The following is a 72089-nucleotide window of genomic DNA, read 5'->3' on the forward strand; positions in this document are numbered from 1 at the left end:
GTTCCTTGGAGTTTTTGTTTTGGAATCCTTTTCCTGAGGTGATCCATGAATTCTGTCAATGCCTAATTGTGCCCTCTGGTTACAGGATATAATGGCAGTTTTCCTTGATAATTTCTTGAAAGATACTGTCCAGGTCCCCCTTTTGATTATGGTTTTCAGGTAGTCCAGTGATTCTGACATTGTCTCTCCTGGATCTATTTTCCAGCTCAGTTGTCCTCTACGGTATTTTACATTTTCTTATCTCTGTTCATTCTTTTGAATTTGTTGGATAGATTCTTGATATCTCTTAGAGTCATTAGCTTCCACGTGTTAGATTCTAACTTTTAAGGAGTTGTTCTCCTCAGTTAGCTTTTCTACTTCCTTTTCTATTTGGCCAATTCTACTTTTTAAGTTGTTTGCTTTTCTCAATCTATTGACTCTTTTTTTCATAGTTCTCTCACATCACTCATTTCTTTTCCCAATTTTCCTACATCTCATATGATTTTTATGCTTCTTTTTGAGATTCATCCATGGGTTCTTTCTGAGCTTGAAACCACTTCTTATTTTTGTTTAATGCTTTGCTCATAGGTGTTTTGACTTTTTTGTCCTCTTGTGAATTAGTATCTTGACTTTCCCTGTCCCCATAAAAACTTTCTATGCTCAGATTCTCTTTTTTTTGTTTTGTTTTTCTTTGCTCATCTTTTTTTGGCCTTTTTTCCCTTTATTTTAAATTTGAGCTCTGCTCCCAGGTTAGAAGGGGTGCTGTCTCAGGCTTCTTGTGCCACCAGTGGCAGGCCCTGGCTGTTTAACTGGTGCTGTACTGCACTGATGTTGCCCTGAGGCCCACAGGGTACCCTTGTGTCTGGTACTGCAGTGAGGGGTTGGGGTGACACTTCTAGAGGCAATAGGAGTCTTGCAGCTTACCTGGTCATGAACTGGGGTCCTAGTGTCTGCCGTGTAGTGTCTGGCATGTGTTGAGGATAGTGGGGTGTTTCTGCATTTCCCTGGGGCTACACTGAAGCATGTGGTGGCCTGGCCACTGGAGGTTGCCTGTTTCCCCAGGGCTGTGCTGAGTCACGCGTAGTTTTAGGAACTGAAGTTTGCTTGTTCCCCTGGCTATGCACGGTAGGGACCCTGATGTTAGCACTTGCCTGCTACACCACAATGGGGCCCGGGGGCTTGCTGCTGACTTGGTTGGATGCTTCTTGTTCTGGTCTCTGATCCTCTTTTACCCAAATGAGACAGACCTTCCCTGCAGATTTTACAAGTTTCTTGGGCTCAAAGATTGTTTTGCCCCATCTTTTTCCTGGTTCTTCTGTTCTAGGGTGCTATTTTATGGTTATTTGAAGGTGAATATGAGAGAGCTGTGGCAATTTACTGCTTATTCTATCATCTTGATGCCATTTCTTTTTAAAAAAAATATTTTTATTCCGAATTTAAGCAAAACAACAAAATGAGTATTTCCATATGCACAGGAGAATAAAAAAGAAGATTGTATGTGAATCAAAAATCCATGAGGCCTTTTAAAAAATATTTGTTAGTGCTCCTCCCCTATTGGGCAGCTAGGTGGCACAATGGATAGAGTGCCAAGCCTGGTGGCAGAAAGACTCACCTTCCTGAGTTCAGATGCAATCTCAGACATTTACTAGCTTTGTGACCCTGAGAAAGTCACTTTACCCTATTTGCCTCAGTTTCCTCATCATTAAAATGAACTGGAGAAGGAATTAGGAAACCACTCCATTATCTCTGCCCAGAAGATCCCAAATGGAATCGTATACAACTGAAACAACTCAGTACCAACAAAAAGTGCTCTCCCCATTTTTTTACATTGTAAATGGCAGGCATTTTTTAATTTATTTTTTCTCAGTTATGTGTAAAAACAATTTTTAACATTCGCTTTTTAAATTTTGAGTTCCAAACTCTCTCCCTCCCTCCATTCTCTCTGTTTCACCCATTTAAAAAATTTCCTTTCTATATACTTTGTATATACTTAATAAATGTACTTGTAGTCCACCTGTAAGTTCTTTAAATATCACAGATTAAGAGCTGGAAGGGAAAAGCCATTGAGTCCAACCCCTTCATTTTACCAATGTGGAAACTGAGGCATAGAGAAGCTAAGTAACTTGCCTAAGTCACACAAGTAGTAAGTGTCTGAAGTTAGATTTGAATTCAAGTGTTCCTCACTCCATGCCCTGTATGCTATTCACTTTTCTACCTTTCTGCCAAATACCGTTATTTTTGTCTTTGTACCATGGTGGTACAAAGTAGGTGCTCAACTGACATCTATGAAATCAAATTGAAGCTCCATCTCTATGTATCTGAAGGGTGACAATTTGGCAGAAGCTCAAGCTCAAGTTGCTTGACTTGATTCAGGGAGTTGGGGTTGAGTCATTAAATGAGGATCAATAGATAAAAGTTTTAGGGAGGCCAATCAGAGCTGTATAGAAAGATGAACCTTCTAAGGGTGAGATTGGTCTCCAAGGGTGATGTTGATGTAGAAGTTTGTCTGCTTATCAGGGATGTCATAGAAAAAGTTCCTGCCCCTTCTGTCAGGAGCTGGGATGTCCATGTTGAAAACAGGAATAGCTATGCTCTGAAGCCTGTGGTGGGATATTGCTTTCCATGACTTTGTCAGTATCAGATGTATTGGAACTTAGCATCCACCCTGGTTTTACATGTTGTAGAAGAAATTAGTTCCAGGATGTGTGCAAAGATTTTGATAGAAGGGATCAGAGGATCCTAGATCTAGATGGAAGAGGAACCTCAGGGACCATCTAGTCCAATACCCTTATATTACAGATGGGGAAACTGAAACCCAGGGAGAAGTGGTTTGCCCAGGGCCAAACATAGGACTGTAGATCTAGAAGTACAGGGGACCTCAGGGGCCATCTAGTCTGGTCCCTTCATTTTATATATGGGGAAACTGAGATCCAGGGAGAAGTGGTTTACCTAAAGCCACAGATAAGACTGTAGGTCTAGAGTGGGAAGGAATCTCAGAGGTCATCTAGTCCAACCCCCTCATTTTACAGGAAACTGAGGCCTAGGGAGGGGAATTGGCTTGCCCAGAGCTACACAAAGGCCACTAGATCTAGAGTTTGGAGGCACTTTTTTGAGGCCTGGAGCATGACGAGCGCCAAACAACATCATAAATAAAATGGAAATTGACTATGTTGGAAAAGATAGCAAACAACCGGTGACTGATGTGGGAGTTGTTTCCAAATCAGCTTTCTGTATGCAGTCAGATCATCAACTGGTTAGAGTGAAGGTCAAAATTAACATCAAATTAGAAGGAAGGATAACAATGAGAAAGCACTACATGCAATCACAACATCTCCAACCCACCGTATTTAAATAAGCTACTGAGGCTGAAAATTGGGAAATGCTGTCTGCACAGGCAAAGCCCCCTTTCCTCTGTGACTCTTTCCAGCTTGTTCATCACTATTCAGCTCAGCTGTATTCTGTCCCAGTCCCTATTCTCTCCCTCTCTCTTCTTGAATTATGCTGTGCTCTGTTTTAAAGACACTCTTTCATCCTAGATCTCTTCCTCTTGTGAACATAGGACCAGTGATTTAGAGCGGGAAGGCACATTAGAGGCTATTTAGTCAAAACTTTTTCATTTTACAAAGGAGAAAACTGAGACCTGGGTTGGTGAAGTGACTTACTGAGGACCACACATAGGACCATAATTCTACAGCTGGGACTTTAGAAGCTAGTTATTCCAACCCTCTTGTAAGAGGAGGAAACTGAGGCCCAGACAGATGAAGTGACTTGCCTATGGTCACACAAAGGATCACAGTTCTATATCTGGAAGGGACCTGAGAGGCTATTTGGTCCAACTCCATCATTTTACAAACAAGGAAACTGAGGGAAGTGAAGTGACTTGCCCAAGATTGTCAAGGTTGTGACAGAAACAGGCTTTGAATCCAGATTAACCCCACAAAAGGTTTCATAAATTAGTGTAACAAGGGCTGAACCTCAGTTCTGACAAGGGACAAGAGGAATACTAGGCACGTTCCCTTTTTCTTATTGCCACTTCCAGATCCTCCCCCTCCCACCCTCACGTTGGTTGCCCCTATAATCTCTATAAGTCATCTTTAATCACATTGGACAGATCACTGTTGTTAGCATCTCCCAGATACCAGATAATTTTCCCTCTTAGGGAGTTCATCCCCCAGTAACTGTCCTTTCCATCCCAATATGGAAGATGCCAATATAGACATTGATTTTTTCTCCTTGGCCTCAGTTCACCTGCAATAACTTGTACCTTTGCTACCGTTCAGTCATACACAGAAAATGGTAATCCTCTTATCAAAAAATCAACAAGCATTTCTTATTTTTTATGGTGCACCGGGAACTGTGGTAGATGATGGGGAAACAAAGGCAAAGGGTAGATGTCATTTTCACTCACAGCTGTACCACTTTCATGATGATAAACCCTAAAATTCATCTCTCTGGTCATGCCCTCCTGTCTTTCCATCTCTCTCTCTCTCTCGGCCTCATTCCTTTAAAACTTTGAGTTTGTCTTTACCATGACTTCTGGCCCCAATATCCCTCTGGATTCTCAGTCTATTACTCAGGCTCTGGCCTCAGTTTGCTTCCCTCACACTTCAACTATATGATATCCTTTGTCCTTGAATCACTTATGCCTGTGTCCTTTTTCATGTCTTGCTGAACCAGGTCCCTAGGTGATCACCCCTCCCCCCACCTCACCCCATTCACCTTTTCCTCTCCTTCTAGACTATAAAATTTTCAGAAGAAAGTCACACAAACATGCAAACTGGGTCCACTAGAAATGTGCTCTCTAATCTCATTTCATCCCCCACAACTTTATGAGACCTCTCTTAATCTTCTCTGATCATCTCTCTTACAGGAAGTTACCATGACAGTTATCCCAAACCTTCTTCTTTCCCTTATACCAACTCCTCCACCTTCCCTATTAACATACATCTTTGCCTCCTGTCAAGAAAGTGAAACCATCTTCTATGACCTCCCTCTTCTCTCCCATTTCCAAATTGAAAATATTTCCATATAAAATCTACACGTAGGCTTTATATAGAAAATACTAAATTCTAACCCTAAATCCTTTGCTCCGTCCTCTGGGGAGTTACTCTTCTTGTTAAAACTCAATCATCTACTTGTGCCACTTATCTCTTCTCCTTACATTCCCTCTAGGAGCTTGTTCCTTGGATCAGTCCTTCTTTCTCAGCCTTGTATCTCCTTATCTATCAGATATTCCCCATTGCCTATAAACTTGGCCAGAGCTTCAATTTTACTTAGGGCTATGGTCCTTTCAAGGTATCTTCCTATATCTCTTCTCTTTTTGAAAATTAAACTACTGAGAATCTATTTAGTCCAACTTATTACCTCTACTTTTTTCTCAAGCGTAGGTCAGGCCACATCAGCCTCCACTACAAAAATCTTCAATAGCTCCCTATTGCCTCTAGGCCAAAATCCTTAACTTAGTATTGGAAACCCTCCACAATATTGCCCCTGACTTCCTTTTCCGGACATTTCACATTACTCCTATAACTTTTTCTCAGTCTTCATACACTTTGATTTTCTGATAAATTCTATTTTTGGCACTTTCACTTTGAGATGCTAATTAGGCCTCTTAATGGCAATATTTGGTACAGTAGAAAGAGTTGAAGTCAGAGGACCTGGATTCGAATCTCAGCTTGGATATTATATGTGTGACTTTGGGCAAATCACCTAATCTCCCTGAGCCTTAATTTTCTCATCTATTAAAGGAAGGGTGTTAGACTAGATGGTCTATGAGGTCTCTTCTGTCTTTTGATATGCAGTTCTATGATCTCCTAGAAGGATGTGGGTGTCATAAGATTTATAGACTACAAATTGAGAAATCATTGGACTCTATTCCTTCATTTTGTAGATAGGGAAACTGAGTCCCAGAACAGCTAAATAAAATGGTAGTGATCTCACAGGTAGTAAGTAATAGAACTGGAATGTGATGCAGGACTGGAAACCAGGAAAGAGATTGGAGCTGGACATAACTATCTGAGGGTCTGCTGAAGAGTTAATGAGCCCATGGAACTAATCAGAGCAGAGAGTGTCCAAGCAGGGAGGGACTATCTAATGTAATCAGCTTATTTAATAGAAAAGAAACCTGAGACCAGAAATTTGGAGTGACTTAGCTGAGTCCACACAGCTCCAAAGTGACAAATGTAGAATTGGAAACTCCCTCACTGCCCAGTGCATGCCTCTTTTCCTCTCGCCAAATATACTAGAATATTTTGACAGGAGTAACTAGTGTATCTCTAATTAAACTCCAGTCACACAGTACCATTTAGATGAGGTGGAATCAGATTTTTTCCAATTCTATTAACCATCATCATAATGGAACATTTTTCAGTGCCGGTAAAGTTGGACGCTTTATAGATCATTTGCAAATTGTTCAGTTTCCTAAGATTCTTCACATCAATGAGGCAATTGATACAATTTGCTTCCTTTCGATAGCAATGTACCCTAATATGCAATCATCTATTTTGACCTCCTTATTTTCTTCACATTACAGAGATGAATGACTCCTTGGCTGTGGGAGAGGGGAGGGGCCATCTAAAAGGGGTTGGTAAAAACTCATTGTGTGAAAGTGTTTTAAACCGAAAAAAGAAGAGAGGGAGAAAATTGCTTATATCATCCCACCACTCTCAGTACCATGGAGAGTGCCAGGTACAACAGGGAAAGACAAATAGCAGAAGAGAATACCAGTAATCTGCAGGAGACAATAGGCAAGATGAGATCCAACCATAAACCCCATTACCTTGGATGTCTATGTACAAATACAGAAAGTCTGAATCATGAGCAGGGTGAATTAGAGCTCCAAATTCAAGGAGGCAAATTTAACAATAAGTGTGAGTGAGACCTGATGGGCTGAATAAGAGTTGTGATTGGAGTATTGCTCTGGGAGGTTATTTATCGCATTCTAAAAGATACAAAGGAGGTACAGAGACAAGAGATTTTGAATAATAAGGCACAATACTCATGGGAGGAAATCCAAGAATGCAAAGATAGAAATATAGTAGAAAGCATTTGGGTGAAACTTATGGAAAGAAGTGATATTACCCTGAGTACATATGATAGACCTTTGAGATAGCAGAAGGAATTAGACAGTTTGAGAAATAGATTATAAACTTGTCTTGTTTCCATAGAAAGGGCACTGCCTGTGAAATCAGATGACCTGGATTCAAATCCAGCTTCAGTTTACCACTCATATGATCTTGGGCAACTAACCTACCTTCCCTGGGTCTCTGTTTCCTCATCTATAAAGTAAGTAAGGTGCCTGTAAAATCTAGATCTAGAACCCTAGGTGTGACCTTGGAAAAGACATCTAAGTTTCTCCCTCTGCAGAATTAAGAGATTAAAATAAATGGTCTCTAAGGTCCCTTCCAGCTCTAGAAACCTAAGCATCATGAGATAGAAATAGCTTTTAACTATCAAGACAATGGTGGGAATGCTCTTTCTCTTTATTTCATTCTCCATCACTCTCACTGCCAACAGTAGGGTAGGTGAGAAATTGAGAAATTTTTCCATAATTTCAGCCTCCCCAAAGAGGAAGAAGTGACAAAGCGAACTTGATTCTCAATAAGGAGGAATTGACTGAGTGAGCAGAAGTGAAGGAAACCTTGGGGGCCGATGATGGAGACAGCTCCATCACAGATCTTGACCAAAAAGAGGAAAGCTCAGCAGAGTCTGATGTGAATTCTTAATTTGGGTAGAATATATTTCAGATGGTTTTGAGAAGGAGTCCACAGGATTTAACAGTTTCCTTCTTTGCAGGCAAAATTAACCTGAATGGAATGGTATATTCTCCATAATGAAATTCTGAAGAATCAAACAGAAATGATTCACATGAGGAGGAAAATTGGGAGACTGATGTCACTGCACAGGAAACTTATCAACCAGCAGAGACTTCAAAAAGACACATATTGAAGACAGAATCAATGGTAAGTAAAGGATGATGGATAGAAAATGAACATAGTTTCATAAAACTAGTGTTAGGATTGGAAAAACTGAACAGAGTTCAACCTACTTTTCCTCCTCAAATCATGTATTGGGAAACATTACAGATCATATCTAAGATGTGTATGTCTGGAAAATGTTTTCTAACAAGAATGAAAGATAATTGGTGGATAATCCATGTGCCTACACAGGATTAAGATCTAGAGAACTGTCCATGGCATATTGACTGGACACTCTGTGGAGGATTTATGGGAGAGCATTGGTAAAAGTTGCAAAGGATGAAAAGGCAGGAGTGGACTGTGATATACACTGTTGGAAGGAATACGAGCATGGAGATCACAGATCCATCAAAGTATTCAAGTACAGAATGTCCCAAAAGTCTTCATGCAGTTTGAAGCTATTGAAGCTTTATATAGCTTCGAATTTCATGAAGACTTTTGGGGCACACTGTACATTAGGGGTAAGAGCAGGATCAAAGAACGGATAGAACTACTGCTCTGGATATGTGAAAAGATAACAAATAATAGTGAGAAGACTGATTTACTTGTTTCTGAGTTTCCTTCATTTTTCTCCTCTTAGGAGAATGATGTTTAGGCTAGGAAAAATAGAACAAAATGGCAGCAATCCCATATTTGTGTAGAGATAATAAACACATAATTGTCCACAGAGAGTCTGGAAATAACTGTTTTGATTGGTGAGCCACTCTATTCAGTAGACGTTGGAGAACATAGAAGTGCCATAGGACTGGAGAGAGAAAATTACTTTTTTTTATATTTTCAAGAAGTGGAAGCAGATCAGGACTAGAAACTGTAGGCAGGGAGCTTGAAGAGTTCCTGGCAAAATACTAGGACACATTGTTAAAACAATAGTTTTTAAGTTGTTAGAAAGAGAAAGATTGGTGGCTAAAAATCACCATAGATCCATCATGGTCTTGCCTTATGTGAACAGATGCAAAACAACATGAAGAGAAGCAAAAAAACAAAACACACAATAACCACAGTGATGCAGGTGAAGACAGTGGTAAAAGTTGCCTCTAGTCAGTTAAACTACAATAACCAATGTGTTTCAGAAAGCAGACAATGAAATGTGTAGCTCTCTTCTTGGTTAGAGAAGTTGATGAGGAGGAGGGTTATGTGAGTGAAATGTTACACTTTGAAGAGGGTTGATGGTTTGGTCAGTTTTTTTAAACATTTTTATTTAAAGGTATGAGTTTCAAATTCTGTCCCTTCATCCTTCCTCCCTCCCTGAGATGGTAAGCAATCAGATATAGGTTATATATGTGCAATTATGTAAAACATTTCCATATTAGTCATTTTGTATAAGAAGACTTGAATGAAAGAAAGTGAAAAATATCATGCTTCAGTCTGTATTCAGGCAATATCACTTCTTTCTCTGGAGGTGGATAGTATGCTTCATCATTAGTCCTTTGAGATTATCTTGGATCATCGTATTGCCGAAAATAGCTAAGCCATTCACAGTTCTTCATCGAACAATATTGCTGTCAATGTGTACCACGTTCTCCTGGTTCTGTTCACTTCACTATGCATCAGTTCATCAAAGTCTTCTCAGGTTTTTCTGGAATCATCCTGCTTGTCATTTCTTATAGCACAATAATATTCCATTACAATCATATACCACAGCTTGTTTAGCCATTCCCCAATTGATGGGCATCCCTTCAATTTCCAACTCTTACCCAAGTTTGGTCAGTTTTTGCTGATCTTTTGTCAGTGGGCATATAGTAGAGGATTCAGTATGGCAGGGGATCAAATTCTGAAATTGAACCACAATAGGGAACCACCCAAAGCATCAATAAAACTTAAAAACAACAAGTCATGCCAGGTTAGCTTTACTTTCTTTTTTACAGGATAGCCAATATGAACCATTGGGCATATACTTTAGACTAGTGATATCAAACTCATATAGAAATGGGAACCACAAAAGCCTCGGGGCCTCACTTTTATATATTTATTTTTATTAATACATATAACGCATTATAGTTATATCAGAGAGGAATTGCATTTTAATCTGGTTCAGGCCATACTTGGGAGAGTTATGGATCACTCATAGCCCTCATGTTTGACTTTGTGCTTTAGACATATCATTGTTGTTCAGTTGTTTTCAGTGCTGTCTGAATTCATGACCCTAATTGGTGTTTTCTTGGCAAAGATACTGGAGTACTTTGCCATGTCCTTCTCCAGCTCATTTTACAGATGAGGAAACTGAAGCAAATAGGGTTAAGTGACTTGCCCAGCATCACACTTAGACGTTAGTAAGCTATTAGATAAAATCTTTAGTGTTATCTCTGTGCACAAGATAGAGGCTAGTAGAATAATCATTACTGGAGTGATATTGACTTGGAGGGAGAGTTCTAATGGAGTGCTTTTATGTTGTTCAAAATTTTGGCCAATCATTTTGGTGAAGCTATAGAAAGCATACTTGGCAAATTTGCATATGCAAATTTGCAAAACTAGAAGGGATAGGTAGATAAGCTGTTGGATGACAGGCTCTAGAGATATTTCAACAGGTAGAGCAATGAGCCAAAGAGTGTAAGATGACGTTTAGTAGTGATCACAAATTTGGAGCTGGAAAGAACTTCCCAAGCCATATAATCCATTTCCCTCCTTTACAGATGAGGACACTGAGGTCAAGGGAAGGTAAATAATATGATCATATATCTAGGACTATGAGGAGCATTAATGGCCAACTAGTCCAACCCCCTTATTTTATAGATGAGAAGATTAAGGCTTGGAGATATTACATTCACACAGGATATGTGGAAAATATCAGTTTCAATTTTAAAAAATTCGCTACACCTCTAAAAAATGGCTCTAAACAAATTCTGGAGCTGCAGAACACACATAATGACAGAGTGAAGCAAATCTCCAGCTTGAGAGAGCCTAGAAGGTCCCCTGGAAGTGTCTATCCCACCACACAGGGGGCAGGGAGCAGTCTGGCGTGGGCTGGAACAGCACTGATGGGACCTGAGCAGTCCTTGGGGAGACTGAATCTCTCACACCTGTGGTGGTTTCCAGACTTCAAGACCCCAAAATGTCAAAACAAATTGGAATATCAGTGGAAAAAGCCTGAGGGACCAGTGTGGGAGAGTGGAAAGTTGAGGAGTGAGGAGACAAAGGAGCCTGAAGCAGCCACAGCAGCAGCAGGGGCAGAGACAGCAACTGTTTCTGGAGCTCTAGGCCCACAGATTATGGGGGGATCAAGCTGCTGACTGTACACCCCCCACCCCCACTGAAATCAGAGAACTACCTTAACAAAGAGCTCAAAAGTCAAATAAATTGCTGGGGAAATAATCAAAAACCAGAAAAAGAATCAGACTATAGAATCTTACTTTAGTGACAAGGAGGACCAAAGCATGCAACAGAAGAAAACAAAGTCAAAGTACCTCCATCTGAAACCTCCAAGAAAAATATGAATTGGTCTCAGGCCATGGAAGAGCTCAAAAAGGATTTTGAAAATCAAGTAAGAGAAGTAAAGCAAAAACTGGGAAGAAAAATGAGAATGATGCAAGAAAATCATGAAAAACAAGTCAATTGCTTTCTAAAGGAGACACAAAAATGCTGAAGAAAATAACACTTTAAAAAATAGACTAACCCAAATGGCAAAAGAGATCCAAAAAGCCAATGAGGAGAAGAATGCCCTAAAAAGCAGAATTAGTCAGATGGAAAAGGAGATCCAAAAGCTCACTGAAGAAAATAATTCCTTACATATTAGAATGGAGCAGATAGAAGCTAATGACTTTATGAAAAATCAAGAAATTATAAAACAAAACCAAAGGAATGAAAAATTAGCAGACAATGTGAAATATCACATTGGAAAAAACAACTGACTTGGAAAATAGATCCAGGAGAGACAATTTAAAAATTATGAGACTACCTCAAAGCCAGGATCAAAAAAGAGCCTAGACATCATCTTTCATGCAATTATCAAGGAAAACTGCCAGGCCTAGAGGCCTGAGGGCTACCCGAGTCTTACCTTACCTCTATCGCAGGTCTTCGGTTGGCCAAACCGGATAAACGTATGAGAGAAGAGACTTTCCGGAGTCGAACAAGGGTTAAGCTTTTATTCAGGGTCCTGGTTACAAGTGCAGGGGGAATTCTTCCTTAGGAGGGAGCGAGGAATCTCCCAAGGAGGCAAAGATCTTATAATAAGAGATTGGAAGTAGAAGTGTAAGTGGGGAGAGAGGGGGAGGGGAGAGTGAAGAGAGGAAAAACGGAGCCTTCTGTCCTGTAACGACCCCTCCCGAGCTAAGAGAGCCTTCAGGCTCTCCTGATCCTAATTAAGCTCTCCGGCCGCATAGTTTGCACCTGAATACCGTGCCTGTTAGATAACAATAGGTGTGCCCAGATCCAGGACAGTCTCGAGGGGGATGCTCCTCCCATCACGTTTCTCACGGGAAGAGGCAGAAATACACGAGATTGCTCGGTCTCACTCCTCGATTCCCTGCTGTTTTCTGGGGGGCCTCATGAGAACTCTAAGATTTAGAAGTTCCCACCTTTACCCGCCCGAGACTGTCCACATGGAATTGAGCTTCCACCCCCAACAGAAAACTGCCCTGATATTCTAGAACCAGAGGGTAAAATAAATATTGAAAGAATTCACCGGTCACTTGCTGAAAGAGATCCGAAGAGAAAAACTCCTAGGAATATTGTAGCCAAATTCCAGAGTTCCCAAATCAAGGAAAAAATATTGCAAGCTGCCAGAAAGAAGCAATTTGAGTATTGTGGAAATACAATCAGGATAACACAAGATCTAGCAACTTCTGCATTAAGGGATTGAAGGGCTTGGAACATGATATTCCAGAAGTCAAAAGAACTAAGATTAAAACCAAAAATCACCTACCTAGCAAAACTGAGTAAAATACTTCAAGGGGGGAAATGGTCATTCAATAAAATAGAGGACTTTCAAACATTCTTGATGAAAAGACCAGAGCTGAATAGAAATTTTGACTGTCAAACACAAAAATCAAGAGAAGCATGAAAAAGTAAAAAGGAAAGAGAAATCATAAGGGACTTACTAAAGTTGAACTGTTTATATTCCTACATGGAAAGATAACATTTGGTAACTCTTGAGACTTTTCTCAGTATTTGGAGGGTTGGAAGGATTATATACATATAGACAGAGGGCATAGGGTGAGTTGAATTGAATTGGGGGGGAGGATATCTAAAAAAAATAAAATTAAGGGGTGAGAGGAATATATTGGGAGGAGAAAGGGAGACATGGAATGGGGCAAATTATCTCTCATAAAAGAAGCAAGAAAAGCTTTTTCAATGGAGGGAAAAGGGGGAGAGGTGAGAGGGAAAAAGTGAAGCTTACTTTCATCACATTTGGTTTAAGGAGATAATAACATGCACACTCAATTTGGTATAACAATCTATCTTACACTACAGGAAAGTAGTGGAGAAAGGGATAAGTGGGGTCTGAGGGGGATAATAGAAGGGAGAGCAAATGGGAGGAGGGGGTAATCAGAAATAAACACTTTTGGGGAGGGACAAGGTCAAAAGAGAGAATAGAATAAATGGGGGCAGGATAGGATGTAGGGAAATATGGTAAGTGTTTCACATGACTTTTATGGAAGTCTGTTGCATAACTACACATGTATAAACTATATTGAATTGCTTGCCTTCTCAGTGGGGATGGGTGGGGTGGGAGGAAGGGAGAGAAGTTGGAACTCAAAGTTTTAAAAATGAAGGTTAAAAATTGTTTTTGCATGCAACTGGGAAATAAGAAATATGGGTAATGGAATATAGAAATCCATCTTGCCCTACAAGAAAACAGAGGAGATGGGGATAAGGGAAGAGAGGCATGTGACAGAAGTGAGGGCAGATTGAGGGAAGGGGTAATCAGAATGCACAATGTCTTGGGGTTGGGGGAAGGGAGAGACAGGGAGAAAATTTGGAACTCAAAATCTTGTGGAACCTAAAAATTAATAAATAAATTTTTAAACAACACCAAAAAACTCACTGCACATATACAAGCTGAATCAGTTGTGGTGAGTGGATAGAGCACTGAACTTGGGATCAGGAAGACATGTCCTAGCTTTTCAATCATAAGCGAGGCAATTATGTTCAGTATGAGTCAACAGAATGCTATGATGGCCAGAAAAAGATAAGATATTCTAGGAAGTATTGAGATCAGTGTGGAGGTGTTCATTCAGACATTGTCTGACTTTTTTAGAGCACGTTCAAATACGGTATTGGGTACCATATTTTAGGGAAAAGAATGAAAAGCATTCAGGAGAGGGTAAGCCAGGAAAGGGACAAGGTGGGAGGAAGGTTTGACAACTCTGTCACAAAAAGATTGCTTGGAAAAAATGAGGCTGTTTAGAGACTCACAGGTGATAGAACAACTTTGTTCAAGAAATTGAAGGTCTGCCATGTGGAAAAGGGTATTATATGTGTGTTGTTTGACCCTAGAGATCCATCCCAGGAGTAGTGGGTTAAAGTTTCAGAAAAGCAGATTTAGGTATGATGCTTTGATGTCTGGAGAAAATTCCTACTCATTAGAACTGTTCCAAGATGGGATATGTTGCCTCAGGAGGTCATGAAGACCTTCCTTGAAGGTCTTCAACCAGAGACTGAATAACCCACTTTTTGGGGTGCAGGATCGTACAGCTGAAAGAGTTCTTTATCTGGAATTTTTCCTTAAGCACCACTAAACTGAGTGATTTCTCTGAGTTTGTTTCCTCATCAGGGAAATGGGGATAATAATATGTGTACTCTTTATTTCACAGGGTTGTCATGGGGATGAAGTGAGATAATGAGCATAAAAATACCTCATAAGCATAATGTGGCCAATATATTTAGGCCATCGTGACAAGCTTAGGGCCACTCAGCTGTGACAAGAGGTTTGATGAAAACAATTTCTTGCTCATCATTTTCAAAGTGAAAATATCCAAAGGGATAGGATGGTGGAGTGTATTAATGATGGGCATTCAAATCCTGTGATAAACAGAAATTAGTATAAAAATGGTTACAGGATAATAGATTTAGAGCAAGAAGGAACATCAGAGATTATCTAGTCAATCCTCCTCATTTAGCAGAGGGGGAAATTGAGGCCTATAGTGAAGTGACTTTCTCAAGATCCTACTTAGGATCATCTAGTACAAATACACCTTTTAGGACTAGGACGTTAAAGATGAGAGAGGTTAATGGGATTACCAAAAGTCAAACTACGTAGATGGTAAATTGAAGAGCCAAGATTTCAACCCAAGTACTTTAGCTCTAAATCCAGTGTTCCATCCACTGCACTATGGACTTGGATAGCAGTGGGTTCCACCTATGCCTGGACAAGCCAATTGAGCAATCAGGCATTTTACAAATTGGGAATCATGCTGTCAAAGTGACCTCTGGATCATACAAGAAAAATCATGTCATTCTTAGTCTAGTCTAGAACCAGGGTTGAGTATGTTTCATTTGTTTTACTTTTTCAAAAATTGGCAATTCTTGTATGGTATAGATATTAACCCTCCATTGACCAGAAGAGAGGCAACCAGTATTAGAGTTGGGAAGAACCTTAGTCTAGTTAAGCACATTCATTTTTTTTTCCAGAGGAAAGTAACAGCCATAGCCCAAATACAATATGTGCAAGGTTATACAAATTAGTGGCAGATGGAAAGACACACTGCTTGAGGCATAGGGAGTCAAGTGCTAGACTTGGAGTCAAGATGACTTAGATTTGAAGCAACTTCAAATACTTATTAGATGTGTGATGTTGGCAAGTCACTCTCTTGGCCTCAGTTTTTTCATTATTACAATATGGATAATAATAGCACCTAACCTATGGGGATCATCTGTGAGAAAGTAAGCAAAGCATTCTGCAAAATGTAAAGTGTTGTAGAAATACCAGTTATTGCTGTCCAATCTGCAGATCTCCTTAGTCCCAGGCCAGGGCTCCAGCAGACACAAATCGCTACCATGCATTCTCTAGCAAAGGCATACCGCCTTAGACTTATGTTGTTGTAGTACATCACATTTCTCAGACTTGTTTGATCTGCTTAAATTGCTGTAGTTACTAAATTGAGGAATGATTAAAAGGAGCAACTAAGTGTTCTTGCTTTTGAATTCTAGAAAGGTCTCAAACTTTAGAATGATTTCCAATCCATTATCCTGGACTTCACAGTTCCCTCAAAAGTATCTAAAGGTAGGGTGGGAAGCAATGGCCATGGATGTATCATGAGTCCAATAAGATGCTAATTCAATTAAACTCTCAGTCAATTTGTCTGTCTCCTACATGTCTTGGAGTGTGTGCCTGGGAAGGGGGCTGACTACCCTGCTTTTGGAATGGATGGGTTTTTTGTGTGTGATTATTTTTTTAACTATTTGCTTCCTTTGAGAAATTGACTAAAGAGGATGATTTGTTGAAATAGCTTTAGTTCAAAGTTTGCCTTTCTTGATTTTTTCTCGATTTAGAGATTGGTATCACCTTTGATAGAGGAGAATGCTTGAAATTCTGTTCAGTTGACTTCTACTCTCTGGGCCTCAGTTTCTGCATCTGTAAAATTAAGGAGTTGGACTAGAGGGCCTTGAAGGTTTCTTCCTACCCTGAATCTATCGTCCTGTGATTTTATTTGTGACCTTGGGAAAGTCTCATAACCTCCCTGGGTCTCAGTTTTCTCATCTGTAAAACAAAGGAGTTAGGCTACATTAATAATGAATCAATAAACATTTATTAAGTGCCTACTATGTGCCAGGCACCAGGGATACAAAAAGAGTCAAAATACAGTCCCTGTCTTCAAGGAACTCACAATCTAATGGGGAGACATGTACAAACAAATTTATACAAACAAGTTATAAACAAAGTAAACAGTAAATAATTAACAGAGGGAGTGCATTAGAAATAAGAGGGTTTGGGAAAGTCTCGTTGTAAAAGATAGGATTTTAGTTAGGACTTACAGGAAGACAGGGACATGAGCAGGCAGAATTGAGGAGGGAGATTGTGCCAGGTATGAGGACAGCCAGAGAGAATGCCAGGAGTTAGGAAATCGAGTATCTCGCTAGTGGAATTCTTAAGAGGCCCATATTGCTAGATCGAAGAATATATAGTGGGGAGTACAGCGAAAGAAGACTGGAAAAGTAGGAGGAGGCTATGAAGATATTTGAACATCCAATGGAGGATTTTGTATTTGATTCTGGAGGTAATAGGGAGCACTGGGGTTTATTGAGTAGGGGAGTGATGCATTCAGACCCATGCCTTAGGAAAATTACTTTAGTGACTGAATAGGGGATGGACTGGAGTGGAGAGACACTTGGGGTAGGCAGATCCATCAGTAGGCTATTGCTATTGCAGGCATAAGGTGACAAGGGCCTGCACTAGAGTGATAGTAGTGTCAGAAGAGAGAAGGGGGTATATTGGAGTGATGTTGCAACAGATTGGATATGGGAAGGGGAATGAAAGAGTGAGGAGTTTAAGGATACCTTCAGAGGTTTGGATTCAGTCAAAGGGCTCAACTTGAGGACCTAGAAGGCTACATGTGATTTCCCCATCCCTGCCTTAGGTTGTGAGCCTAAGGGAATTGGAGGATGGTATTGCCCACAATAGTAATCAGGAAGCTAGGAATGGGGAGGGTTTAGGGAAGCTTGTAAGTCCATTCTAGGTCTACATCTAAGATCCAAAATGTAACCTTTGGCAACTTACTTCAACTGGGCCTCAATTTGTTCCTCTGCAAAGTAAGAGAACTGGACTAGATGATCTTGAAGGTCCCTTCCAGAATCCATATTTTACAATTCTATAATTAGGATTAAGATGGCCTACAAGCAAAAATTTGTCTCAGGAAGATGGAAAATGCCTTCGGATATTGAGGAAAAAGGAGTGACAGACCAAGGTCAAGTAAGCAAAAAACTATTGCAATAAATGTGAAGGAGGGAGGCAGCCATGACACTGCAGGGTTGAAGTTCCTGGGAAAGAAGCCAGCAGGGTCCCAAGAAGTTTGAGCTCAGGAAACATTTTGGCAAGGTGTGCACTATGATTTTCCCAACAGCTCAGACCGGGCCCTTTTTGCAGAGGACTGATTTTGCTTCTCTGAGGGTGTTGTAATTAATGAATTGATTGAGTTGCAATGAATAGTTTTTTAAAAAGGTTTATTGATGACTTTGACTTATTACACCACATCCATTTTCTGATATAATTCCTCTTTCAAGTAGAACTCTCCTTTGCTAAGGAAAATGAAAACATCTAAACAAAACGGATCAAAACAGTTACCACATCTGACAGTACAGGCACCATTTTGCAGCTTGGAACCCCCACTTTACTGTTGAGAGGAGGGTAGAACACTTCACCATCTGTACGCCAGGATCAGGATTGGTCACTTCATGGAACCTGAGGCTCTAAATAACTTTTGATCAGGTTTACAGGATGCAATACATTTCCAACAGTAATATTTAATGACTTTTATTGATGTCCTTTGTTTTTTTTCTACGTCATCACATTTTCCGGAGTATCCTTCCCTTTCCTAAGAGACATTCCATATAACATTGTTGTTCAGTCATTTCATTCATATACAGCTCTTCATGACCACATTTGGGGTTTTCTTAGCAGAGATTCTGGAGTGGTTTGGCATTTTCTTCTCCAGTTTATTTTACAGATGAGAAAACAGAGGCCAACAGGGTTAAGTGACTTGCCCAGGGTCACAAAGCTTCTAAGTGTCTGGGGATAGATTTGAACTCCATGGGATGAGCCTTCTTGACTCCAGGTCCAGTACTCTATCCATTGTATCACTTTCATCCCCTACCATAGTATTTTTATTTTTATTTTTATTATTTTTTTTATTAATTTTTAACATTTATTTTCACACAATTTTGGGTTACAAATTTTCTCCCCTTTTATCCCCCCCCCCCCAAACCCGAGCTTTCTAATTGCCCCTGTGACCTATCTGCTCTCTCTTCTATCCTCCCTCCCTGCCCTTGTCTCCGTCTTCTCTTTTGTCTTGTAGGACCAGATAGCTTTCTTGACCCCTTAACCTGTATTTCTTGTTACCCAGTGGTAAGAACAATACATTTGGTCCTAACACTTTGAGTTCTAACCTCCTTAGCTCCCTCCCTCTCCACCCCTTCCCCTTGAAAGACAGGCAATTCAATATAGGCCACATCTGTTTAGTTTTGCAAATGATTTCCATACTAGTTGTGTTGTATAGGACTAATTATATTTCCCTCCATCCTATCCTGTCCCCCTTTACTTCGATTTTCTTATGGTCCTTTCCCTCCCCATGAGTGTCGACCTCATATTGCATTCTCCTCCCCATGCCCTCCCCTCCATCCTCCCCCCCACCCTGCTTGTGCCCCTGTCCCCCACTCTCCTGTATTATGAGATAGGTTTTCCTATCAAAATGAGTGTGCATTATATTCTTTCCTTTAGTGGAATGTGATGAGAGTAGACCTCTTGTTTTTCTCTTGCCTCCCCTCTTTATCCCACCACTAATAAGTCTTTTGCTTGCCTCTTTTATGAGAGATAATTTGCCCCATATAACTTCTCCCTTTCTCCTCCCAATATTTCTCTCTCACTGCTTGATTTCATTTTTTTTTTATTATATGATCCCATCCTCTTCAATTCACTCTGTGCACTCTGTCTCTATGTATGTGTGCGTGTGTGCATGTGTGTGTGTGTGTACTCCCACCCAGTGCCCAGATACTGAAATGTTTCAAGAGTTATAAATATTGTCTTTCCATGTAGGAATGTAAACAGTTCAACTTTAGTAAGTCCCTTATGATTTCTCTTTGCTGTTCGCCTTTTGATGGTTCTCTTCATTCTTGTGTTAGAAAGTCAAATTTTCTTTCCAGCTCTGGTCTTTTCATCAGGAAGATTTGAAAGTCTTCTATTTCACTGAAAGACCATTTTTTTCTCCTGAAGTATTATAGTCAGTTTTGCTGGGTAGGTGATTCTTGGCTTCAGTCCTAGTTCCTTTGACTTCTGGAATATCCTATTCCATTCCCTTCTATCCCTCAATGTAGAGGGTGCCAGATCTTGTGCTATCCTGATTGTATTTCCACAATACTTGAATTGTTTCTTTCTAGCTGCTTGCAATATTTTCTTTTTCACCTGGGAATTCTGGAGTTTGGCCACAATGCTCCTAGGAGTTTCTCTTTTTGGATCTCTTTCATGCAGTGTTCTGCGGATTCCTTGAATATTTATTTTGCCTTCTGGTTCTAGAATCTCAGGGCAGTTTTCCTTGATAATTTCATGGAAGATGATGTCTAGGCTCTTCTTTTGATCATGGTTTTCAGGTAGTCCCAGAATTTTTACATTGTCTCTCCTGATTCTATTTTCCAGGTCAGTTGTTTTTCCAATAAGATATTTCACATTATCTTCCATTTTTCGAATCTGCGCGGTATGTTCTGAGATATCTGTCTTTCTCGAAAAGTCCTTAGCGTCCATCCGTACCATTACAGTTTTGAAAGATCTATTTTCTTCAGTGAGCTTTTGAATCTCCTTTTCCATTTGGTTAATTCTGCTTTTGAAAGCATTCTTCTCCTCATTGGCCCCTTGCACCTCCCTTGCCAGCTGAGTTAGGCTATTTCTCAAGGTGCCAATTTCTTCAAGATTTTTTTGGTTCTCCTTTAGCAGGGAGCTGATCTGCTTTTCATGCTTCTCCTTCATCCCTCTCATTTCCCTTCCCAGTCTTTCCTCCACCTCTCTAACTTGATTTTCAAAATTCCTCTTGAGCTCTTCCTTGGCCCGAGCCCATTGGGTGGGCTGGGACACAGAATCCTCGATTTCTGTGTCTTTGCCTGATGGCAAGCATTGTTCCTCCCCATCAGAAAGGAAGGGAGGAAGTGTCTTTTCTCCGGTAAAGTACCCTTCAATAGTTTTATTTCTTTTCCCTTTTCTTGGCATTTTCTCCAACCAGTGGCCTGAGCTCTGAATGTTCTCCTCACACCCACCTCGCCTCTTGGTCCTCCCAGCCAGCATTTGGGAACTGAGATTCAAATGCTGCTTCCCGCCTTAGGGCTTTTGGCAGGGGCAGGGCTGCTATTCAGTGTGAGAATTAAATTCAGGTGGTCAGGGACAGGGCCGCCTCTCAGGCATAGTTCCCTCTGGGGGTTTATGCACAGACCTTCCACAACGGATCCAGGCTCCTGCCCGTTTGGGGAGCCACAGCCGCCTCTCAGCCCCCACCTCCCGGGGGGGCCCGAGCCTTGGGGGCACCCCACTCCCCTCTCAACCCGCCAAAGAGACTCTCTCACCCACCCCCGTCAGTCACCTGTTGGGGGGGGGGGGGTCGTGCCACTGCTGAAGATCCCGCCTCCGGAGCCCTCTCAGATCTGTGCCTCTCGGAGCCGTGGCCGCTGCCGCCGCCGCCGCCGCAGGTCCGGGCTGGGCTCCGCGTCTGCAGCGCGACAGACCTTTTGCAAGAGGTTTGCAGGTCCCTCTGTGGGTGGGGGGACCCGTGTGGCCGCTAGAGATCCCGTCCCCGTAGCCCTCTCGGATCTCCTCCCCTCAGTGTCGCGGCCGCGCCAGGGCCGCACTCCGCTCCCCGTCCCGGCGCCCAGTCCGCGGCGCAAAGGACCCCCCGTGAGAGGTCTGCAGGTCTCTCCGGTGCAGGAATCTCCCTCGCTCCAATACTCCGTGGTCTCTGGGTGCAGAATTCGCCCTGGCTTGGTCCCCTCTAGCTGTTCTGTGGTTTGTGTGTTCAGAGCTATGTGTATGTGTGTCTTTCTACTTCGTCATCTTGGCTCCGCCCCCCCATAGTATTTTTAAAGAGAAAAATAATCAGCACAACCGATGAGATCCTTCCCCTTTCCAGAGAGTATTCCCATATAACAAATAGTATTTTTTAAAGAAAAAAAAGAGGGAAAAAAATCAGTACAACTAATCAATAGATTGAAAAAGTCTAAAAATAAGTGCAATACTTTGGACCTCCAACTTCAATGATAGAGTACATTGGGAATATCCTCTCATATCTCTTCTTTTGAGTTATGCTTACTCTTTAAAATTTTGAAACATTTGCTTCTGATGTTTGCATGTGTGTGTGTGATGGTTCTTTCCATTTACATTGTTGCAGTCCTTGTGTTGGTTGTTTTCTTGACTGTGTGTCAATTCATGTAGATCTTTCCATGCCTCTATGTGTTGATCACATTCACCATTTTTTAAAAATTTATTTAAGTTTTCAACATTCATTTCCACAAAAGTTTGCGTTCCAAATTTTCTCCCCATTTCTCCCCTCATCCCACCCCAAAACACCAAGCATTCTAATTGTCCCTATCACCAATCTGCCCTCCCTTCTAACATCCCTCCTTTCCCTTATCCCCATCTTCTCTTTTGTCCTGTAGGGCAAGATAAATTTCTATACCCCATTACCTGTATTTCTTATTTCCTAGTTGTATGCAAGAACAATATTCAACAGTTGTTCCTAAAACTTTGAGCTCCAACTTCTCTTCCTCCCTACCTCCCCACCCATCCCCATTGGGAAGGCAAGCATTTCAATATAGGCCATATCTGTGTAGTTTTGCAAATGACTTCTATAATAGTTGTGTTGTGTAAGACTAACTATATTTCCCTCCATCCTATCCTGCCCCCCATTTTTTCTGTCCTCTCTTTTGACCCTGTCCCTCCCCAAGAGTGCTGACTTCTAATTGTTCCCTTCTCCCATTGCCCTCCCTTTCATCTTCCCCCTCCACCCTGCTTATCCCCTTATCCTGCACTTTCCTGTATTGTGAGATAGGTTTTCATACCAAAATGAGTGTGCATTTTCTTCCTTTCTTTAGTCAAATGTGATGAGAGTAAGCTTCATGCTTTTTCTCTCACCTCCCCCCTTTTCCCTCCACTGAAAAGTATTTAACTTGCCTCTTTTATGAGAGATAATTTGCCCCATTCCATTTCTCTCTCACCCCTTAATTTCATTTTTTTAAAATATGATCCCATCCCATTCAACTCACACTGTGCTCTCTGTCTATCTCTCTCTATGTGCAGCAGCAGTGTCCATTTTTGGAACTGTCCTTGTAAAGCCCCTGCAGGAATTGGGCTGCTGATCTGAAACTCAGCCCTGAGCACAGCCCTGGGATGAGGAGAAGTGCTGCCATGGTGGAGCTGGAGGCAGTTGTGGAAAGGGAATTCTATTTGCAAATTCTGTGCAGAAAAGATTTTGGTTGCTCCCACACCAGTGTGCAGGCCAGGAGAGGAGTAAACTCCCCCCGCCCCTTGATTGTGCCACCTTGGAGGAACTGAGAACTTACAGATCCCCAGAGTATACCCTCCTCTTGACAAAGGACTCAAAATTAGAGAAACTGGTTGGGAAAATGCCCAAAAAGAGGGAAAAAATAAGACTATAGAAGTTTACTTTCTTGGTGAACAGGTATTTTCTTCCATCCTTTTGGAGGAGGAAAAACAAAGCATACCATCAGGAGTCAAGGCTTCTGAATCCAAAACCTCCAAAATAAATATGCTGCAATGGTCTCAGGCCATGGAAGAGCTCAAACAGGATTTTGAAAATCAAGTAAGAGAGGTGGAGGAAAAATTGGGAAGAGAAATGAGAACAATGCAAGAAAATCATGAAAAGCAAGTCAATAGCTTGCTAAAGGAGACCCAAAACAAAATGCTGAAGAAAATAACACCTTTAAAAATAGGCTAACTCAATTGGCAACAGAGGTCCAAAAATCCAGTGAGGAGAAGAATGCTTTTTAAAAAGCAGAATTAGCCAAAAGGAAAAGGAGGCTTAAAAGCTCACTGAAGAAAATAGTTCTTTAAAAATTAGAACAGAGCAGATGGAAGTCGATCCACTGATCACCTCCTGAAAGAGATCCCCAAAGGAAAACACTTAGGAATATTGTAGCCAAATTCCAGAATTCCCAGGTCAAGGGGAAAATATTGCAAGCAGCTAGAAGGAAACAATTCGAGTATTGTGGAAATATCATCAGGATAACACAGGATCTAGCAACTTCTACATTAAGGGATTGAAGGGCTTGGAATATGATATTCCAGAAGTCAGAGGAGCTAGGATTAAAACCAAGACTCATCTACCCATCAAAACTGAGTATAACACTTTGGGGGGGAAATGGTCATTCAGTGAAATAGAGGACTTTCAAGCATTCTTGATAAAAAGACCAGAGCTCAATAGAAAATTTGACTGTCAAATACAAGAATCAAGAGAAGTGTGGAAAGGTAAACAGGAAAGAGAAATCATAAGGGACTTTCTAAAGTTGAACTACATGGAAAGATAATGTTTGTAACTCTTGAGACTTTCCTCAGTATTTGGGTAGTTGGAGGGATTATACATACACACACACACATACACACACACACAGAGCACAGGGTTGAATAAGATGGGATGATATCTAAAAAAATAAAATTAAGGGGTGAGAGAGGTACATATTAGGAGGAGAAACAGAGAAATGGAATGGGACAAATTATCTCTCGTAAAAGAGGCAAGAAAAAACTTTTTCAATGGAGGAGAAAAGAGAGGAGGTGAGAGGAAAAAAGTGAAGCTTACTCTCTTCACATTTGGCTTAAGAAGGGAATAACATGCTCACTCAATTTGGTATGAAAATCTAGCTTACACTACAGAAAAGTATAGGAGAAGGGGACAAGTGGGGTGAGGGGGATGATAGAAAGGAGGGAAAATGGGAGGAGGGGGTAATTAGAAGTAAACACTTTTGGGGAGGGACAAGGTCAAAAGAGGGGGCAGGATAAGATGGAGGGAAATACAGTTAGTCTTACATAACATGACTATTATGGAAGTCTTGCAAAACTACATATATATAGCCTGTATTGAATTGCTTGCCTTCTCAGCAGGGATGGGTGGGGAGGGAGGAAGGGAGAGAAGTTGGAACTCAAAGTTTTAGGAACAAATGTTGAGAATTGTTTTTGCATACAACTGGGAAATAAGAAATATGGGTAATGGGGTATAGAAATCTATCTTGCCCTACAAGAAAAGAGAGAAGATGGGGATAAGGGAAGGGAGGAGTGTGATAGAAAGGAGGGCATATTGAAGAAAGCAGAGGTAATCAGAATGCAAGGTGTTATGCAGTGGGGGGAGGGGAGAGATGGAGAAAAATTTGGAACTCAAAATTTTGTGGAAATAAATTTTGAAAACTAAAAATAAATAAATAAACATTAAAAAAAAAAAAAGAAAAACTACATTTCCTGGGAGCAGCTAGGTGGCACAGTGAATTAAGCATCAGTCCTGGAATCAGGAGAATCTCAGTTCAAATCTGGCCTCAGACACTCGACACTTAATAGCACTGTTACCTTGGGCAAGTCACTTGACCCGAATTGTCTGCTTTACCCCTCCAAAAAAGAGAATACATCTCCTACCCATAGTTGTGAGATATATATGATCTGCTTATCTTCTCATTTTTATTAGAGAAAATCTTTATTACTTTAATTTTTTGTCTGATTGCTGTTGTTAATATTTCCAGAACTACTTCAAGTAATAGTGGGGTGAGTTGGCATCCTTACTTCATTCTTATATTTATGGAAGGTTCTAGTATATGGGCATTGCATATGATGCTTGTTTTTAGTTTTGCATAGATGATTTTTATGATATTAAAAGTGGTCCCTATATGCCTGTCATTTGAAGATAAATGAATGTCATACTTTGTCAAAGGCTTATGCTCTGTCTATTGAGATAATCATGTGGTTTTGGACGGTTTGGTTTTTAATGTGATTAATCATGTTGATGTTTTCCTAATGTTGAACCATCCTTGCATCCCTGGTATAATATAATTCGGACATAATGGATGATTTCTTGGTTACATCTCTGTAGTCTGTTTGACAGGATTTTGTTGAAAATTTTTTAATTGATTTCATTAATGATACTGGCTTATAGGTTCCCTTCTGTGTTTTATCCTTCCCTGTTTTAGATATTAGAACTATATTTGTACCAAAGAATTCTGATAGTGTTTTCTTTAATTTTTTGAGAATAATTTGTGTGTTATAGGTACTTATTGTTCTTTAAAAGTTTAATTGAACTCTCCTATGACTCCATTAGATGAGGCATATTTTTCCTTTATAACTAATTTTATTATCTTTTCTGAGATTGGATTAAGAGCTCTATCTGGTCTTCTGTCAATTGGGGGATTTTATGTTTTTTAACGTATTCCTATATTTCTTTTGAGTTCTCAGATGTATTAGCATATAACCACGTATAAACAATCTGATCATTCTTTGTATCTCTTCAGGTTTTATTGTTATTTCACCTTGCTAATTTGCTATATTATTGATTTGCTTTCCTGTCCTGTTCTTTGTAATTAGATTAGCTAAAGGTTTATCAATTTTACTAGTCTTCAGAGAATCAGCTTTGAGCTTTATTTTTCTCTGAGTTTTTTTTTATTTCATTGATTTATTTTTGCTATGATTTTTAAAAAATATATTATCTTTTGTATTTATTTAAGGTTTATTCGTTGGATTTCTTTTTTATTAATGCATTTTTATAGGGATATTTCCTCTGAAGACTGCTTTACCTGCATCCTAGAAATTTTAGTATGTAGTTTCATTATTACTTTCTAATAATTATTCATTGCTTCTATGATTTGTTCTTTGATCCATTCATTATTTAGAATTTGTCAAGTCTCCATTTCAGTCTGTATCTTTTGTTTGTGGTCCCTGAACCAATTACTATTTTTATTGTGTTATGGTCTGTAAAGGATGCATTTACTATTTGGGCCTTTTTTATTTTTTTACATCTTTGCACTATCTCTGTGTCTTAATAGAAGATAATTTTTTAAAAAAAGCTTCCAATGAGGGTGCTGAGAAATAGACATATTTTTTTGCCATCTCACTTAGAAGATGTCATAAGTATTTAATTTCTAATATTTCTACTGATTTATTCAATTTTATATTTTCTCCTTTATCTTCCCATTAGACTTATCTGAAACAGATAGGGACATTGAAATCTCTAGTCACTATTGTGTTACTATATATTCTTGTAGGTCAGTAAATGTATCATATATGTGTTTAGGTTCTAAGACATTTGGATGTTTTAAATTTAATACTGACATTGTCTATAGCTCCTTTCACCATAATGTAGTTTTCTTGTTTTTATCTTTGTCTTTGTTTTGTCAGATAACACGACTGCAACTCCTGATTTTTTTTAGTCATTTGATGTATAGTAGATTTTGCCAGCCACTCAGTTTTTATTTTGTTTATGTCTTTATTTTTCCAATCTCTCCCTTTACCTCTTCGCCCATTCTCCTGTAGGCTTTCTTTATCCTCAGAGACTATAGAAGTTATTTTCTTTTTTCTTTTTTTAAAAAATGTGTTTGATTTGATTAGGGCACATTACATATTTTCTTCTGTCTTCTTCCTTTCTCTCCTTTTTTTATACATCCTCCTATTTTGTAATTTTTTGTTGTTCAGTAACTTTTTTGTCATGTTTGACTCTTTGTGATCCCATTTGGGTTTTTCTTGGCAAAGATACTGGAGATATTTGCCATTTCCTTCTCCAGCTCATTTTACAGATGGGGAAACTGAGACCAACAGGGTGAAGTGACTTACTCAGGGTCACACAGCTAATGTCTGAGAGCAGATTTGAACTCAGGACTTCCTGACTCCAGGTCCAGCACTCGATCTATTTTCTGCACCACCTAATAGCCTCCCATTTTTTAAATTGTCCCACAAAAAGCATTGATTCATCCGTAGGAAGGGTATTATAAGTTTTAGTCTATGATGTTTCAAGCTTGTTTCTCCACCATCCCTTCCAGTTGACTTCTGCTTTCAACCTTGGCTCCTTGTGTCCAAATATCTTGTCTTTCTTGTTATTCTGTTTTTGATTGGGCTGCTGTATTCATTTACCATTCTGGTATCTAAGTTGTATGGGGTATTTGAGAGGCAAATAATCTCTTCAAGTTTGTTTTTTAATCTAAGAATATTTCAAATGCCTCTTTATTATTGAATCCCCATCTTTTTTCATTTATGGTTAAGTTCAGTCCAGGCTGTATCTTGAGCTCATTACTTTTCAGAACACATACTATTCACTCCAATTTTCTGGGGGGTACAGGATAGTCTTGTGTTATTCAAATTTCTTTTCCTTTGTGTTTCAGGTTCCTCCTCCAGGTAATCTGCAGAATTTGTTGTTCCCCAATGTAATTTTTTTAAATGGAGCCTCTATATGTCTTGGAATTTGTACCCTTTGGCTCTTTTTTCTGGAGATCTATAATGCTTAAGTTGTCTCTGGGTGCATTCTGTCTTTGTGATCACTATGTTTTGTTTGCATGGAGAGTATGCTTTTAAAAATATTATTGCTTTTGACGTCTCCTCTTCCAGATTGTCCTCCCATTCTTTATGCTTCTATTTCCAATCAGTTGTCCTCTCATTGTTTTGGTAAGACTTGCCACTGTGGATTCAAATTTTTCTATTTAACCAATTATTTCTGCTGTGAAGGTCATAAATTCTGTTCTCTCAATTCTCTTTTTTTTTCCTTTTAAACTGCTTAGGAGCATTATGTTGTCATTCCATGTACCCTTCCAAATCCACAGGGTCTTCTGCCTCCTCAGTTGTTGATACATTTTCCTTTGTTTTGCAGGATTTATTCATAGATATCTGAACTCCTTTCCTAGATGTGGAGACCTCACTTCCTTATGCTATTAACATCTTCCCAGTTCATTTATCTGTGTATATTCAAGGTCTTTGTGTTTTCCTCCCCTCCCAATCTTCGATAATTACAGCATTCCCACCTCTACCCCTTATTTTCTCCTGTTGTTCATTTTCTGATGCCTCTCCTTCTTTGGGGGCTAGATCGCAAAATGTCTCAGCTTCTTCTCATGCTGAGTAGTTCACAGTTCATCAGCCTAGGTCTCTGCCCCAGGGACATCTTGGAGGGAAGGGGATAGAATTGGACCCAGCTGAATACTCAACTTTTTCCTTCAGGCTTATTGGAGTGCAACATAACCCCTTCACCCATGGTGTCCTGCCCTGTTCCCTCTCTTCCCTAGCCCAGTATCCAGAGCAGGGGTGGGGAACCTGTGTCCTGAAGGCCACATGTGGCCTTCTAGGTTCTTGGGTTCAGCCTTTTGACTGAGTCCAAGTTTACAAACTGAGCTCTTTAATTTTTTTTTAAGATTTTTATTAAAGACCCCAATTCCAAAACACAAATACTGATTAGAGAAAAGAAACAAAAACATATTATGAACTTAAAGGGGAAGAAAAAGCATGTGCATAGCTGAATATAAGAGATGATTCAAAATATAAATCCTTTCTATTAAGGGGATTTGTTCTGTGAAGTTTGGATTCAAAGGACCACACTTGAGGACCTGGATTGCCTCCCCCGATCCAGAGGACTGTCATATTGCTGCTATCACAACCAGGGTAAATTTCTCCCATTTGGAGTTTGGATCTTTGTGGCATTGGAAGGGAAGAGAGGGGGTTCATGGTGTGTGGTCCCATTCTGTTGTATGTCTGTGGGTTGGGTCAGCTTATGCAACCTCATTGCCAGGAGCGTGGTTGGGAAGGGAGTGCAAGTTAGGCATTCATTCATGGAGTTTCTACCTTCTTTGTTTCCTTGGCACCCTAGAATATTGAGACAACTGAGATTGTTTTATCTCGGTGCATAATAACTTTTATTTGGGAGAAGTTGGGATGATCAGTCTAGTCCTCCATCTTATTGGTCATGTGACCTGAATCCAATGTGATTCATGCTATGCTAGATTCATAGTTGGGAGCCAGAGTTTAAGTCCTAACCCTTACACTTGGTACTATGTGACTTTGAATGTCTCATTGTTCTGAGTCTGTTTTCTTTCTTCTGGGGTGAAAAAAGGGCTGTTGTGAGGGAATCATGTTGTAAATCTTAAGGTGCAATATAAATGTCAATTGCTGTTATTATTTTCATCATCATCTTGTACTTCTTGTCTTTAACAAGAGGGTTCAGATAGAAATTGTTCCTGGTAAGGTTTTATGGATTAGTGTTATGTCTGGGCAATTATTGGCTACAATCTGGCCTGATGTAATTGCACAGTTCCCAAATAGTTTATTGGTTGATTTCTGCAGGAAATTTTAAGGTCTCTGTTTGAAGTATTGGGATTTATCTTCTATCAGACCCTGAAAAGTAATGAACCATTTTATTTAGTAGGAGCTAAATCTTTCAGTGGTATGTTACACTATCTCCATCATTTCCTTGTGTATTGTACACTGATCTTCTGATCTAACTCTATACTCCTTAAGAATAATCCTCCTGGGATACGTGGCGGTAAAGGCTTGGTCCTCAATTGTCATCATGACCCACCCACTCCACTCCCCTGCCAATTACACAAACATCTGCATGATGCAGTCATTTGTTTGATGTTTCTTTGTCAATATTTTGCTAGCTGAGCTCATGCAGATGTCACCCACAGAGGGCCTTTGGGTTCCATTCTTGAATCTTCCCTGATTTAAATACTCCATCCCCTAAATAAACCACTTTCAGTTACATTGAACAAATCCAGCAATGCGTACCTGTTATCAGACTTCACTGTTGCTTAATCAAATGCTGGTCATTTGTTCTGAAAGTATTTCTGAAGGTTTTTGAACTATTCATTATGTGCTCTAAGAATATCTTTTTTGATAAAATGTTGGCTATATTATAGTTGCTTCAGGATGATGGGCCCTATGTTTTGTTGTTATTGACCAAAGCTCCATTCCCGATCTATTATGGTTCATTTTAAAGTTCTGAAAGTGTATATTTTCACCTGGTATTGCATAGGTCTTAATTGCTTTAAACATAATCTGGTTTCAGGACCCTTTTACAAACTAAAAATTATTGAGGAGCCCCCAAAGAACTTTTGTTTATGTGGACTGTATCTATGGATATTTACCATACAAAAATTAAAATGCCTTAATATTACTGTGAAAGTAGTTCTCACCTCATGGACCACTTGAAAGGTTCTTGGGGACCTTCAGAGATTCCAAAACCACATTTTGAGACTGGTATCTTAACTTATTCAATATAGCCTACTCCCTGATATCTTTATGTTGAATATGTCTTGCCTGGAGGAGATCAAAGTATCTGAAAGCATCTCTTCATCTATTGGTTCATTGTAATCTCTGGATACAAGCTTGAATCCTTATCAGTATTCTTTGAAATGAAAGAGCATTAAAAGTGTTTTTGGTGGAGCTATGTACCTTGAGGTCCATGATTAATAAGATACCTTGTTCCTACTTCCTCCTTAATTTAGACACCATTCTTAGGCCTATTTAGGAGTGATGATAATGGATTAAAAGCTAGGCAGAACCATAATGGGCTTAAATGGCTTCCCTGAAAAAATGCCATGTTTAATATTAATTGCTCTTGACATTATTGGATTGGTGGTATGTTTTAAATAGAGAACAGTTTTTCCCTGTGTATATCAGAATCTCCAGCATTCTCACTATATTAGGATCTATTTTATGTATTTGCAGTACATGAATAAGTCATGAGTGTAGAACTGAGTCAAAGGCTTTGTGACCACTGACAAAATCAGTATAAATGTTATAGCACTTTGGGGTAGCATGTTCAATAATTAGCAAATTGATAATAAGCTGCTCTTTCAACTCCTGGGACTTTTAAACATATGTTTTTTTCCTCAACCAGTATCTTATTTTCTTGTGTTTAAAGATGTATTTTTTTAGTGTTACAACCTGTGAATGTTTTGTATAAAGTGCATAAGCATACAACTGGCCTATAGTTTGAGGGGTTGCTGGTACTCTCACCATTTAAGAGTAGATACATGATACCTTTTGTTTAAAAAGGTGGCTCCAGGTTTGCATTTGGAAGTAAGTTGGTAAAGTGCATCACCAGTAATTCACGCATCACTGTGAAAGATCTGAGCCAATAATTACGGATCTTTCCCGGCCCTACCACCTTATAGATTTTATAGAGAAGCTAAAGTTTTCTGGCATCTCCGGGGACATAACAGTTCTACCATTCATTATATTAATGGTATTCAAACTTTGTTTTAAATGTGACCCAACTTGATTCTTCATTGTGTTGGATTTTTGTGACCACAGAGGGTCCAGTGCTGTGATTTCATTGATTCAGGCAATTCTCTAATGAGGAAACTTCCTCTAACAATGCAGGTTGGCACCCTCTTGGCAACAGATAAATTTAGGGTGTTTCCCATAGTCATACACTCTGTATATGTGAGGTGGGGCTTGAACACAAGACTCCTTGACTCTGAGGTCAGTCCTTTATCTACTATGCCATGCTGCCTCAAAGGTAACAAGGTCGGTGACTAGAAATGTTCCACAACGCCCTTCTTTGAGAGTTCTCAAGCCTCCATAGTACAAATACACCTCATATTGCATGCTTCAGGGACTAGAGTATAAGCATCATCTTTTATGCACTAGGAAACCAAAACAATTTGTGTGACTCCCTTTATTATACTATATTATATTATATATAATATATCATATTATAATAATTATATATTATATATAATGTAGGATGATATAATATGAGATATGATACATGATATATGTGATGTGATATGATGATGTGATATGATATGATATAATATATTATTACAAGATATAGTCTGGAACCAGACCCACAATATCTCCAAGATATGCTTACATTTGTTTTGGTTGATGGTGAATTCTTTATTGTGTTCTTTGCCTGATTTCATCTCTTTGTATCACCTTTATCTTTTAATTCTTACTTTTAATTGCTGCATAAAGGAATCCAGAATTTCTGTTACCTTTTTGTTTTCTAGATTCCGTTCTGTATGTTTCTTTTTTGTTGTTGCCCTTAACTGGGTGATGTGTTGTTCAGGTTTTCTATTGTGTGTATTAGCTAGATATTGATGCAACCTTCCTGTGCCTTTCTGCAGATCTTCAATAGGTCTCTCAAGCTGCTTTTGCCACGGTGTTTGATACCTGTCCTTAGGGGCACTCATTGCTAGTACCAACTTTCCTCTTGTCATTCTTATTGAGGCACTGGCTGCTACATGTATTACTGTGGACAGACCTGACGTGGCCTTTTTTTGTATTTTCTATCAAATATTGTGGAAGAATGCAGTTGTTCATGATGGTTAGAGCAGATACCAGTTTTTAAATTTTTTTTTTGCTTTGGCATCATTGTTCCGCTAAGTTGGAGCCATGCTGTCAAATTCAAATAGGGGTTTTTTTTGGGGGGGGGGGGAGGAATTCTAGTCTGTACCTACCTACTTTTGAAAATCTCTTAAAATATTGAAACTTTTTTTTCTCATCCATTTCATTACTGAGTATAATTTAGCAAGTTTGCATTAAGTAAGGATTTTCTAAGACTTTGGTATCAATTTTTCCATCTTCATTAGCAACTCCTAGCTTCCCTGGCTTCTAAGCACAAACCCTAATTTCTACAGGTAGCCCATCCTAGCCCCACTGGTTGTTGGTCCCTTCCCTCTGAAATGATCTTCCATTTACATTTTATATATCTTGTATGTAGACAGTTATTTGCACATTGTCTCTTCCATGAGGGAAAGGACAACTTTTGACCTTTTTTATATCATTAGAACTTAACATAGTACCTGACACATAGTAAGCCCTTACGAAATGGTTATTGACTACCAGCCTCTTTCAATTGCATCACTTGTTTCATCTAATCCAGGCACAGGGAGGAGGTTATTTCTTTCATGCTTGCCTTTTATTGGTTGATGATAGGGTTTTTTATGATTTGGAGGTGAGGTAACCATGAAGTTCTTGCTATAACTGGTACGATCTGTTTCCCATTTTGTTAGATTATAGTATTGGTTCCTAATTCAAGTATTTATTCCATTAGTCCCTTTCACGTGTGCTCATGGTTTGCCTGCTTTCTTGGTCAGCACTAGCTGCATCGGACCATTTCCATGAGGTGGGGTACTGGTGTTTGATTGATCTCAAGGTTTCTCTCCTTCTTGTGCTACCACTTCCTCTTCTGTCTTCCACTTCATGTCAAGCTGATCATTGCAATGATTTTGAGTAGGGCCAGCCTGTGGTCTTAGATCTTTTTTGTAGATTCAAAAGAGCCATTAGCATACTAAAACTGTGGAATTGCTCAGACCCAATTGCCCAGAGTCTCAGGCTTCTGTCAGGCCTTCACAGACACCATCGTTGTCTTAAGTCATGTAGAGTCCCTGCTATATGTTATCCTGACTGACCTTCTCTTCTTTGCCTTCCCTCTACATGGAGAATGGGCTGGATTTTGAGGTTATTGTCATCATTATCTGCCTTGCAGAGCTGATGTAGGAGTCAAATAAGAATCTAAGGAATGTCAGAGAGAAAAATAGAAAGGTCAGTCATGATTGAGAGTTTAAAGAAGATCCAAGTCAAAGACAATCATAGAATCCTATCAGCATCCAAGGAGTCTATCATCGAAGTCCTAAAATCAGAATTTTGGAGTAGGGATGGGCATTGCAACATAGAAAGCCCTTAGAACATAAAATAGAAAGTGTCAGAACTGGAAGGCACCTTAGAGACTGTCTAATTAATCAATCAACAGCCTTTATTAAGCGTTTATTATGTGGCAGGCACTGTGCCAAGATGCAAATACAAAATGGAAAAATTAATCCCTGTCTTCGAGAAATGGGAAACCCCTATGGGACCAAGAGATTTCCTTTTATAGACTGGACTTCAGCAAAGCACTGACAGAAGACAGTTTCCCTACAGCAGCAGCAAGGGAAGAAGGCAGATGTGACTATTGCTTCCTTGTTCTTGGCAGCAAAATGTCAGTCACCACATCCCACAGGGCCCCAACTCCAATTTAATATGAAGGTGCATAACTCTTGGCCTGTCATTCGTTGCTAAGTTGGCCCTGACTTTAGTTATTATGAGCCTATAGGAAGTTCAACAGCTAGTGCCTCATGGCCTATGAACTACTACCTTATCTGCTTGTTCACTCACTTTTCATTCATTTCTAACTTTGTTGAGCCTTTTGGGGTTTTCTTGGCCAAAATATTGAAGTTCTTTACTATTTCTTTTTCAGCTTATTTGACAGATGAGGAAACTGAGACAAACAGGGTGAAGTGACTTGCCCAGTTTCACGCAGTTAGTAGGTGTCTGAGGCCAGATTTGAACTTAGGAAGATGAGTCTTCTTGACTCCAGGCCTGGCGCTCTATCCACTGTAGTACCACATTGCTGCCCCACTGCTTGTCTAGTTTCCAATAAATTAAAAAACAAAACCCCACCCATGACTTTAAGCCATGACTTGAGGACAAAGATCTTCTTTGTATGGTGTGTGGAGTTACCTGAACCAACTGTGGATGACCAAAAGAGCCAAAGCCTCAGCCTCTGATGGCAACTATCTGCTGTCCAGGACTCAAATCTATCAAGGTTAAGGGAGGAGATGTTCAGGTTTTAGAAGCGATGTGTGTACATGAAATCAAAGTGCTGCTCAAAATAATCAACAACTTCCAACCTGGCCTTCTGCTTACCCCATTCAGCTGTCTATCATGACCACCATCAGTGGAAACTGTCTACTACTTTATACTGCTCACTCTCCTGGACCACAGCAAGAGCTTCAGAGCATTATCCTTAATACCACACATAAGCAGTCAACAAAACCACAATCTAGTAAGGCCTGATCCCACTCTGTCTAGTGATTGGTCCATTTTCAAAGTCAAGTGTGTCTGTCTTCCTCTTAATTTCTCACATGTCCTGTGAGAATCCAGGATTTCCTTTATTTCCAGGACTCCCCACTTATATATATTTCTCTACATAGGAGGGACATGGGAATAACTTTTTGAATGGAACAGTCTGTGATGCTAATAAGCAAGATGCTAGCCAATTTCCAGGCTGATGCTTGAATTTTATGTTTCTGAATATGTGTCTGTGTATCCCATTGGAAGTGTCTCCCAGCTTCTTGTTCATGGAAAATCGTTCCCAGTCAGCACAACTTTTTACCACCAGAGTCTAACTTAAGACCTATAGACTTAAAAAAAATTACTTGTTTAGTATTTGGTTCTCTCCAGCTCCCATTCTCTCCCCTGAGCTATTGAGATAAAAATGGCTATGCTGAGGATAGAAGTGTTCACTGTATAGAATCACCTATTTTTACTAGTTTCTGGTTTTAGTGAAAGGAGTGGAAGGGGATAGAGCTGTCCATGACAGAGCAGTACTCGTCGCAGTCTGAAGACTAGATTGAGATGGGAAACATTGAATTAGAAAGTAAGGGAGAGAGAAGAACCCAATGATAGGTATGCTAAACAGCTCAGCCCTAATCAGTGCCGATAACCCTAAGTCCCAGTGGTATGGCACTTGGCCCCTCTGGGCTGAGATGCCACATTGCAATTTATATAATATTCTCTAGTGTGGACTGAAAATTAGTATTCATTTATTTCCGGCAAGGGCTAGAGAGAATGAGAGAATGTGCCTTTCTAATAAGCACCAAAACAAAGCAGTACCTCACTGATTGAATCCCACAGTGGGATGCTACAGTATAATCAGTAACAATTCCCCATTGTACAGCTTGCCACCATCCCTAGTCCAGAAATGAGTTTTCCAACCCCTCTGGTGCCTCCAGACAGACACTTCAGGTAACTGGCCCTAGGAAGTTATTAAAAATAAGAGGATAGCAGGGCAACTCTTTGAGCAGATAAATTGGTACAATGGGATTCTTGATTTGCTTGGGCTGTTTGCTGAGAGGGACCATAGTTAGGACTGGGACTTTTGAGAATTGACCTAGGCTGCCCACCTGCATCTACAGGGTAGATCTGAGAAGTCAGTATGGCACCACTTGGGAACAGATACCTCTGGCTCAACTCTGTGGTTTGGACCTTCTTGTATTTGAACAACAGAAGGGTAAAAAAGAAAGAATACTGGACTCAGTTCAAGAGAGCTAGAACTGAGTAGCAATTCAGCCACTGTGAGATCTTGAGCTACTTAAGTCACCTTTCTGAGCCTCAGTTTCCCCATCTGTAAAGGTTGTTGTGAGCTCAAATGAAATGATACCCCCAACACAATGCCTCTCTTTCTCAGTCTTCTTCGCTCTAGACTCTCCCATACACTGCTGCTTTCATCCTCTCCTATAGGACTTTGTTTATGCTATTCCTCTACTCAAGAACCTTCATTGGCTCCCCATGGCATACAGAATGAAGCCAAAACTCCTAATTTGAGCATTCAAGGCCCACTACAATCCATCTGACTCTAGTGTTTACAGCCTTATCTCCCACTACTCTGCTACCCAACCCCTGTTCAGATCCGAAACTCTTCTGCATTCTGCTCCCACCATTCCCGAGACATGGAACAGCCCCTCTCTACTGCATCCCCTATTTTTGTCTGTCAAAGTCCCTCCCTCTTTTTGTGCCTATACTAAAGTGCTACCTCTCCCAGAAGGCTTCCCTAAAACCAGGAGAACAAAGCTGGTGCCCAGTGATGCATCATCATATACCAAGTGTTGATCACAGAGCCTTTCACCTGGGTAGCTTCCTAATAAATGCTAGTGGAATTCAATTAAATAAAGCTGAATCAATTTGAAAGTGCTCTGTAACCATAAAGTGCTGTACATACGTAAGGTCTTCTTATTCCATCATTTTGCCCAGGCAGTTGAAAGGAGAAAGCTTAAGAGACTGTCTAGGGGAGAGATTACTCTCCTCTCACCACCTCTAATGGGATGCAGTTGCAATTCTCCCAGCCCCACTTCAGGACTTGCGACTTCCACTGCAATTTCGACTTTCAGCAAACAAATAAATAGCGAGGCGAATGGGGCTATGCCCTCATACAATATTTATCAATGCCTCACTAATAGTTTTCTGGTAAATACCTTCTAAGCTAAGGCACTTGACAACAGGGGACATCAGCATGTATATTCAATGGCTTGAGAAGCTTTGGAAATTTAGAATTAGAGTCAAGCCTTTTTTTCTGTCCATTATTAATATTTCCCTGTGTTTGTGAGTCTTTCTTGTAGAGGGAGGGCATTTGGGGGATGGGTTTCCAAAAATCAGTGCTTTAATAACCTGTAAACAATATTTCCATTATTCAGTGCAAATATGAGTAGACCATGACAATGAGGATAATGACGCTGATAGAAGAAAGCCCTAACCAATGGGTAGACAGTAGTTATTAGTGACTTAATAGTAAGAGCAAATTACTTGAATACAAAGCACAGACCTAGAGACAGAAGTAATGTGCTGGAATTCCATGGTGTCCTAATCAGAGAATTGTGAAGAAAATATGCTCCATTTGGGCTGTTAATGTTAGTAAATTCTACTACTAATAACACCCATCTCTCTAGTGTTTTACAGTTTACAAAGTACTTTGATCACAACCCTATAGGGCAGGGAGTGTGGGTATTAGGAGCCCCATTTTCTTATGAGGAAATTACAGCTCAGAAAAAGGAGATGACTTACCCCAGGTCTCATAGTAGGTAAGAGAACCAGGATGTAAACTCGAGTCTTTTGATTTGAAGTCCAATGTTATTTTCACCATACCACGCTGGATCACAAAGAGGTAGGCATTTCAGCAGCTGGAAATTAGGGAAGGGATTTTTCTGGTTTAGGAGAAGAATGGATGCAAAAGCATGGGGATGGGAGAGGACAGGATAATAAACAGGAGTAGCAATTAACTTTGTTGTTGCCTGCACAGAAGAGAGTACTGTGAGACATGGTTCTGGAGGCCAAACATGCCAGATTCTGGAGGGCCTTGAATGGCAGCATCAGCAGTGACACTCCAAATGCAGGTGTCCTTTTATGGAGGAAAGGACAGGCATTATAGCCAGCCTTAAGAAAAGCTCTCTTGGAGGCTCTGAGAAATAGTTGTTCCCTCCAGTTGAGGGGAACATCAGTACCCCCCTGTATTCTCCGGGTGACCAGAATCCCCCTGGGTTATTTGCAATAAGTTGATACACTGTGTTGCCAGCTAATTCTTTCAAATGCCTTCTTTTCCAAGGAGATGTTTATTATCTTAGACTTGCAGAAATCAGCTTCTTGGGGAGATGAGGGAAGTTGAGGATTTCTCTCTTTTGTAACGGTGCCAATCACCAGAAATGCTGCTTAGGTCTTAGACACAGCTAGTGTCAGTCACTTTATTAGTTTCCTGTTTTGTGTCTAACTCCTTTTTCCAGTCAATATGCTCCTAACACAGAAGAACTTGCATAGACCACTTCCATACAATTACCAACAACTGGTAAGGGATACAGACAAACCTCCCCACACACATACATACACACAAATTTGTCAGTTAACTTATTTTAATCAAACCTAACTTTGGATTTTCCTGTAGTGTAAAGTTTGTCCTCCTAAACTGGACTATTTTTTGACCTTTGAACTTATAGTTTAGTTATTATATCTAATATATATTGGGTGCAGCCTTGGGACTGAGTTCAAGTTTGACAGAACAAATCCTTTTATTAAAGGGATTTTTTCTCTGAAGTTTGGATTCGGTCAAAGGGCCATACTTGAGGACCTAGAGGGCCACATGTGGCTTCAAGATCTCAGGTTCCCCACCCCTGGTTCAGTGAAGGCAGATACCATGTCTTCTATGGCATCTTGGGTAATGCATTGCTTACAATTCATAACCAATGTTTGCTGAATGGAATGATTAGACCATATCCCCACCTTGAAAGTTCAACCTCTTCCTTCCCATCTATCAAAATCCTCCACCTCCCTCAGGAGGGTCAAGTCTGGGAAATGAGCAAGACCAGAGGGAACAGGGGTGGAATATATGTATCCAAAAGGTAATAACTAGAATGACCAGTTATTATGGACAGAAGGAATCTGTAAACCCTCAGGAAAAAACCTAAGGTCTTCACACTTAATTTATCTGGACCATCCAAAGGGAATACATAAGGTATATGATAGTCCAAATGAATCCATTAGGTGTGCTGCCAAGAGAATCAGAAAAGAGAGGAAGGTACCAGTGGAAGTGCTAAGCAAATCTATGAGCTACAAGGTTCATACTGGGTCTGAAGTAATAGGCAGGCAGAGAAGAAAGACTTAATAGGGAAAGCAGGAATGTCATCTCCAATTTGGTAAAGCTAAGGGAGTTTGCATATATCACTGTGACTGGGAGGGCAGGGTCTGTATTGGCCCTCTGGCCACATTCTAAACACCCTTCTTGATGGGTGCTAGCACAGGGGAAGAATTGAAGCAAGCAGCAAATAACCTGATAATTGCACCACTGTTATTGGAATAAAGAGATAGGCTGTAGCTGGCATACTAAGGAGGAAGAAAGGCTGTGACTGATGGCAGTGAATTTTCCCTTTGGGCATAGTGGACTCTGCTGAATGAAGGTCAGATAGATCCAAGTAAGCCTTCGGGGCTCAGGAAGGGCATGGCACATTATGCCTTTCCCAGGGAGTTTCCCTAAGGTGGCTGTGCGTTCTGGTCCCACTTGGTAATGGTGCCAATGTAGGAGGTCAGCTTTCTGATGATAGCTGAGTCTGTGATCATTAAGGACATTCAGCTACGTCCCTGGCTGCCTCTATGATCTGACCTAAAAATTTGTTTGAACTCCACAAGGTATTATGGGGGAAAGTGAAGGAAGGTACAGATTATCACCAATATCTGTGACTGAAGATGACCATTCAGGCCTTGGCCCTTTCTGAGAGTTCTAGCCCAAGTGAGTTTCCTAGACCAAAGACTCCTCAGTAGCTGATGGACTCATCTCTCATCAAGATCATGGGCAAAGACTCCTAATTACCAAGCTGTGGGTCAAGGAAATAGTCTCCCTTCAGTATTTATCCCAGATCCATAAGTAGTGCTTAAGGTGCAGAATCACAGTTTGCGACCAACACATCAGAAACATTCGAAGTTGGGCAAAATGGGATTGAGGGAAAAAGTCCTAGACCAGCTCTTTAGTCTTCCATACTGCCACCAGCCCCTCTCTTTTCTGTCTCCTTTTTATTCAATCACTTTACCTTTTTCAACCTCCTATGCACAGTTCCATTCCCTGGGAAGCCAAGTTCAAGAACATCTCCCCATGAATGTTAAATGATCTTTGCTCTAAAGCCTCTGGGAGTAGCTCAGAGAAAGCACTTCTCTACTCAGACTTGGGTGTATCTCAAAATCTCATGGAGGAGTAGGGAACAAGCATGTTATATACTAAGTGCCTAGTATGAGCCAGGCACTGTGCTTTCCAAATACCATCTTATTTGACTCTTAGGATTACCCTTTAGGGCAGGTGCTATTTATTATTAATCCCATTTTACAGTTGAGAAAACTGAGGCAATCAAAGGTTAAGTGACATGCCCAAAGTTGCACAGCTAGCTAGGTCTTCCAGGCTCAGTGTTCTATACTTTGTACCACCTAGCAGCTTCTGGTGGAGGGGAGGGGAATGACAGTTCTCATAGTTATTAAAATAAGCATCAAATAACAGAATATCAATGCCTGACTTGTATCATACAGACCTTGGAATGGGGAAGAATGAAGTGGACAGTTGTCCAACTTTTCTGTAAGAATGAAAATGGACAAGTGCCATCTTTCTATCATCTTTTCCTGTAGATACTAAGCCCTGCTCCCACTGCTGAACTTAACACCAACTGAAATGATCCCAAACCACCACATTGCTTTGTTTTCTATAATTTCAAGCTTTGTCCTTAAGAGGCAGCTTGGTGGTGAGAGCACAGATCTGGAGTCAAGAAGAACTGCATTTAAATCCAACCTCAGCTGTGTGAGTGAAAAAATAACCTTTATTTGCCTCAGTTTCCTCAACTGTAAAATGGGAAAAATAGCACATAGCACTTGTTTTACAAGGTTGTGATGTTCAAATTAGATAATATTTGTTTTTTTAAAGTTCTTTATAAATGCTTATTCCTTTCCTCCCTTTCCCTCAATCTGGAGTTTTTGCTGTTATCCTGAAGAAGAATTTGTATGGTTCCTCTAGCTACCTTCCATTTATATAGTTCTTTAAGGTTTGTAAAGTGCTTTATAAACATTGTCTCATTTTATCCTCACAATAATCCTGGGAAGTAGGTCCTATTATTACCATTCCCATTTTACAGATGAGGAAATGGAGAATGTAATTTTCCCAGGATCACACAACTAGTGGGTATCTGTGACTAGATTTGCACCAAATCTTCCTGGTATCAGGTTCAGTGGTCTAACCATTGTACCACCTCACTGCTCACCAGGACAAGCACACACAAACACAGTCACGTAATGGAACCTCCCTAGGGATCCTCCACCTTTGCATTATGCTCTTTTTGAGACACAAAGGCTTACTTGGCTCTGATTTCCATTCAGCAGATAGCCAAAGTAGTGTGCAAAGGCAATACATAACTCTTTCCAAGATTGAGTGTTATCCTGTGGATCTGTGGAAATATGGTGTCTTGATCAGAAGTCTACTGTGTTACATCATTCTCCCTGCTAGGTTAACTCCATGAGGGGATGGATCATAATATCTTCTGTTGGATTTGGCTCAGCTGCAAACCCTAGCACAATGTTGGACACAGTGGTTAATAAAAAAATTCTTAGCTGCTTTGAGATGCTCAGTTTATGAGCTGTATGTCAAAGTCAAAGGTACTTGTGTGAAATGGGTGTGAGACTACTTGGAACCATCATCAGACTCATAAGGTTCAGAGATGTAAGAAACTCGACCAATTAATTAGTCCAACCCTGCCCATCATTTTACCAAGAAGGAAGCTGAAACTCAAGAGAGGGTAAAATGTAACCAAATGAACCAAAGTCTCATTACTATGAATCTACTGCTATTTCCCTTCACTATGCCATCTAGAGTTGTTCATTTATGAGTGTTTTTTCCTGAAAATTTTATCCCAGAGACATCCATCAAGGACATGTTCTCCCCCCAAAGTCATGCAAAATACAAAAAACTGGTATGTTCTCAATCAGTCTCATTAGCCTTGATCCCTTAGTATAATTGGCTCTGCAGCAGCCCTGAGTGCCTTTGCTCAAGCTTGAATCACATCACACTCACCACTGGTCCTCTAATGCTCAAAGGAACGGAATTGAGATTCAGAATTTCAAACATTCAGCTTTCACACAATTATCCACAGTTGATGGTGTCCAAGAATGGAAATAACCATTTTCATTTAACTGTAGTGATTAACAAATGGAGTATTTGGAGGTCAATACTCTGCTTAAAAGACAGAAGAATGGTGGAGGTGGAAAAAAATAGGTCTGGGTTTGGAGTTAGAACCCTTTCATTGAAATTTGAACTCTAGCTATGTGACTTTTAAGGCACTTTGAAGGTCTAAATTCTCAAAGTAATGCTACATGCCATGTGTAGATCACCTCTGTTCAAAGGATGGAAAGATAATAAAATACTGAGGCAGCTAGGTGGCACAATGCCTGTAGCCAGGAAGACCTGAGTTCAAATCCAACCTTTGACACTTCCGAGCTGAGTGATCCTGAGCAAATAATTCAACCTCTATATGCCTCAGTTTCTTCAACTATAAAATGGGTACAAAAATAGCACCTTCCTCCTAGATTTGTGAGCATCAAATGAGATTATATTTGTAAAATGCTTAGTGTTATGTATGGCACAGAGTAGGTGCCTACTGAATCCTTATTCCCTTACTTCCTGAAACTATATTCATTTTTCTTGTAACCTTCTTTGAAGAGTCAGAAGATACTTCAAGATCTTGTAGGGCTATCATAATGAACAGAAATTATTGTACAGTAGATGAATGGAAATGAAGTGATTAATGTATTCCCACAGAGTGACTTTTCTATATGTTACCCATACATTCTTTATATCTATCTGTGGCTGATCAGTTCAGTGAGTTAGAGACTAGGCCTGGTACTGGTCAGGGTCATGACTCCATCTCCTGTAGCTTCCCCTGGCCCATTTCAGAGAACTTCCCCACTGCAGTCTTTTATCACAAGGCGAACAGAGCTGAAGAGTATACAGAATTGCCAACAGCTTGTCCCTATTACTGGAGAACTCCAAGGGTAGACTCAACTGATGTAGAATTAGTTTTATTCTATCCCTCCATGAAGGCCAATGCAGACAGAATCTTGGCTCTCCTTTCTCTGACCAGTTCTTATTATATTTTCTCTTGACTTTATGTCTTAGTAAATGGTGTTTGGCACAATCAATGAGCAAACTTCCCAAAACAGAGCTCATTAGTCCATTCCCATTGGGAAGTCATTGACCAAATTGAAATGTTGAGAAACTTAAAAATGACCCAGGGTGGTCATAGGCATAAGTAGGATCACAGGAAGATACTTCCAGAAGGCACTTAGCAAGCCACTTTTCATTTTACAGATGAGGAAAATGAGGCCAAGGGAGGTTTTGAATATGATAGATATTGGAAGAGATCTCTGAGATCATCAAGATCATTGGGTCAGAGCTGAAAGGTAGCTCAGAGGTCATCTACTCCACCCCACCCCCTATTTTACAGAAGAAGAAACTGAAGTTAAGTGACCACAGACAATCCCACAGCTGGTGGCTGTCATTAGTTGATGAGAAAAGATGTAGTAATAGGGCAAAGATGCACAGGGGACAACAAAGACAAATTCTGTCTCCTTCACAATGTTATCATGGACAGCCCTGAATGTGATGGTCACATCTTGCTACTCTCTGTGGACTACTTGGGGTTCATTTCATAGAGACTTCATAGATAGCAGCTGTTTCTTCATACAGAGGAAGGAACCAGGAGGAAAGTCAGTAAGCCACTGTCAAACCTAGAGAGTAGGAGCCTAGTTGTCAGGCCAAAGATGATACAGAAACATAGGTAAGGCAGCCAGTGTTGGGTTGGTACTTTTGTCCTTTCTTCTCAGAAAGGACCAATGACTTCAGGACAGTGATGTCTTGACTTGAAAGTGAATTGAATTTAAGGGAATCAGAGCTGTGCAAAGTCATCAGCCTCACTTTCTCCTCCTGTGTCATCAGAGTCCAATAGCAAGACATAGGTCAGGATGACTGGAGATGGCCCCCAGGTTGGGACATAGGATCCAGCAGAAATAAGGTCAGGAAACTTGAATTTTTAGGCATAATCCAGGGTTGTAAATGTCAGAGTATGGCAAGAGCTGTTCAAGGCCCAAAAGAGTATGCCAGTTTGCCATGTTCAGCCATTGTTTCAATGGGCCATGTCTTGACAAGCCAGCCACATACAAGGCATGCTACTTTTTACCCCCTAAGGGCCTGATCTCTCAAAAGCTCAGATGTGGACAATAGTGTTCTGTCAATGCAACAGCATGTGTGTGTATGTGGGGGGTATACTCACACGCACCCACATGTATGTGTATATATGTATATATACACATACATATGTGTATGTATATATGTGTGTTATATGCATGTACATATACATATACATATACATACATAATCTTAGCTCTTTGAAGGTCCTACAGTAGGAATTGATGTTTTAATGTCTTCGGCCCATTTTGGTTCCTTTTGGCAGATGGTCCCCTTCTCGGAATCATGCTTATAAATGCATAAAATAAAATACGGAATATTAAAAGAAAACTAATCACATTAAAAAAGTCATCAAAATACTAAAAAAAACCATGTTCACGGACCCCAGGTTAAGAAGCCCTGCCCTACAGAGTGGCAGTAAGTCAAGACACAACTAGATTCATCCTAAGGGACAAGAACTGAGGATGGTCACTGCAGAAGATGCTTCATGGCTATGGAGACTATGTCTATTTGCTTTTGCCATATTTTAAAAAATAGACCTTGGGGCTCCATTTCCAGAAAAATTATAAAGATCATGAATTCTACGACCACCATAGCCAGATATTGTCCTCTTAAGTGAGAATTTAGTGTAGAGAAACAACCATAATACACCCATCCCTTTCCACTATATATTAAACACTAAAATAACTGGGTAGTTAATAGCACTAACTGAAAAGAGAAAAAAGATGGCATGTCTGTGGTGAAGTGAATGTATCTTGGTAAGAGAAGATGTAAAGGTGAAGGACCATGGAGAGCTACCCAGCTGGTGAAGTTTCCTAAGATCATGGAGGTAAAAACCAATTGAATAAAAATCACAAGGCACAAAGGAGATGGACCAGGCAGTAGGGGCACTTGGTAAATGTATCTTCTACTTAAGGTATGTAGTATATTCCTCTGTGTTTGAGTGTACTTCATGGCTAAAGTGCAAAGGCATCCCTCACTAACAGGATATAGTTAGCAATGACAGAATCTGAGTTGGAAGGACCTCCTCTAGTCCAGCCTGTACCTGAATAAGAATCTTTATTCCAACTACCCAACAAGGGGGGAATCCCATTACTTCCCAAGGCAGTTCATCTCACTTATAGACATGACAGCTCTTTAACACTTGAACACAATTATTATCCCCCTGAGCCTTCTCTTCTTGGAGTTAAACATGCCCAGCTCCTCCATCATCCTAGTTGCCCATCTCTGGACACTCTGCAGCTCATCGATTGCCTTCCTAAACTGTGATTTTCAAAATTGGATCTAATGCATTCTAGATGTGATCTGAACAGAGGACAGCAGTCAAATGCCTACTTTGTTCCTGGAAGCCTTTCCTTTCTTATGATAGCCCCAAGACTACATTAGGTTTTTCTTTTCTTTTTTTGTCTGCCATATCCCACCCTTGATAACATGTTGGACTTTGTTGTTTTGTTGTTGTTCAGTCATGGCCAACTCTTCATGGCTCCCTTTGGGATTTTCTTGGCAAAGATACTGGAGGGGGTTGTCATTTCCTTTTCCAGTTCATTTTATGGATGAGGAAACTGAGGCAAACACAGTGAAGTGACTAGCCCAGGGTCACCCAGATTAGTAAGTGTCTGAGTCAGATTTGAACTCAGGAAGATGAGTCTTCCTGACTTAAGACCCAGTACTCTATCCACTGCCCCACCTAGCTGAACTCGTATGCTATTAAAAGCTACTAAATTTCAAACAAATGTTTCCTCTATAATACTTCTGAAGTTGATTTTTTTTCATCCAAGTGTTATTCCAACTAAATTGTCTTATTCAATTTGCACCCAGTGCTCTAGTCTGTCAAGCTCTTTTGGGATTCTGACTTTGGCCCAATGCATAAGCCCTCCCTCCCAGGTTTGCATCACTGTTGAGCGTTCAATCTATGCCTTTATCCAAGTCATTGATTTGAATGAGAAATAGCCCAGATGTCTGGGGCACTCACTCCACTGGGCACTCTCCTCTGGGTTACCACAGAACCCTTACTCCTTATTCTGAATTTATCTCAGTGTATGATGGGCAAGCCTACATTTCTCTACAAGACCAGTATGACATACTTTAGCAAATGCTTTGCTCATACATAGGTAAGCTGTATGTGTAGCATACTCCTCATCTCCCACTTTGCTGACTGTCTCTACAATTAAAAATAGGGATATATCACTATTGTCTGTTAAGGCAAAAGCCTGTAAAGGGGCAGTGTGTATAGTGACAGATGAGTATACTGCTATTAATAATAAGAGCTACTATTTCAATAAAGCCCTAAGGTTTGCAAAGTGCTTTAGAGCCTTTATCTCATTTGATCAAATGTAAAACTCCCTGAAGCTGAAAATTCCTTTCTCCCTTCCCCCTCTTCTTCTGCTTTCTTTGATCTTGTTTTGCTCTCAGTTTAACTTTACCAAGATGTGGTGAATTGAAAATGAAATCCAAGTCCCATCTCTCTCTGCCTGTGAGCACAGTTACAAGCCATTTTGTGCTTCTTCCTCTTGGGTTATGGGCTGGGAGGAGGGAGGATCTGCAGCCCAGATGCTGCAAGATGCACAGGCTGGATGAATGGCCAGAAACCAGCCGCAGCCTGGTACCCTGAGGGAATGGACTCAGTCATGTGGAATATGCAGTGCTTTGGCCAAAGCCAAGGCTCAGTTACCAAGGGGACAGGAAGTAGACCTGAGAGTGAGCTGTCAACTGTGGCACCAGATCCTGGCTATGGTGCAGAGGGAGGGAAGGGAAGACAGAGAAAGAGAGAGAAGAAAGGAACCGTATCTGGTTCCTTAGAGGCAGATGTCTGGAGAGGGGGCCTAGAAGTCTCGACGAACAGTGGAAATTCTGATCTGCCCTTCAGATGTGTGATCCACACTAACAGATTCCCCAATTTTTCTGTCTGATAAACCCTTCACCTGAGCAGAGGAAGGCTTCTTGGAACATCCATTCTATCTGGCACCCACAGAGAGCTCTAACCTGCAAGGAAAGGGGAGAGTGGTCCTGGGAGGGAGCTCAGAATTTGTGAATTCGCACGAGGAACAAAAACAGAAGTATGGGATTACGTCCACCGTGTCCTCCTGATGAGGTTTAGAGTTGATTCAGGTGTGAAAGAATTCACAAAGACCTTCTCCGTAACCATTGGGAGCTTTATTGATGCCAAAACAGTATGGATCTCCCAGCAAGAAAGCAAAATGAGACCCTGATATCTGGGGAGGGCATGTGCACATAGAGATTTCAGAATGGCGATGTAGTCCCAAAAGCTTTTATGAAGGTTAAAAATTAAAGAAAAGACAGGATGGCATAGGATGAAGGGGACAAAAGGAATTCTTTATGGTTCAAGGATTTAAGGACAGCTGGTGGATACAGGTTAAAAATTAAAGGATGCAAGGAACACAGGATAAGGGACACAAAAGTAATTCTTTTGGTACAGGTTCAAGATAAAGGGGGAAAGGACTTTAGGGTGACTTGAGGTTACAGAACAAACCAGGGGCTTCACAAAATACTGGAAAAACAACCCTTAATATGATTTTTAACCCTTAGGGCACTGTTTGTATCTGCATCACTATGATATGTAAATGGGCATTGAACATGGAGTCAGAGAACCTGGGTTTGGGACCCAGTTCTGCCACTTCCTAGCTGTGTGATCTTGGACAAGTTCCTTATATTTTGGGGGCTCCACCTTATTCATCTGTAAAAGGGGAAGAAAAACACACTAAAATACTGTTGGCAGAGTCACGAATTGATCCAATTATGCTGGAAAGCAATTTGGAATTAAGCAATTAGTGTCTAAAACACCTATATTCTTTGACCCAAAGATTCCACTGGTAACCAAATACCCCAAGGAGATCAGTGATCACTAGGTCCTATATATACACACCAAAATATTTATAGATATGCCTTTTGCAGTAGCAAAGAATAGGAAACAAAGTAGATACCCATTGATTGGAGACTAATTAAAGAAGTTATGGTACTCTACTGTAAGAAAAAATGAATATGATGAATACAGAAAACCCAGGGAAGACATAAAGTAATTGGTGCAGGACAAGGAAGACAATCTGTATAATGTCTATAACTATGTAAATGTGAAGAACTACAATGACAGAAACAGTGAACACCATATAATTAGAATGACTGAGTTTGGTCTCAAAGAAGAGATAGGGGAGTATGAGTACAGAGTTGTGTGTATACTGCCAGACTCAATGGATGTTTTGGTTTGTTTTGCTGAACTGTGCTTTCTTTCTTTTTTCTTTCTTATCCTTTGTTACAGAGAATGGCTCTCTGGGGAAGGGAAGGCATGGGACATATGGAAATGGAGGTGATTTATAAAGAAAAGCTATCAATAACAATTTTTTAAAAAGAAATATAGCCAACATCTAGAATAATTCCAACCAAAGGAGAATGTCCATAGAAAGCCCAGTTCTTTGGAGGCACCTGACTTTAAAGAAAGCATTCTTCCTGCCCCCAATTGTATTAATGATGACTCTAGATTAGGATTCAAGAAACCCAGGCTCTCATTTCCTAACTCTATGGTAAAGAAGAGAGGTGACCCTGGACAAGTCACTACCCCTCTGGAGTTTGGTCTCATCACCTATAACATGAGGGGGTTGAATTGTATTCTTTCTCTGATCCCTTCCAATTTTCATATTCTATATTCTAATAGACATATTAGAATAACAGACACCACATTGTCCAGTTTAAGGTCCCTCCAAACTTGAATGCTTGGAGGTCCCTAGAATTTGTTGATTTCTCTTTGGTATGACTCTTCAGGGGTCCTACAGTGCTACTCCAACACTAAGCTGATTGTGTCTGACCCTCTCTGACTAGAATCCCAGGGCTGTATTCCAAGGGCACCTGGAGATGCGCCCCACCCTTCACTACTGCAGATCTCCTGACCCAAATGAGTTCTCCTTGCTTTTTCCCAGTCTTAGCCTTACAGGACACAGCCAGGAAACAGTTCAGCAAAGAACTGAGCTAACTGGAACTTTCCCCATCCTTTGAATCTCACTTACAAGGATTAATGAGCAGGAGAGGGAAGCTTTTGTTGGAGGAATGCAGGAAGTCTTGGAGCCTTTATAACAACTATTTGTTGATTTAGTGGAAATTGTGTTCCACTAGCAGGGTCATTCATCAGCGGGAGGCAGAAGCAGTGCCGCATGTAGGAAAATCAATTTTGTAGACGACTCAGAGCTTACCAGAAATCTCATGCTTTGAAGCTGAAGATTTTGTTTGGTTGCTGAAAACTCGAAAGGAAGAACAAAACTGGGCATCTGGGAGTCAGGCCCATGTCGTTAGGGGACAGAGCTATCCAAAGAGGTCAGGCAAGGTGCAAGGAACTGGAGTTCTAGAGTAAGCTAGAACACCTAGGGCTTCAATATCCTAAAGATGACAACTCAGTACTATTTGCAGGAAGTATTACTGAAATCAATGTTATTACGGTCATAATTATTATTTGAGCTATACGTATGCAGTTTCAAGACTATGGTGGAGAAGAAAGGGCTTTTCCACTTCAGTTCGGTGTTCACCGAGTTCTCTCTCTGTGCCCGGCACTGTTTTCATACTCCTTTTTACAGAGCGAGGCCAAGACACATTGCAGATAACCAGAACACAGCCATGGCAGATCCAGGACTCTAACCAAGGAGGTTGGGGATTAACTCAGTAATAACATTATGGATAAAGGTGCTGTAGTTCCAGATCTACTGTGGGCACTCAGCATATCTTGGGGGCAGTATATAGGCACTTACAGGGATGAAGGAGAACCTAGCTAGTTATAATAGCTCTGGAATTTCTTCATTTGTCTAGCTAGCATTTAGCTTAAAGGTTTGCAAAGTACTTTATAAATATTATCTCATTTAACCCTTACAGCAACGGGGCAGGGAGGAGGGTTGGTGGTGACTATAAGCATCCCTATTTTATACATGAGAAAACCTAGGGAAAGAGAGGTTAAGTAGCTTGCTCAGGGAAGGAAGGAAAGAAAGAAGTCTTTATTGAGTACTATTACGGGGAGCTAGGTGGCACAGTGGATAGAGCACCAGGCCTGAAGTCAAGAAAACCTGAGATCAAATTTGACTTCAGATTCTCACTAGCTGCGTGACCCTGGGCAAGTCACTTCACTTTGTTTGCCTCAGTTTCCTCATCTATAAATTGAGGTGGCAAAAGAAATGGCAAACCACTTCAATATCTTTGCTGAGAAAACCCCAAATGGGGTCTCAAAAAGTCAGACATGACTCAACAATGACAACAATGTGCTAAGTAAGCACTTTGCAAATATTATTTCATTTCATCTTCACAATAACCCTAGGAGGTAGGGGCTGTTAGTATCCTCATTTTACAATTGAGGAAACTGAGGCAAACAAGGTGAAATGACTTGTCCAGTGTCACACAGCTAGTAAGTGGTAGAGTTGGAACTTGAGCCTAATCAGGTCTTTTCCTAATATTAGTGAAGCTTCGCAAGAGTGAACACTTTCTTTCAAGGAGCGTGAGAGATAGACAAAGGAGGGGGCCTTACTTGGTGTTTCTCTCGGTTTGACTCCAGGGAGAACAGAGAAGAGTCTGGTACATCCATTTTACAGATGTAAGAATGTGCTACAAGGCTCCTTTCAGGCCTTCTATGGCTGCATTTACATATGAAAGGGCCAGGAAAGAGGTTGAGCTGATGGAAGAGACAAAGACCTTACTCCCTGGGCTGGGCATTGTCTCCACCGCCTATTCCCCACCCACTGAACTACTTCAGAAAACCAGAGATTTAGGATTTAAAAATCTGGGAAACTGAATTCCAGAACTGTTAATTAGTTGTTGGACAAATAACCTGGTTAACCACCTGGTCTCCAGAGATTAAAATTGGGGTGGGGGGTATGTAGAACTCTTACCTTGAACTAAATCAAGACTGCCTATGGAGATCCCATAGACTGGGACCTGGAAGGTTAATCCAAAGAAAAGTTGAAGCCTGAGGGCACAAGCTACCTTTCTCTTTGTTTTAAAGAGATTGGCGCCCCAGGCCGAGAACCCCCTGCCTTGGAGATGAGAGGCTTTGTAGCCAAGACAAGAGAACCTAAGGTGTTTTTGTTTTATTCCTTGGTAAGAGTTTCTGTCCTTCCCACCCACCCCCCACATCTATAACAAGAAAAATCCTAGAAACTTTAAGCTAAAAGAATGTGGAAACAAACCTCTCTTCCCTCAAGACAGGGAAAAACAGGGCAAGCAATAAACAGCCAAGTAGCATCCCCTGGAGCTCTGATGAGCACTGTCCTTATGAGCAGTTATCTGGCAGAGTAGTGGTAGAGTCCATACAGTTAACCCAGCAGCAGCCCATGTAGACTGAGGAAGGGAAGGGAACAAGTATTTATTAAGCACCTACTATGTACCAGACATTGTATTAAGTACTTTATACATTGTTGTAGTTGTCTCTTCCTTCTCAAAGATTATCAATGACATCAAAAGGGGAATGTCTTGACTTGTGAGTGATTTGCATATGAGTGGGGCTAATACCTACCCAACATTGTGAGGATCAAGTGAGATAATATTACCGTGGGAAGTAGGTGGTATTATTTTGTCCATCTTACAGTTGAGGAAACTGAGGCAGTCTGAGGTTAAGTGACCTGAATAAGGTCATACAGTAAGTGTCTAGAGCCTCATTGGAATTCAGGTTTTCCTGGCTACAAAGCTTCTGGCTTTGAGTTCCATCCACTGACCTACCTATCAGAGGAGCATCTGACAAACTATGAGATCAGTGGGAAGAGGTATCTTGGAGTTATGTAACGACATCACAGGAAGACATCAGTAGTCTTGCGATGTCAGAGGTCACTCCTTTGTGTGTGACGTTGTGAGCTGATGGAAGAACTATATTGATGCTACTTTTCTTAATATCTTATCACCAAATGCCTTTGCTTTCAATTGAATCTTCTGGCAGACTATTGTTGATACACACATTATTGTGAGCTATGGTTTTAGGAAATGTGGGTGCAGGTGTACCTTGGAGCTAAAGTAACTATTCCCAGGGGGACCTGCTCTGTGCGTGGGGGAAAGTGTGGCTGCTCAAACCTGGAAAATTCAAGTAACTTGCTCAAAGTCACATAAGGTAGTACTGGTGAGAACCCAGGCCTCCGAACTCCTACTGCAGGGTTCTTTTGCCTATACCACTCTATCTTTGCACTGGTTATCTTTCACTCTTGGCATCCAATTTCTCCTTACTTTTGCCTCTCACCTGTGGGTTCCAAGAAGCTGTAGCAGCCACACATTGGTGAAACTGCCTCGGCAGATGGACTAAACCAGATTGAAGGCAATAGACAAGGCTCAAACCCATCGGTTAGTTAGGGGGAAGATGTGGAGTGCTTAGAGCTTGATCAGGCCTCAAAGACACCAAAGGTCATCTTCTTAACTTTTGTCTTGCCACTGGACTTCAATGACTCTGGAAGAGAGAGTGAGGTTGATGATTTCCTATAACTCTGCCTCATTGAAATCCAATTCATGAGCAAGTCAAGATGTCATTTTGTGATGTCTCTTTGAAAATGAGGAACAAATGATACCACCACCTTTGCCTCTCAGAATCTCTGGTTTCTTTTAAGGTCCATGCAGATCTCACCTTCTAAATAAGCCCTTTCTTGATTCTCAGTCTAGCTGCTAGTGCCTTTTCCTCTCCTCTCCTCAAATTCTCTTGCATTATTTTGTACAATTATATTTATAACTATTGTCACCCCGATAGAATATAAGTCCCTTGAGGGCAAAGGATACTTCTGCTTCTTTTACAATGCTTACATTATGCCTGATACCGTGGTAGGGGCTTAATAAATCGATTGACTGATAGAGAGTCGTAATATGGAAAATGAAGGATCAAAACTTGGCTTCTTCACAACAAAATGTATTGCAAACTAAAGTGATCTGGGAGTATTTCATAATTAGAAAATGTTTGTGAGGCTGTGATAAGATGAATCATTTACGCAAAGAAATGGACGGTTTTTTAAAACAAAAAGTTTTATGTTCAATGGCAAAATATTCCCTGAGATATGATATGTTAGCTGCACAGGGGAAAAGGAAGGAAATGAAGATTGATGCTTCTTTCCCTCAAATCCCTTTGAAAACACATTCCACTGGGGAAATAGCCATTCATTTCATGGAATTATGAGATATTTATACTTCATGATTTATTCAGAACCAAGCACAGAGATACAATGAGGAATGTGTGCTCATTTATGAAAAGGGGTCTTCAGGGGGCACTTTTCTATTCAACTTTCTTCTGTATGGATGAGGATACTTGTGTTCTGGCCAGAAAGATTTTCTAAATCCTGTGATAACACATGAGACATGGCTTCCTTCAGTGAGGAAGAATTCATACCTTGATTAATTTCAATGGGATTGTTTAGATACAGAGTCAAAACTATGAATCATCAACCAATCAGCTCTGAACAGGCAGTGATTTTTTTTTTGCTGTGGCATTTTGATTAAATTAAGTTGGCACCAAGTATGATCAGACTAATCTACCCTCTCTGTGCCTGCCTCAGAGCTGGAAGGGACTTCAGAAGCCATCGAGACCAGGGGTGGGGAACCTGCAGCCTCGAGGCCACATGTGGCCCCTTAAAAAGAAAAGGATTTCTGTGAAGTTTGGATTCAGTCAAAGGGCCACACTTAAGGACCTAGAAGGTCACAGAGTCCCTACCTCAGATTCTAACCCCCTCAATTTATAAAAGAAGAAAATGAGACAGATACCAATTGAGTGACTTGCTCCTCACTACAACTGGTAAAATAAGTGTCCAAGGCAGATCTTCTCAACTCCAAGTTCATCACTCTATTCATGATCTTTTTCACACATGCACACACATGAGCCCCTCCTGAATGAGACTAACACACTCAGCAAGTGTCTAAGTGCTTTATCAGTCATCCTTGGATTAAAATATGTAGTCCCCAATTTCTTCCCGTCTATCCTTTCGCTCTCCTGATTAAGCACATGTTTTATGAATGATTTCTGAAACATGACATCCATGTACCCCTCCATGTTCAGGAACCTTGCATGACTCTTCAGCCTTCTATCATTTGGCTACACCTTGCCTTTCCAGCTTCCATGTTATCAAATCTGTGAGTTCCTTAAGATTAGGGACGGTCTTTTACTTTTATTTTTCTTCATGGCCACAGTGTAATTGCCAACTTATCTTACTACTAGATGTTACTTACATCTAAGTCTAGGTTAATTATCCTCAGTGATAAGGGACCAGAGGCAGTTCTGAAGCAAAATGTACAGGACAGGTCATCAAAGTCCAGATTTCCTCTCAGATATACTCTGGATCCTAGCCGTAGACTAGAACAGGGTCTGAGAATGGACAATGTACATAGCATGCTAGTTCCTCGTTGCCTTTACTGGACATGTGATAGCTATGTGTAACAAAACAGGGAGAACTCCAGACCACCATAAGGTCCTTGGACACTTACCTGCCACCCCTTCCAGTATTTTACTACAGGACATTGGGGAAATTGCCAAAGGATGGCTCAGTCTGACAAAAGTAGACCTTTGAAGTCAGTACAAATCTGCTTTAAATAGTAGGAGCCCTTAAAGTTCAACTGACATTCACGTTCTTAGTTGTGTTCCTGTAACCCTATGCTTAAGGGGAGCATTCCCACTGTTCCCCCACAAGAATCACTTACTGCCACCAAGCCAGTCTTCTTACAGTCCCCCAGACATGGCACACTCATTTCTGTGAACAAGTTTTTCATATTTCCCTAGCCTTTCTAAATCATGCTTACCTATCAATGCTCAGTTCAAAGTTCATTACCCAGTCGCCAGTGAACCTTCTCCCCTAAATTCCCATAGAAATGCTTGTGGCCTGAAACACAAGCTGACATCTAGCTATACATAGTCTGGCATTATTTTTTAGTTGATTCATGTCTGTCTTGGCAACTAGGCTTATAAGATTCCAGAAGGCAGGAACTGTGTTCTTCACTGTCTATGGTATTTAGGACAAAATCAAACTCAATGGCACAGAAAGCAAGAGTCATCTATGGCTTGGAATCTGCCAAGGAAACAGGTTAATTGCCCGGCAAGAGAGAGCCAAAGGTGCCCCAGGGCACATACACAGAGCCCATTAATAAACTCCCCCTCTACTAGGCTGAGGCCATAGCTCCATATACCCATGAGTAACCCTGTACCCTTGAGTCTAAAAACTAAGTCAAGAGCCCTTTCTTACTACTGCTTAGGCTTGAGGTTGGCTAGATATTCAGCCTTATTTCTCTACACTATCTCTTGTATATTGTCTCCTTTCCTTTCCACTCACAGCCCCTCCCCCCCAACCCTCCCCAGCCCAACCACTTTAGGCCCCCTTGTTTAGGCCACCTCTCTCAGACAACTGTGGTCATCTCTTCCTTGATGTTCCTGCCTCAAGTTTCTCTCCACTCCAATCCATCCTCTACCACAACACCCTTAGTGGCTCTCAGTGATCATCCTAAAACACAGGTCTGACCAACCTCATTTCAACAACTTCAGTGACTTCTTGTTGCCTCATCAAGAACACCTTTGATTTGTATTTAAAGCTTCTCAAAACCTGGCCCTTACTTCTGCCTCTTAGAAGCCCTGTTTTCCTTTGAGACTCAACACAGGTGCCATCTTCTACTTGAACTCTTTACCAATCTCCCTGGTTGCAAGTGCCCTCTCTCCCTTAATTCATTATATTAATATAATATTCACATTATATTATGTTATATTTATATGTTATACCATCATATTTCTATTATATTCATATCCACCTTATATTCATGTTGTATATATTATGCGTATACACATACATACATACATACACACACACAAGGTAGGGATGGGGGAAATAAACTCCCCAATGCAAGAAATTCCAGGGTGAAGTAACTCCCTCTATCACTGCAGCACATTACCTGCAACATACACTCTTAGAAGACTTAGAAGGTAAGTGATTTGCCCTTGGTCACACAGTCAGCATGGGTCAGAGGCAAGCCTTGAATCAGGTCTTCCTGATTTTGAGGCAAGCTCCCTATTCCCTATGAAACACTGTCTCTCCTGGCACATAGTAAGCTGTGTGACTTTGGACAAGTCACTTAACCCCTATTTGTTTCAGTTTCCTCCTGTAGAACTGGCAGCTAAGTGGTACAGTGGATAGAGCACTGAGCCTGTAGTCAAGAAGACCTGAGTTCAAATCTAACCTCAGACACTTCTGACTGGGCAAATTACTTAATCCTGTTGGCCTCAGTTTCCTCATCTGTAAAATGAGCTGGAGAAGGAAATGGCAAACCACTCCAGTATCTTTGCCAAGAAAACCCCAAATGGAGTGAGGAAGAGTTGAACACAACTGAAATGACTGAATGACAACAATAAAATGGAGATAATTGGAGTACCTACTTCCCAAAGTTTTGTGAAGATCAAATGACAATGGTAGTACACTTAGCAAAATGCCTGGAACATACTAAGCACTATTGTATGTTAACTATTATTATCCATTCTAAAATTCTCACATATATGAGACACACATATATACGTGCATACACATATATGTATACACACACATATGTATATACAGAGAGAGAGATGTAGATCGATATAGATATCATTGAGGTAACTGAAGCCAAGAGAGGTTCAAGGTGGGGAAGCTAAGACCTTGAGGCCACATGTGACCTTCTAGGCCCTTGGGTGAGACCTTTTGACTGAGTCCCAGTTTGAAAGAATATATCCTTTTATAAGGACCTAACTGAGGTGATTTGACCACGATTAGGGTGATTTGCCAGGAATCCAACTCTCAGCTTTTCTGACTCAAAGTACAGAACTATTCCCACTGTACCACACTGCCTCTCTCATCCCCTACCACCATGCCCAGAATAACTGAGTCTACAGCTGTGCTTGTCAGGAGGGGAAATGATCCCAGTGAGACTAGCAAAATCAAGTTGTTTGTGTGGAGGCCCAACAGCAACACTTGCTCTGCTCCTTGTAAAACCTGCTCGACCTGACAGTATTCTTTGATGAGGGCACTGGACAAAATGACAGTTACCGATCCTTCCATTGCTAACATTCCACAGTCCCATGCTACATTGTTTATACTTTATGGCTCGGTCCCAGGTTACATATGCAGTGGCTGGCCTACCTCCTAACACTGCCCACCTTGATAAGGAACAGTGATATACTTGACTCCCAGGCAGCCAATCCTAAAGCAAACACTCCCTTTCTATCATGTTGTCAGTTCCTAAAGCAGATAAACTAGGACAGCAGATGGTGGACGATATCACCTTTGCAAACTAATCAGCCAAACGATGCTGTTGGGAAGCCCCCAGGAGAACATCCTAGCAGCTACTTCCACCAGCAGCTCCAAATGATGTCCTATAAATAGAGGCTTGTTCAGCCAGGGATAGAATTTCTGTCTGACAGACTTTCTGCTTCAGAGTCACCGAATTGCAGCAGCTTAGACTTGGAAGGTACCTCTGAGAAGCAATAGTACGGTGTGCAACTGAACAAGCATCCCCTCTTACACATAGTTGACATCTAGCCTTTGCATGGAGACTCCCCAGTGAGAGGGAGTCATTACCTAATGAGGCTGTCTATCTTACTTTGGGTAACTCTACTTGTTAGGAAGATCTTCAGCAAGCTTTATCTGTCTAGGAGCTTTCTCCCCACACTCCAGATTCTGCCTTCTACAGCCAAGAAGCAATACAGTCTTTCTACATGACATTTCAAATACTTGAAAGACACACATTATGACTCCCCAAAGCCTTCTCTTCTCTAGACTGAAACATCTTTAGTTCCTTCAGCTGATTCTCATATAGCATTAATTCAAGTACCATCACCATCTTAGCAGTTCTCTAGCTCAGTGGTGTCAAACTCATAGAAATGGAGGCCGCTAACCCATACGTAGGGATAGCTAGGTGGCACAGTGGATAGAGTATCTAACCTGGAGTCAGGAAGACTCATATTCCTGAGTTCAAATCTGGCTATGTAACCCTGGGCAAATGACTTAGCCTTGTTTGCCTCAGTTTCCTCATCTGTAAAATGAGGTGAAGAAAGAAATGGCAAATCTCTCCAGTATCTTGGCCAAGAAAACCCCAAACAAGGTCACAAAGAGTCAAATGTAGCTGAAATAACCAAACAATAGCAAAAAAAAATACGTAAGGATCCCTTTGGACCACAAATTGACTTAGTTTACAAATGTGATAAATAGCCTATGTTTTATTTCTTTTGCTAAATGTTTCTTAATTATATTTTAATTGAGTGCAGGCTCAGTGCTTGGTACCTCTGCTGTAGCTTATCAATATATGTTGTAAAAGTCAAGTCCCAGAAATGAAAAAAAATACTTAAGATATGATTTGACCATGGAAGACTATTGTTTGCCCAATCCTAGATGCCCACTCTCTGGTAAGATCATATTTATTACTGATTTATATTGAACTTAAACATACTTAGATCCCCAAATTTTTATCATAAATGCTGCTACATAGTTATGTTCTCCCATATGTCATACATGTAATGTTGACTTTTAGAACCCAATGGTAAAACTTTACATTTATTCCTTTAAAATTTCACTTTGGGGATTTCTCCCAAAAGTAGGACTTGTGAAAACTATTAGAAAACAAGTTATTTTGGATCAAAAAATAGATCGCATATAGGACCAAGTACGGATTCTTCCTGGAATCTAAATTCTGAATTGAAACAGTTGAATAAATAAATCGCTTAACAGAGGGCTTCATAGAACTTGCCGTTGTCTGGATGGGAGAGAATGAGCAGCTGTGAGCAGAATGCATCATTGTTATATCTATTATAGCAGGAAAGGGCCATTTGTAAGAAGGGGATCATAGAAAATCATTAAAGTTATTGCCAAAATAGGACTAATCATAATAATGATGAAAGTTAGCACTTATATAGAATTTTAAGGCTTGCAGAGCACTTTAAAATATTATCTCCATTGTACAGATGAGGAAACTGTGGTAGACTGAGATTAAGTGATGTGCTCAGAATCACACAACTAGTAAGTGTCTAAAGCTGGATTTGAATTCAGTTCATTCTGGCCCCCAGTCTACTGTGCTACCCACTCTGCCACCTAGCTGATCAAACAAACTAGAAAAGAAGCCAGTACAATGCCTATTATAGAGTGAAGGGATGAGACACAAGAGTACCTAAAGAAGGAGAAATTATTACAATAAATTCTAAAAGGCTCCCAGGAATGAAAATGGAGAACATCCAGAATGGTTCATGAGGACAATACAAATATTAAAATAAGACATAAGGATAGAAATTAGGAAGACAGAATTCTCAAAAACAAATCAATAGAACAAATTTAAAAAATAACATAGAACAAATGGAAGTGAAACTGTCCAAAACAATAGATTCTCTGAAAATGAGAGCTATAGACTTCATACACAGAAATGAGGAGGCAGAAGAAAAATCAATGGGAAAAAAACAAAAGAAAATAAGATTGTCACACTACCAAAGAGATGTTTTATAGAGCTAGATAAAATAATAGCAAAATTCACCTGAAAAAAGAGCAAGATAAATAGAATATAAAGAGAAATATGAAGAGGAAATAGTACTTCCCAATCTCAAACTCTATTAAAAAGCAGTAATCATCAAAAACATTTGGTGCTGGTTATAAATAGAAAGGTAGGTCAAAGAAAAGTAGGTCAGAAAGGTAGGTGATATTAAAAAAAAAAAGATATGAATCTTAAAAAAATAAAAGAAAATAAGATTGGAAGAACATGTGACACCTCTATGGGCCAGGAGGCAGAGCCTGAGTTTCCACAAGGTGATGAGAAAAAAAAACAAAAAACAAAAGAGTTACAGATTCCCAGAAGAACATTAAAAAAAATTTTTTAAACACTTCAACAGAATTCTTTAGGAAATAATAGAGAAAGATTTCTCAATACGATTGATAAGATAGAACAGTAGATGTTGACAGAGAGAAGCCCTAAATATAATTCATGAAGAAACACCACAGCCAAACACACATCAGCACTAAAGAATAAATATAGGGAGGCATGAGAAATCTCTTCATTTATTGGAATAAAGTCAGTTAGAATCACTTGGGAACAATAATAACCATTTGTGAGAAATCAAAGGAAAAAGTAGAATGTGATATTCTGAAATGAAATGGAGATGGATTTACATCCTCAAATAACAGATTATACAAAGCCAATAAATGTAGCACAAGAGAGTATTCAAGTAATTTTTTCAAAAGAAACCAAAATTGATCAGGGAATTTGACATGCAAATTGAACAAAGAAACACAAGAAAGGTAAAATGTTGAGTTGAGAAAAAAAGACTAAAGAATGAATGAAAAAGCATTTATTAAGTGCTCCCTATAAGAAAATCCAGTCCCTGCCCTCAGGGACCTTACATGCTATTTAAGAAGACTACATAGAGAGGTGGTGGACAGGGAGTGGTCCTGTGGTTGAAGTTTCAGGGATGATGAGCCATTGGGGAGTAGCTTGACACATTCCACCTAGGGGCTATGGCAGAGTTGATTTGTTTGTGACTCCAGAAGTAAAGGTGGGAGAGGAAAGGAGACACCAACGTTTAATTCTTCTAATGATAAACCAGAATCTTTTTTTTTACCCCACCCCCAAAACTCTAACATTGTTTGAGAGCTACTGAGAACAGAGACAAAAGAATCTAAGAAAGGGGAGATTAAAGGAGACCTAAAATCAGGAAGAAAAATTGAACTAATGTTTTCTAAAACATGTTGCCTCATTAGTAAATCAATATTTTGGATAGTGGAATAGAAAAGAAAGATTTGTTTTGGGTAGTTTGTGTGGGCAAAAAACAGCAGAGACCAGGTACCTAGAGATGTGAACGTGTTTTTCTTTCTGATCTATCATCCTGTCTTTTGTGAGAGTGAGGGACAAGACACGGGGAGGGCATCATTCTAGAGGGGGAATACTCTGGGGGTGATAATGGCACATTCCTCCAGAGGGTAGGAATTGGTGATTGAGACCTTGCAGTGAGCTCGATTTCAACAGAAAATGCAGTTTTATAGTGACAGAAGAAGGACAATATCCCTGAGGAGGGATTATATTCCTTGGAAATATCTCCTTCTATGAGAATCTGAGTCACTTGGATTGTCTTACTCTAAAAATGGGCAGATGAAACAGGGAAGCATTGGTCCAGAGAAAACACACACACTGACACCAATAGTTCCAAGGAATAAAACATTTGGGAGTTCCACAACTAGGACACAGAAAGGAGTTCTACAAATACGATTAGAGAACACTCTTCTAAAGAAATAAAAAATTCAAAAGAAATTTATTGCTCATTCATAGGTTGTACCAGCATACTTTAAAAAAATGATACTACCTAAATTAATTTCTACATTTAGTGCTATGCCAATTAAGCTACCAGGAAGTTACTTCATAGAAAAAAATATGAAAATTCATTTGTATGAACAGGGAAATAATAAAAATAGGAATGAAGGAGATTTAAATTTACCAGATTTCAAACTATAGCGTAAGGTAGCAATTGGAACCATTTGGCATTTGAAAAAAATAGAAAAGTAGATCAGTGGAACATATTAGAAAAGTGAGACCTAGAAGCAAAGGAAGACAGCCAACCAGTGTTAAATAAACCCAAGAATACAAACTAGTGGGGGGAATAACTTCCTATTCAACCAGAACTAATGGAAAAACTATGAGGCATTATGGCAGAAAACAAGTTTAGACCATAATGTACAGCATATACCATCATAAGCTCCAAATGAGTAAGAAATTGAAATCTAAAAGGACACGTTTTAAGACACAGAAGAGAATAGAAGAAGGATTCTTTGCAGATCTATGGGTATAGGGAGAATTGAAAACTAGTTAAAGGTTAAGGTTGATTACAGAAGAATAAATGGACAATTTTAATCATTTAAAATTAAAAAGTTTTTTCACAAATAAAATCAATGCAGTTACAGTAGACTGACTAACAAAGTTACTAGTAAGGGGAAAAATCTTTGCATCTAAGTTGGTTATCTAAGATAAAAAAGGAACTGTCACAAATATATGACTACCCCATTCTCCCAACAGACAGTGGTCAGTGAATAAGAACAAATCATTTTTTAAAAGACGAAACTAATTAACAACCTTATAAAATGCTCTAGATTACTAGTAATAAGTGAAGTATGCAAATTCAAACCACTCCATGGTATCACCTTACCCATAAGCAATTGACAGAGATGATAAAAGACTGATGTAGCAAATGTTACAGGGGCTGTAACACTCTAATTCTAATAGCACATTGGTAGAGCTGTGAAATGATCTAATTGTTTTAAAAGACAATTCAGAAATCTATGAGAAAAGTCCTTGTAAAGCACGTATAATGGGGGCTTAGAGCATGTCCAGATCTTGTAACAAGGGAAAAAAAACCTGTTTCTGGGGGAAGACATCCTATCTTCTACCTCTGCAGGGGGGTGTGGGGCGGAGGGGGAAAGCATTATGCTTTATGTAATCCACTAGACTGTCAACTGCTTGAAGGCAGGGACTCTACTGTGCCTTTTTAGGTATCCCTAGCCCAGTGCTTGGCACATACTAGAGGCTTAAGAAGTGTTGACTGATTGAGTAGACTTCTCTTTTTCCAGCTGTGTCCCACTTTATCCACAAGGCAGGCACCCTGAGCTGAACCAGTGAGGAGGATCCCTCCTCCCTTTTTCTCCTTTTAGGTCTTACAGCTTAAAGTGCTTCTGTTTCAGTTTTGCTTTATTTGTTCTTCTAGATTTCAGGTAAAGGCAGTAATCTCCACTGAACCAAGAGTTCAAGCCATGACTCCCTTGGAGCTGAGATTGCATTTGGAATGTTGAAGCCAGCCAGCCCAACCAAGAAGCCATGAAAAGCCAAGGTGCCTGGGATTTGAGCCCAAGGGAGCTTTGGGACTTGAGACTACATGTGATAGCCACTGAGCAAAGCTGGTAAGCTAATCCTCTCCTTTTACCCAGAGACTGATGTGGGAGCAGGATTATGCCTCCCATGCATGTGTTATGGGAAAGGGTTGAATACTTGTTATGATACCTTTGAAGTAAATATTCTTTTATAAAAACTCATCTGTTAGCAGTTAAATGGAACTGGGGTATAAGGGACCAAGCCTTATACTTTAGGAGGCAACCAGTTGACTCAGGGGATAATGTTGAGCCTGGAGTTGGAGAAGACCTTAATTGAAATCAAACAGTTACCAGCTGTATGACCTTGGGCAAGTCACTTAACCTTTGTTTGCCTTAATATACTGGAGAAGAAAATGGCAAAGCATTCCAGTATTCTTGCCAAGAAAACCCCATGGACACTGTAGTCCATGGGGTCACAAAGTGTCAGACACCACTGATGCACAAAGAATAACTTATACTTTAAGGAGGAAGCTGGATTTATGAACAGAGAACCTAGATGCCTTAATCCCCCTTGATATCAGAGAATCCTGGAGTGGGGGAGGTTGAAATGTAAAATGCTTGGCCTGAATGTTGGGGCCAGGGTAGTTAGTGTTACACATGCCTACCTCTTGACTCCACAATCCTACTACTTGGCATATACCCCAAGGAAAATCAAAGACAAAAAGAAAGACATATATTCCAAAAGTTTTGATAGCAGCCCCTTTTGTGGTATCCTAAGAAAGGAAGCAAAGTAGATACCTAAAAGTTATGGAATGATTATGTTAATTGTGTCCTCTGGTGGAAATATAACGATATCCGTCTCTGCCTAGGACATGGCAGACCATGCTGTAAAGATCCCAGTAAATAGAAGTCACTATTCTTGTCCTCCAAGAGCTTATGGTCTTATTGGGAAGGAAGCTAAGAATAGATGGTGTCATAGATTCAGTGTTGAAGAGGTGGTATAAACCCTGGGTGTTACAGGGATTCACAGGTAGGAGGAAGAACTTAGTGTGAGCTGGGCTGGTTGTTTAGGGAAAGCTTCGTGAAAGCTTGAGCTGAGGCCTCTAGCTAGGCCTTGAAGGATGGAGAAGATTCTGAGAGAATCAGTGATGGCATTGGCCATCTGAGGAAACTGTAAACAAAGGCTAGATCCACCTAAATCCACATGACATGTCTGTAGGGCACTGGCAAAGACATCTGACTGAGGAGAAAGTTGGGCTCTATGAGGAGGGAGAAGTAGGCTGGCAGGTGGTAAAGCAAAACTAGATAAATAAAGCTTTTGAGGCTAGTACACTCTGGTTAGCACAGCTAAGGAATTAGGACTTTATCCGGTAGCCAGTGGGGAACTTTGCAGGTACCCTGCCTCTGAACAGCACCAGGTAGGCAATACATTTTGGAAACAAGAACTTTGCTTTTATCAACTGTAGAGTAATTACTCTATTTAAAAGCTTATCTTCTTCCTAAATGTGTTTTACAAGCTTTGTCCTGGTATAGCTTAGATTTGTAAGTCTAGACTCTTTAACAGAAAACAGCATGTATTGGCGAGCAGGGGTATTTGCACTTGTGAGTGATGGTTGTTGAGGGACCATTTGGTGCAAATTAATCAGTAAATACTTAAGAGATAGACAGCTGATGGAAACAGGAGGCTGTCTACTTTTGCAAAGGCAGAATTACTCCCTTCTGATTAGGAAAAAAACCCAATGCACATAAAGTGCAGACACACTGTGCGGTCAGTATCAGCACTATCAATTCAATTCAATCTAATTGTAACCAACATTCCAAAATCAGAGCAAACTGAATCTGGCATCTACCAGTACCAATGAACAGGAAAAGTTTAGGGATGCTAAACATCCTAGGAGAATTCTAAAGAATAAAGACCAAGCAGGGATGTGAAACTTAGTTCTGTGCAAGTCTGGAAACTTTAATGCCAAATCAAATAGATAATATCAAAGTGTTAGCTGCAAGTATGAGAATATACGAGCTGTATTGTAGTGGTGCACTGGACTTGCGAATCAGGGTCTCTTTCTATACCTAGAAGAACAAGAGACCTTAAAATTCAAATTGAGAACTGTTAAAGACCTTAGCTTCAGAAGCCCAAGGTCTCCCATTGCATCCTTGGTCATCTCCAGTCACCCTGACCTATATCTGGTCCCTGGACCCAGATGGCTCCAGAGGAGAGAGTAAGGCTGGTGACTTTGCAAAGCCTGCCTTTGTTAAATCCAATTCACTTGCATGTCATGGCACCAACTTCCTGATGTCATGGTCCTTTTCAAAAATGAATGACAAACAGCAAAAGAGCGTTTGTCAATTTTGCATTGATTTCAATGTTGGTGCGCACCCTAGACAATACAACCAAACCTTTGTGTGATTAGTATCTGATAGAGTTAGGGAGTAAACTGAGAGCAAGAAAGCTTCCATAAAACCTGAAGTGGCTTGGCTGGAGATTTCTATCCTTCTGTCTCAACTTCCCTGGCATTGTGTGTTATGTGTTTCCCTAGCTGTTGTCCCTTCAGACAGGGCAGTTGATCCAGAAGTCATATGGAGTATGTACTTCCCTAGAGGTTGTGTGTGGTCCACATTTGGGTCTTGTACTCCTTGGAAGCCAAAGGGATGACATGCCCTACATATTTCTCCTCAGAGTCACATATCTGATCTTTGTAAGTTCAATTCCTAGTCATGGTGAAAAAAGCACCATGGAGAGGGCAGACTATGGCCTGGGAAAAAACAAACAAATAGGGAATATCAACTTCTCTTTAATTAAATTAAGAAACAAACAAGTAGGTAACTACCTCTTTCGGATATCAAGGATAGCATCTATTGGCAAAGGAAAAAATGTCTCTTTCGAGGGCTTTTGCTGTTGTCCAGTTTATGTTCTACATAAACCCCTTGAAAGATATAATAATACTAATGACTGCATTTATATAGGGTCTTAAGGTTTGAAAAGAACTTTACAAATATTATCTCATTTTATCCTAACAACCCTGTAAAGTAGGTGTACTTTTATACTCATTTTACAGATGACAAACTTGAACCATAGTGAGGTTGAGAGACTTGTCTAGGTCACACAACTAGTAAGTGACTAATGTAGGATTCTAACTCAGGCTCTGATTTCAAGTGCTGTACTCAATCCACTGCACCAAGCACCTGCCCCTAATTTGACTCTAAGTTAAACTATCCAGGATAAACTAGTTTGATTTGAGCCTAGGATTACAGACCATAAACATTCTCTACTGTTCCGGGTCCCTTGACTGCCCCCCGGACATTCTCTATTTTTTCCAAGAGACAAGACTTGAATTGTACTGGCTCAAGTACATCTACCTCAGGTCACACAATATGTTGAGATCAGTCCATGAAAATCTGTTCTAGGCCTCAGGCCTAGAAACACTCCTTGCAGACTTAACACAGAAGAGATCCCAAGAGCACTTGCTGTAGAATGCCCAGGTTGACCTTAGACAAAGAAGTGCCTCTGGAGTCCAATGCTCCAAGGCTCTCCCTTTATCCCTTTCTGCACCAATGATCCCCAGTTTTCCTTCTTTGCTCTTCTGTTTTACTTCCTAACTACTTAGGTCTGCCATCAGCAATAGCAACACTTGCATAGCCACCCAAGAGGCCAGCTAGGGCCAGCCAACTCAGCCACCACTGGACCATAGACTGCTTTGACTGTTAAATTCGGAGTAATTCCGAATGGTGAGCAGCTGTCCTTGCCCAAAGCTTTCTCTCTCTCTCCTTCCCTTCTCTCCCCACACACCACAACATACCCTAAAGACATTATTCTTACTCAACATCTGAATATGTTAATTTATGTTAATATAATTTATTTTTTATTATTATATATTAATAAAAATTAATAATAAATATAGTAGTATTTATATTTAAACTGTGATTTAACATTAAAAGCATTAAACATGAATAAGCATGTATTAAATGCTTATTATGTATCAGATATTGTGCTAATCCCTGGAGATACAAAGAAAAGCAAAACCACTCTCCCTTGAGGTACTTATGTTCTAATATGGGAGACACCATCTAAATAACTAGGTCCGTAGAGTTTATGTGTGGAGCAAATGTAAGGTAATCTCAGAAGGGAAGGTGCTAGCAGCTGGCAGAACCAGAGAAGGCCTCCAACAGAAAGTGCCATCTTATTTTTTTCTTTTATTTAGTATTTTATTTTTTCCCAGTTACACGTAAAAATAATTTTTAACATTTGTTTTTAAAACTTTGAGTTCCAAATTCTCTTCCTTCCTCCCTTCCCAACCCACCTCATTGAGAAGGCAAGCAATTCAATATAGGCTATACATGTGTAGTCATGCAAAACATATTCATAATAGTCATGTTGTGAAAGAAAACACAGACCAAAACAAAAAAACCTCTTGAAAAAATAAAGTTTAAAAAGTCTTCTTCAATCTGTATTCAGACACCATCAGTTCTTTCTCTGGGGATGGACAGCATTTTTCATCATAAGTCCTTCTGAGTTGTCTTGGATCATCGTATTGCTGAAAAATAGCTAACTCATTCACAGCTGATCATCTTACGATATTGCTGTTACTTTGTACACGGTATATTTCACTTTGCATCAGCTCATGTAAATCCAGATTTTTCTGAGCACATCCTGTTCATCGTTTCCTATAGTACAATAGTATTCCATCATAATCACAAACCCCCAATCATTCAGCCATTCCCCAATTGATGGACATCCCATCAATCTCCAGTTCTTTGGACAGCAACATCTTATAGGAAAGGGAGGAAAGTACAGTCACAGAATGGCCTTGGAAAGAACTGAGGGCATAGAGATCACAGTAAGGACAAAGAACAGGCTTAAACGTCCTAAGATGAGGACAAAGTGAAATGATAGGAGATTATGATCATATAAAGGAATTTATGAGTTCAAGAATATGTAAATGAAACATTTATGGATGATGGCAAGAACAAGGTATGATTGCTGAAGTAGAGTAGACATGGGAACTAAATCAACTGAGTAACTGAGAATATAGGGTATTTGAAGAAACGCTAGTGTGCATGTTGAAATCCCCTTAGGATGAGGGCAAGAGTTGAGATGGAGAGAAAAAACTGTGAACCAGTTACTGAATCCATTGGAGAAAGAAGGAGAATGTATGTCTTGGGCGGGGGTAGGGGAAGTCAATGAACATTGGCCACTAGGATCTAGACTTTGTGGTAACAGCATGAACTTCAAAGGACAAGAGATTGCTTAGTGAAGGTGGTAAAGGAAAAATCTGGAAGTGGCAATGGGGAGCCAGAAGAATTCTGACTCCCCTCCCCCCAATTGTCATCAGTGAATCAAGGGACACGGGAGACTGTATTGCCAATACTGGACAGTGTAGCAAGGGAAGTAGTGTCATCAGGAGGGAACAAAGTCTCAGTAAATGCCAGAACATGGAAACAACAAGAAAGGAAGACATTAAAATGCAAAGCAAGTCAACAAACATTTGCTACATTTACCTACGTACAAGTCACTTAGTAGATACTGCAGACTCAACAATAAAAATTATATATAAAGTCACTGACCTCAAAGAAGTGACATTTTCAGAGAGGAGAGAGAAGAGGTACAATACATACAGAAGAGCATGCTATAAAAGTAGGTAGCAAAGGGAACAAAGGAGAGATCCAGACAAAATGTCCTAGGAATAAGTGATGAGGGAGAGAATATTAAAAATTCAGAGGATCAGGAAAGGCTACCTACTGGAAATGGCACTTGAGCAAAGCCTTAAGGATAGGCCAAAATTTTTAAACTATTAACTTATTTTCTATTATGTAATTAAGAATTCTGAACACAAATATTCTAATAAACAAAGAACAAAAAAGAAGATTCTGTATGAAACTATGAACTTGTACATATTTTTTAAGTTGTATAATAAATTTAGTACAGTCATAACTTAATCTCCCTATTTGTTGGTGCACATTTCTGAACATCGTTTTGTTTTCTTATCTGTACTTTTAATGTTCTGTTAATGCTCATTTCTTTCTTTGGCTTTTTACATCTGCAACTTTTTCCACTAACTCAGGCCTCTTCTTCTAAATAGATGCCCTCCCACATAACAAATAAGTATAATCAAGCAAGCCAAAACAACACACTGGCCATATCTGATAATAGTTTCCTTGTGGTACAATTCCATCCCATTTCCTCTCTGCCAAGAGACAGGATGGATGCTTCATATTCAGTGTTCTGAAACCTTGATTAGTTTAAGATTGTGAGACAGGAATGAAGAGGCAATACATTCCTGACTTGGAGGATAGCCCGCACAAAGGTACAGAGGGGACAAATGGCACATTGAGCTCAGCGATCAATTAGTTATCCAGTTTAGCTAGAATGAAGGGGAATGATATAAAATAAAGGAAGAAAGGTTAAGTCTAGAGACAGATTGTGGAGAGCCTTTAATGACAACTATAAAAGTTTCTATTTCACATCCAGTGGGGAATAGCTGAACAAGCTGTGGTATATGAATGTAGTAGAATACTATTGTGCTACAAGAAATGACGAACAGGAAGACTTCAGAGAGACCTGGGAAGACTTAATGTGAACTGATGCTGAGTGAAGTGAGCAGAGCCAGGAGAACATTAGACACAGTAACAGCCACAGTGTTTGAGGACTGTTTCTGATAGACTTAGCCCTTCTCAGCAGTGCAAGGAACTAAAACATTTCCAAAGGACTCACTGCAAAATGCTATCCACATCCTGAGAAAGAACTATGGAGTCAGAAGGCAGAATGAAGCAGACTATTTTCTTTTGTTATGTTTTGTTCTGGTTCTTCTCTTGGTTTCTTCTATTCATTTTAATTCTTCTATGAAACATGACTAATGTGAAAATATGTAGAACCCATATAAGATTGCATGCCGTTTTAGGGAGGGAGAGGGAAAGGAAAGGGAGAAAATTTAAAACTTATGGAAATGATTGTTGAAAATTGAAAACAAATAATTAATAAATTTTGGGGAAAAAAAAACAAAAAAAGTTTCTATTTTGCCCTAGAGACAGTTGGGAGGGGAGTGATAAGGTCAGTCCTATGCCTGAAGGATTTTATTGTAGCTACTGTCTGATGTGTGTATTGGAGAGGAAAGAGAATGGAGGAAACAAAGACAATTAGAAGGTTTTTTTATAGTTTAGAGAAGTGCCAAGCATCTGAACTAAGCTGATAGTCATGAGAGTAGGAAGGAGAAGATGGATGGAAAAAAAATGTGAAGGCTGAATCCAAAGGATTTGACAACTGATTAGATGCAGCAAGGGAAGAATTAAGTATGATTCAAGGTTTTAAACCTGGGTGACTGAGAAGTTAGTGGTACCTCCATAGAATGAAGGAAGTTTAGAGGAGGGTTTAGTAGGAAAGGTGAGTTTAATTTGTGGTTTATACTGATGGAAAAACTATCCATGGCTGTGAAGTTTGAAATCCCTGGAGCACTGGATTAGTGAAGTTGTTAAAATAAATAGTTGGGATTTTTTGTTTGTTTCTTGGGACACCCTGGACAAAAAGCACCAACTGGAAGCTTTGAATTGAGGTTCCTTGGACAGAAGCCACAGTCTTTTGTGGAGCCCATACTGGGAATGTTTCTAGTTTGGTAGGACCCCCACCCTCACCCCCACCCCCGCGCTATAATCACATAACACTTGAAAGCCCAGGGGAAACTTTGGACACAATGAGGCATTAGAACATTTATTCAGAGTCCTTCCTGACCCACTTCGTTTTCAGCAGTGATGGTAGTAGAGTGGATGAAAAGTGAATACAGGGTAGTAAGGATCACATGGTTTCTATACCATTTATAAATATTAGTTTAACCATTAAAATGCTAATTGCAAAATCCTTATCTGTCCAATGAGTTGAAGAGGAAATGACAATACTAACATTCTAAATGTAAACGAAACCAGATGACACAAGGGAATTGCAAGTAAATTGAGGCATAGATATATATGCTCTGCTTGCAGAGATGTAAAGGTCTTGTTTTCCTTATGTCTTCAAAGCCAAAAAAGACATCCCTTTATGGGATACTTGGTCATCTTGTCTTTAAATGCTAAAGATGAGTGCAAGCATGTCTCACTAGGGAGATAATGGCAGCTTACATACTATTATCTATAACAGATGGTGAAAAGGTAGAAAATTCTGTAAAAGAGTTCGACTGGATCCTCCAAACCACATTAGCATATATCTTTAGACTTGTTCCGTCATTTGAATTGTATCTGATTCTTCGTGACCCCATTTGGGGTTTTCTTGGCAAAGACACTGGAGTAGTTTGCCATTTCCTTCTCCAGCTTATTTTACAGATGAGGAAACTGATGCCAACAGGGTTAAGTGACTAGCCCAAGGTCACACAGCTACTAAGTGTCTGGGACCAGATTTGAACTCAGGAAGATGAATCTTCCTGGCTTCAGGCCTTGCACTCTATCCACTATAACACCTAGCTGCCCCAGTCTGTACACTAGATGATTTT

Source organism: Notamacropus eugenii, chromosome X (genome assembly GCF_028372415.1).
Source record: "Notamacropus eugenii isolate mMacEug1 chromosome X, mMacEug1.pri_v2, whole genome shotgun sequence".
NCBI classification, from domain to species: domain Eukaryota; kingdom Metazoa; phylum Chordata; class Mammalia; order Diprotodontia; family Macropodidae; genus Notamacropus; species Notamacropus eugenii.